Source organism: Gigantopelta aegis, chromosome 6 (assembly GCF_016097555.1).
Source record: "Gigantopelta aegis isolate Gae_Host chromosome 6, Gae_host_genome, whole genome shotgun sequence".
NCBI classification, from domain to species: Eukaryota; Metazoa; Mollusca; class Gastropoda; order Neomphalida; family Peltospiridae; genus Gigantopelta; species Gigantopelta aegis.
The window spans coordinates 28,527,451-28,580,050 of record NC_054704.1 but is presented as its reverse complement, the minus strand read 5'-3'; the positions used below and the strand labels follow the sequence as shown (position 1 = coordinate 28,580,050).

Genomic DNA, 52,600 nt, shown 5'->3' with positions numbered 1-52,600 from the left:
ATAAAACATATGGAACTGATGGGGCATTTGTGATAGTATTTGCACAAATAACCAATGTCACATATATTCACCAATCACAGCCATAGTTACGGTTTACTCCTTAAACATTTGAACATTTCTGCACTTGGAACTCTGACCTGGGAATCACATGACTGGTACATTACAACCTACAAGCAGATAACCTGAACACAAACATCAGTAATGGCACTAATCTTGGCGGTCTGCCGAAGGCATTGTGTGTGTGTGTATATGTGTGTGTGGGGTTTTTTTTTTTTTTGGGGGGGGGGGGGGGGGATTTAGTTCAGTCGGTTGAGTGCTTGCGTCGAAGGATCAAACCACCTCGGAGGATCCATTCAAATGTATTTTTTTTCTAGTTCCAACCAGTGCACGACAACTGGTCAAAGGCCGTGGTATGTCCTTTCCTACCTGTGTGAAATTGCATATAAAATATCCCTTGCTGCATTAAAAAAGAAGTTTCCTCTGATGACTACGTGTCAGAATTACCAATTGTTTGATATTTAATAGTTGATAATTATTAATTAATCGATGTGCTCCAGTGGTGTCGTTAAAAAAACGAACTTTAACTTTTAAGACAGTGTGTTAAATCGGATCCTCACTGATCCGTTAAAACTCGCGCTAAGTAGGAGCCAGTGTCGAGATGCGAACCCAGTACATACAAGCCTTACGTCCATTTGTTTTAAAACCACACACCATCAGGGTTTGGTAGTCTGTACTACGTCTAGGATGGTCCTAGGAAGGGATGCACTTCAAAAATGACACTTATAATATAATAATGTTCATCAGAAACACCTAGATATTACATCCACTAAACTTAAAAGAAATATATTCATTATAGTCACCCTTTAAACACTGGATGTTTTAAGCACTTCGACTTTCAGCACTTATCTCCTGGATCGTCGACTGCTAAGTGTTTTAAATCCAATATATAGATCACATTTAGGTTTCTGAAGAATTTCGTGTTTCTACTACAATCAATTTATAGTGATTGATTAATTGATTAATTAACACTACAAAGTTTTTTTATTTTATCACTGTTTGATGGAGTTTGGCAAATAAAGATTAATTAAAAACCTGTATCTGATATATATCCTGATATTAGAACTACGTTATCACACACACACACACACACACACACACACACACACACACACACACACACAGAGAGAGAGAGAGAGAGAGAGAGAGAGAGAGAGAGAGAGAGAGAGAGAGAGAGCAGTCTACAATCCTAGGACAAATAAGGATAAATAATCTTTACCCGATTGTCTAAAGGTGACTGTATAAGCTATCATGTCATTAGGCAACCAGGTTTGTAAAAAAACTGAAGCAAAGTGGGCTGTGACTTCAGATGATTTCTGATGCCAAGAATTTGTCTTTATTGGCTGAAAGACATCGGTGGTACATCATCTCTCCACAAGCTGTTTGTCCATGTCCCCAAGAAAACAGTAGACCATGATCGGAACCTCCCAGGGTATTATACTGTTCTTAAAGGTCCACAATCATGGCACATTATTAATATACAGTATATCAAACAAATACATCAACATTACAGTATTAAAAATAAAAAACAGAAATACCATCCCAGTTATTAATAAAGTGATTTTTGTAAAACGCTTGGGGAAAACCCCCACTGCTCAGTCGATTTGACCCGCATTAGACCTGTGACGTAGCATCAGGCGTTCTGTTAGTAGGTCAACATGCCGACAGCAGAGAATGATTGTTCGAAAAAGAGCTGATTCATAACAGACGCTAGTTTGGACATTTTTGTCTCAACTTATTTGTACATCTACTCTAATGGTACCTCGATTGATGAGGAAGTGGTATATAAGCACGTTAACCTAGTTACCTACCTACCTACCTGTGAACAGCAGGACACAAGTTCAGTCCCGACTTTTGAAAGTGGGATATTATCAATTGACTGTAATAAAAATGTGTTCAGATCAGAACGCATTTAAAACAACAAGCAGAATAAATAACATTATTTTATTGATTAATATCACATAAAATTGGGATCTGAATTTATTGTCTTAGACAGATCGGTATGATGCAATGCAGGTATGAACACATGCAAATAATTTAAAGGGACATTCCTGAGTTTGCTGCAATGTTTAAGATGATATCGACTAACAGAGACCTTTTAACAATTGTAATTAAATATCAAATATATTTTCCTGCATAAAATATTAGTGGCTGTATATTAAATACATTTTTTCGTACGTACGAAATTATTTGAAGACGAAATCCAGTTTGGGCTTCTTACAAATATTAAGACGACCAGAAACACATTGAATATACAAACACTGATATTCTAAACAAGAAAATATATTTAACATGTAAGTTTAATCGTAGAAATATTTTATTAGTCGGAAACATCTTACAATGCAGCAAAGTCAGGAATGTCCCTTTAAGCTTTCAAAGAGGTGCGATTATTTCATTACACTTTCTGTGGTGTCCTAATTACTGGGAAACTGCCGTCATTTTTAAAAAGTGACCACTGGCAGACAGTAGGTATATTCGCATGCCGGTGTCAAGTTCAAGTTCTTTATTGCGTTAAGTTTTCCAACTTATCAGCATTATAACAATGAAATACAATATTATGTACATGGTGGAGAATGACTTACAGAAATACATACACATATACCGATAAAACAATCCATCTATATCTATATATAAACAATCGGCAATATGGGTTACACAAATATAGATATATTAAGTTGTTTGTAGTAATAGCATATCCCTCATTTTGTTCGCCTGTATTAAGTATTTGCCAAGGTTATTTATCTCCTTATTGTTTGTAGTTGACAATAGCTGTATTAGTTTAAAAGCACTGGGTTCTTGGAGTAGTATTTCTTAATAAATCTATTTCTTAAAGTTTTCGTATCGTGGACACTGAAGAATAAAATGAAACTCATCCTCAATCTCATTAATATTACATAATGTACATACTCTTTGTGTTCTCTCGATATTTTTGTACCTACCAGCTTCAATATTTAGCCTGTGTGCACAAATTCTCATTTTCGTTATTTCTTTTATATTACGTGAATCAATTGGCTTCGTCAGATATATTTGTAATTGATATTCCTTTATTAAGTGTTTATATAGTGATCCTTTTGACGACGCTGTTATTAAACTGTAGGATTTTTGTTTAAATAGATCAAATATTCTTTCTTTAATTATGTAATAAAAACTGATATGGGTATGGGTCGATTTCCACATATAACTTAGCCCAAGCGTATCTAATTCCTGCTTAATATTCGTTAGCCAAATATCTCCATACTCATACATTTCCTCGTACACAGCTTTTAGAATGCAATTACTGGTACTACCAAGGTTTATCCAATATTTAAAAATTCTCAGCTTTCTTATAATAGCTAGTGGAAATCGTCCCAATTCTCTATAAAAGTAATTACAAGTTCTATTATGTACACCCAATGAACGTTTGCAAAATTGTATATGCACTTTCTCAATGTCGTGTGCTGAGTGAAAACCCCAGACTTCCGATCCATAATCAAGAACACTATTTACATAGGTATCAAATACCGCTAACTTCGTTTCAGTGTTAAAATAGTTCTTATTACAAATATTCATGATCCAGTATTGTGCTTTACGTCCTTGTCCTGCCAGTCTTTTCTGTGCCCGATTAAATTTACCATTATAACTTAGTAACAGTCCAAGATAGTTAAATTCGTCTACTACCTCCAACTGGTGACCCTCATGATCCCATTTCTCGTTATCTTTAAGTTTACCCCCATTTCTAAAGACTACTACTTTCGTTTTATTTGTATTAACGGTTAGATCCCATTTTGTGGTGTAATATTCAAGGGTATTTAACATAGACTGTAACCCTTCTGGCGTCTCGGAAAGAAGTACCATGTCATCAGCATACATTAGTAGAAATATGTTTAACATTCGTATTTCAATATATGGACAATTGTCTGATATGAATTGCATTTCACAATCATTTACATACATAGAAAATAATATTGGTGATAACACCTCATCTTGCAATAAGCCGTTTACACACCCGAAATACTCAGAAATTACGTTATTGTATTTCACACAGCATTTAACGTTGTTATATAAAGATCTTGTAACAGCCAACATTTTGCCTATGTAGTTCAAGTTCTTTTATTGCTTTAAGTTGTTCAACTTATCAGCATTATGTAGACAGCATAGGGGATGGTTCGCGCGCCGGTGTAAACAGAGCTAATTACTACATGAAAGGTTCTTTTGTTCTTGAATTTGCATCCAAAGTCCGGAATAGAAGGCATCCGAATTTTTGTTTCCTAATAAATTAACAGTAGCTGAACGGGACTTTAAAACTGTGCCGGTTTACACATAATGTCTGTTTAGATAGATGCCGGTTTCGCCAAAGTGCACACTCTCTGTCTCTCTCTCTCTATATATATATATTGTGTGTGCGTATATACGAACTTTGTGTGTGTGTCTATATATATAGGCGTAGGCAGGATTTTATATTGGAATTGGGGGGGGGGGGGGGGGGGGGGGGGGAGAGAGAACCCACACTATGTATATACATGTGTATATATGATTTTATAAAATTTAATAGTTTAAAAAAAAAAGAAGTTTGATGGGGGTGGAGGTGGGTTCCCGTAGGCCCCCTCCCTACGCCAATGCAGGGACGGCGCATGGCCTAACACTTTTCAAAGAGGCACTTTTGTGGGTTATATTTGTTGTATCTGTGAAAATGTCCTCAACTGAATTTGAAAGAAGAGTCGTACCACTATATTTTACACTGCCGCCACTGATCTGGTACCCTCCCCGCCTCCTCCCCTTTTGAGCTCGAGTTTAGCTCGTGCTCGTCGTGGTTTCTTGTTTGCTGTATCATGCGCAATCGTAGAACATGCGCCGGTGGGGGATACAGGCTTGGAACAGATATGTTTAAAAAAAAAAGAAAAAAAAAAAGGTGTCATATTTATCGACCTTAAATAATTGTAATCCCCGTGGATGAAGTGGTCACTGCAGATCCTATCCCATCGTGATAGTCCTTTCCATTACGCACGGGTTCTGTTTAAGAACCACTTCCATGCAAAGCCTGTGATTGTCGGTTTGTTTAAAGTTTGGAAAAACTGCTGCTTTGATACATCCAAACACTAAACAATGGTTCACCATATTTCACATTTGAAAACTATCTCCAAAAGAATATTCCATTTATACAATTCAATATAATAAAATTTTCGCGTTTTAAAATATACGTGTTCCACCTTCCCAGTAAAATGTCTGAAAGGTTGCGAATCACACTTTCGTGTTATGTCGGTTAGCGCGTCACGAGGTCATGTGACTTGGCTCTTGGAGTCGACAGGCGTTTTGGCAATCGATGGGAAAAACGCGACTTTTTATTGCGAATATATTAAAAACGGTTACATTTTTTAAAATTTATTTTATTGATACTTCATATATGTTGTAAAAGGTATACGTAGATACCAAACAATAGTGAATTACGTTTTTGATAAACATTGACCTTTAACATAAGGCAACTTCACTCCGTGTCGTCCACTAATTAACATGAGGTGCTTACGGTCAGACAGTTGTCCAGTTGTCTTGTTATTGTGTGCTATGCACCAATAATGACTAGACGCTAAATGTGAAAACAAGGAATACGTGGACCACTTCAAGAATGTTGCGTTTCCCACAGATGTTGCTACAGGCCATCAGGTTGATGAGGATAACAGTGTTGATACCTCTCACAGACGATGTTGATGTAGCAATGGATGATAGTGCTGCTGGTCTCTCACTTATTTGTCTTGATACTATAGTTGCTCTAAGTCATTAAATAATTACCACATTGGATGGTGTAGTAATATGTGTTAAGGACAAACAATATCAGACTATGGACTATTTTATTCCAAGGGCTAAGAAGGCATTTTGTACATTTGACGAGTGTATTGTGGTATGGCGTTGTCCGTCCAGAACATGTTTATTATCAATTGAAATAGGATCATCAAACCTTGAATCCATGTACAACTTGGGATGGCGGTGTATCGCATACCATAACTAGGTCATCGAGACCTACTTTTCACGCATTACTGCACATTAAAGGAAATCCTTATCAGGGCCACATTTTCCTTATCAATTGATATAGAATCATCAAATCTTGCATGCAAGTACAACATGGGATGGCGGTGTTGCGTACCATAACCGTGACCTACTTTTGACGGGCGTATCATGCAGCTCACCGGTACTTTCAAAAACATAAGTATCAGAAATCAGCAAATGAGTACTGTGTATACTGTGACACTAAGTAGGTAATAATCCACAAGAACAATATCATGTATTTTAAGGTAGATCTCAACATACATTTTAAAATGTATAGTTGCACCATCTGCAGCACATGGAACATGAAGACACACTATGCAGATAGTTGGTTGTGTGAGCCTCAGGTGTCTGTGTATTTAAGTACGTGTCACAAGCATTGAAAAAGCATTTATATAATGTATCAAAATACTAGTCTATGAATTGAAGGTATAATCGTAGTTATTCTGCAAAATACATGAAATTAACAAATTGAAATTTCCTATATATATTCTTGTTAAAGGAACATTCCTGAGTTTGCTGCAATTTTTAAGATGTTATCGACTAACAGATACTTTTTAACGATTGTAATTACTTATCAAATATATTTTTCTGCGTAAAATATTAGTGGCTGTATATTAAACGTGTTTCTGATCGTTCTAATATTTGTACTAGGTTAAATTTCATTTTATTTCCTGAAAATTATTTTGTCGTACGTACGAAATTATTTGAAGACAAAATCCAGTTTGAGCTTCTTACAAATATAAATACGACCAGAAACACATTGAATATACAGACACTGATATTCTAAACAAGAAAATATATTTAATATGTAAGTTTAATCGTAGAAATAGTTTATTAGTCGGAAACATCTTACAATGCAGCAAACTCAGGAATGTCCCTTTAAGGAACCTCCCAAAAACCAAACCAGGTTGAATATGACCAAGGTATGAATGAAATGCGCAATATTTCTGAATGACGATGGATTTTAATGTTATTCATATTAAAAAAAGACATTATGGGTAAACTATAACCAACGGGTAGGTTTGAATTGAAAAATATGCATTTCGATAAGGGTATTAAAGCTGTAATCTCGAGTGTATTATTTTTTATTATTTAAATTTAAATGGATGGTATAGTGCAAATCAAATTTTCTAACTCCATTCTTCCAGTCTTTGACTGTGTATTTTGCAGTTGTACTATAGCTACTGATGTTACACAGAAACATACTCATGTAGCATCGATGGATTTATTATACGCTTCTCCACAGATAGGACAGCACAAATCACGGCCTTGCATATACCGATGTTGTAGCATTGGCCGAGACGAGAGAAACCAACTGGGACTATTCAACAGAGTGTATCGATTCTATGTTCTCGCGCACATACAGTTAACAATCTGCAACATTTAATAAATAATCCACAATCCGTCCCTGTTTCATTCAAAATAACTTTTCCGGAAATATTTTTAATATTACAAAAAGAACAAAAGGCAACAACAAAAAACAACAACAACAAACACACCTCAACCCCCCCCCCCCCCCAAGAAAAAAAAATCAAAACAAATCCACCAAGTTTAATTACAACATAAAAAATATGCTTCCGAAACTTCATTATTCGAAGACAAAACTCAGCTTCTAACCTGACAACTAGCAACACCACCCATTTTCGTTTAGAATCTTCGTAATGTAGCTTCCATTAATCAGAGTTTTTTTGGTATTTTTTTTTGGGGGGGGGGGGGGGGGGGGGGGGGGGGGTTAAAATAATAATATTTTCGTCCTTATATCCAATTAAGGTTCAAGCACACTGTCCTTGGCACACATCTCAGCTATCTGGGCTGTCTGTCCAGGGCAGTGGGTTAGTTGTTTAATGAGAAAGAAGAGGATGTAGTGGTCTTACACCTAACCACTGAGGGCGAGACGTAGCCCAGTGGTACAGCGTTCGCTCGATGCGCGGTCGGTGTGGGATCGATCCCCGTCGGTAGGCCCTTTGGGCTATTTCTCGTTCCAGCCAGTGCACCACGAGTGGTATATCAAAGGCCGTGGTATGTACTACCCTGCCTGTGGGATGGTGCATATAAAAGATCCCTTACTGCTAATCGGAAAGAGCAGCCCATGAAGTGGCGACAGCGAGTTTCCTCTCTCAATATCGGTGTGGTCCTTAACCATATGTCTGACGCCATATAACCGTAAATAAAATGTGTTGAGTGCGTCATTAAATAAAACAGGTCTTTCTTGTTTTCTTTTCTAACCACTGAGCCCTAAAGAACTCGCTCTGGGTTGGTGCCGGTACCGGGCTGCGAACCCTATACCTACCAGCCTGTAGTCCGATGGCTTAACAACGACGCCACCGAGGCCGGTTCAATTCAATCGAAGAGAAAATAACAAATCATACAATTGATCTACTCAGTGTTAGTTGTTGACATATCTGATGGGACGGTTGACGTCGAGCCTCTGGGCATTATTTGATACAATACGAATTGCGAGCTTTTAGCGTGACAGCGCTTCAATACTGACACCGATATAAACCATTCAATCTGTTATTCGTGGTGTGTACTCGAACGAAGTGGTCGGAACCGTAATACGAGAAAGGTTTTCGGAGATGAATTAAAAGAGTGCGAACTGTTAACTCATTCAGTAAAGAGAATGATTTCAGCCAGGAAAATATCTATTTTATAGTTATTATCGTCTCCAAACTAAAAAACAACTGAACTTTTCAAATGGCGTCAACAAACTTCGGGGTTAAATTTAAGGAATCGAAGTCTGCTTGGGTTGACGACAACGAACGCAAGGAGAAGGATATGGGTTTTTCCGAACTGTGGAAGGATTTTAGCCAAAATACCGGATTTCATGCCTTCAACAAGTTGAATCCAGGACCACATCGTAATTTTAGATTGTAAGTATATATGTCATACCATGAGCTTGTATAAATAGTTATTTTGGGATATTTTAGGAAATGCAATAATAAATGTTTTTGTTTTGTTTTGTTGCCCAAACAGCTGGCTGATCGTTTGAACAACTGGTCCCAAAATGTCAATCTATCAGTTCTTATATATATGGGCTTATGGCCTTGCATTCAATAAAGAATTGAATTGAATGTCATACTAAAGCTGCAGTCTGTGTTCATTTCGTTCAATAATATCCTTTACTAATGCAAACTGAATGTCATTAATTTTAACACCCCCTGCGTGTGCATTAACCTGACCGTGGTGCAGGGGTGAACATTCTTTTATAGAATGGCCAATAAATGCACAAATCCTCGTTTGAGGCACCTTGTTGGCCGTGAGGTGCATCTCGTAATGCTGGATGATGGGATCCTGGTGGTTGAGTTGGGTGCATATCTGCGGGTATGTTTTCTAGCAACACACCACTTTGGCCTGGAGTTCAGCCGGACGGGTGGTCAGGGAGGCCCGACCTGATCAATCGGCTGGTCATGTCAAGCTCAAGAGCAAACAACCTTTGTTTCTTTCATCTAGCCAAGAGCAAACAGTGTTTAATTTACCATGTGTATTTGTTGCTCTTGGGGCGGTGGCTAGGGTCAATTGGGTGATTTATTGTTTTATTATTGCCCGAGTATATCAACCATGTATCCCTGGTATGAGTGCCTGCTGGTTATCCGCAGCATCGTGTCCCCTTGTTGGACTCCGTGGTGGGTGGGGACATGGTTGATGAATTATTGGAACCACACTATGGTTAAACAAAAGTTTCAACCACTTGATGGGACCCTGAAAAGGGTCCACAACGAGGTTTCAGATTCTTCTTCATCTGAAGAAGAATCTATGACTACTAGTTTCACAAAGAAATCAAAGGTGATTTCTTCAGACTCCTGGCCAAGGTTTTTAGTTATCAGTTCGTCTGATGACGAAGCCTTGAAAAGGATTTCACCTTTTGCAATACAGAAAGGGCTCATTGGTTTGGCCGGTGAATCCAAAAGTGTAAAAAAAATGAAAAATGGGTCGTTGTTAGTTGAATGCAACACTGAGAGTCATTCTAAGTGTTTCCTAAAATCAACTAGCTTTTGCAATATCCGAATAACTGTAACACCTCATTCGTCTTTGAACTCGTCAAAGGGAGTGAACCGTTCACGTGATTTGGAGGGAGTAAGCAATGTTGAAATTTGTGAAAATTTGTCATCACAGGATGTTTCAGGAGTCAAGAGGATAAATGTTCGTAGGAATAATGAGTTAATTCCTACGAATACCTTTATCCTAACGTTCAGAAAACCAATCCTTCCAAAATCAGTTAAGGCTGGGTATTTAAATATACCTGTTGAGCCTTACATTCCTAATCCCTTGCGTTGTTTCAAGTGTCAAAAATATGGACATGGTCAAAACTCTTGTCGCAATAAGCTGACTTGTGCTCGCTGTGGTCAGATTGATCATGAGAGCAAGTCATGCAAAAATGACATCAAATGCATCAATTGCAAGGGATCCCATTTCGCATATTCTAGAGAGTGTGCGAGATGGAAACTGGAAAAGAAGGTTCAGCAGGTAAAGGTCGAGAAACACATATCTTTTCCTGATGCAAGGAAACTGGTGGAGAACGCATCACCAGTTGCAGCAGGGCATTCTTATGCTGCTGCTGTTAAGGTGTCCACCAGAAGTGTTTCAGTAAATACTGATATAACATGGACTTATAACGAGAAAAAGTTCAATTTTTTTTCGGATATTGAAAAAGCTGAAAGACAGACAGCAAAAGCAGCTGTACGGCAAAATGAAGCTGTTCAGAAGAAGAAAGAACAAATGACTCAAGTGTCTTTGGATTCCCAGAATCCACCATCTAAGACGAGCACTAGGGTGCCAGGTCCTAGTGTCTCTACAACAAAAAGAGATTCACAATCTAAACAGGGCCCCTTGTGGGGACGGCTCAAGAAGATAGAGCTAAGATCTGTCCCGGTTAGCAATCCTTTTGATCCTTTGGAGATGGATGTGAGTGATGGCATGGATGATTCCTCTCAGGATTATTCACAGCCACGAAAACCACCACGGCCAAAACCAAAGGAAAAGATTAAGATAGATCCCATATTTTCCCCAAATGATGGCAAATAAATTCCTGCAGTGGAACTGCCGTGGGCTTAGGCCCAATTTTGATGAATTAAGTCTTTTAATTCAAAAACATAATCCTATTTCGGTGTGTCTTCAAGAAACTTTCTTGAAGGACACTGATCATATTACCATGAGAGGATTTAGCCTCTATCATAAATTTCAAGAAACTGAAAATAGGGCATCTGGGGGTGTTTCCATTCTTGTTAATGAAAACATTCCTCAGAGTTCAGTAACATTAAATACCAATTTACAAGCTGTGTCAGTCAAAGTCACGGCTCATAAAACTGTTACTCTGTGCTCAGTTTACTTGCCACCTCGTAATCATTTTAATTTTAATCCTAGGGATTTTCAAGATCTTATTGATCAGCTCCCTACTCCCTTTATTATTATGGGAGATTTTAATGGTCACCACACTTTGTGGGGATGCGAGGATATCAATATTAGAGGTAAACAATTGGAAGACTTAATTCTCAAAAACGACTTACTTTTATTTAATGATAAAAGTCGTACATATTTTCATTCTGCAAGTGGATCTTTCACTTCCATAGATTTAACTCTTTGTAGTCCATCACTTTTTGTTGATTTCTCCTGGAAAGTTGGTTCAGACCTTTGTGGTAGTGACCACTTTCCCATTATTTTGGAGAATGATGGACCACCATCACTTGAAAGGGTTCAAAGGTGGAAGTTGGCGAAGGCAAATTGGAGTCAGTTTCAGCATCTGTGCAGCACCCGTCTGCAACAATTTGCCATTACTGATGCTGATGATCCCATGTCTTTGTTCACTTCCATCTTGAAGGACATTGCAGATGAAACTATTCCTAAGACTTCGGCAGTGCCAAAGCGTTTCAATAAACCATGGTTTAATGATACGTGCAAAGATGCATTCAAAGAGCGAAACAGGTTGCTTGAGCGGTTCAAACGTGAACCTACAGCAGACAACCTGGATGCATTTCGTATTGCTAGGGCTAAGGCTCGCAGAGAGATTAGACAGAGTAAGAAAACATCTTGGAGAACGTTTGTCTCCAAGTTGAATTCACAAACATCAGAGAAATCTGTCTGGAATAGGATCCGTAAAATCAAAGGTAAAGAATCCAGTAATACAGTGCATCATTTGTCTGTCCATGACACGGATGTCACGGCTCATCGTGACATTGCCAATGCCTTGGCAGACAACTTTTCTCATAACTCATCTTCTGCTTTCAGTACAGATGCCTTTACATCTGTCCGAACTAAAGCTGAAAAGCAGTCCATTAATTTTTCATCCGAAAATGCTGAAGTGTACAACAGGCATTTCTCTATGGAGGAATTGCAGGATGCTCTTCGTAGAGCCCATGTTACTTCAGTAGGACCGGATGAAATTCATTATCAGTTATTAAAACATTTACCTGAATCATCTTTGATGGTTCTTTTGAATATTTTTAATAACATCTGGATTTCTGGAGATTTTCCTTCTGATTGGAGGAAAGCTATTATTATTCCTATTCCCAAGCCTGGTAAGGATCCAAGCAATCCTACTAGTTATCGCCCTATCGCTTTGACAAGTTGCATTTGTAAAACCATGGAACGCATGATCAATCGTAGACTTGTCTGGTATCTTGAATCTCACAAATTGCTCACTAACGTGCAATGTGGATTCAGATCTAGACGTAGCACGGTTGATCATCTTGTTAGATTTGAAACGTTTTGTAGGGAAGCTTTCATCCATAATCAGCACTTGGTTTCAGTGTTTTTTGATTTGGAGAAAGCTTACGATACCACGTGGAAGTATGGGATTTTAAACGACCTCCATGGCATGGGCCTGAGAGGTCGACTTCCAGTTTTTATTTCACAATTTTTAAAAGATAGATCTTTTAAAGTTCGGGTGGGGTCGACATTGTCCAACATTCACCCACAGGAGATGAGTGTGCCTCCAGGTAGTATCCTGTCTGTAACTTTATTTTCTGTGAAAATTAACAGCATCTCCCAGTGTTTAACACCTGGTGTAGATTGCTCGTTATATGTCGATGATTTTCAGATTTGTTACAGATCGTCCAACATGAGTATCACTGAACGTAAGTTGCAGCTTTGTTTGAATAAACTTCATCAATGGGCAACTGACAATGGCTTTCGATTCTCAAAGGCAAAAACGGTTTGTATGCATATCTGCCAGAAAAGAGGTCTCCACTTAGACCCACAGTTGTTTTTGGACAAAAATCCAATTCCAGTTGTGGAAGAGACTAAATTTCTGGGGGTTATATTTGACAGGAAGCTATCTTTTATGCCCCATCTCAAATATGTTAAAAAGAAGGGCTTGAAAGCTCTCAATATTTTAAAAGTTATTGGTAATACAGAATGGGGAGCAGACCGAAAGGTTATGCTTCGTCTGTATAGATCTCCTGTGAGGTCTAAACTAGATAATGGATGCATTGTGTATGGGTCGGCACGCAAGTCTTATTTGCAGATGCTAGATCCTATACACAATCAAGGACTTAGGCTATGTCTTGGTGCATTTAGAACATCTCCTGTAGAGAGCTTGTATGTTGATGCACACGAACCTTGTTTGGGTGCTAGACGTGCAAAGCTTTCTCTGCAGTATGCTGCCAAGATTAAATCTTTACCAACACATCCAACACATGATGCGGTGTTTGACAACAAATATATGAAGTTGTTTGATGCAAGGCTAAATGCTATTCGTACATTTAGTCTTCGCATTAAGCGTTTTTTGTCGCTTTCAAACATTGATTTAACTGACACTTTGGAAACTCCTTCATATTTTGTTTTTAACCACCCTGGTGTATTACACCACCTAAAATTGTGTTTGATCTGGCGCATCTGAAGAAAGATCGCACAGATGTTGTTATTTATAAACAGTTTTTCATGGAAATTCAAGAAAAGTACCGTGATTACATTCCTGTGTATACAGATGGATCACGGGATGGAAATTCTGTGGCTTGTGCTACAGTTTTTCCATCAGACACAATACTTTCCATGAGACTGCCTAACTCAGCATCGATTTTTAGTGCTGAAGTTTGGGCAGTCATTAAAGCCTTGGAAGAACTAAAGGATTCTAGTGCATCCAAATTTATTATTTTTACAGACTCACTTTCGTGTCTTCAAGCTTTACGAAATATGAAGCTGGACCATCCCTTAAGTGGGATGGTGATACGAAAGTGTGTCTTTTTATCTATTACCAATAAAGACGTTGTATTTTGTTGGGTACCCAGCCATGTTGGCGTCAGGGGTAATGAAAAGGCAGATTCAGCTGCCAAGTCTGCTTTGGATTTGCCTCATGCCGGGGTTGGTGTACCTTATACTGATTTTAAATATTGTATCAACCAATTTATCTTTTCCACTTGGCAACGTGATTGGGACCGTGAGGTTGCGAACAAGCTTCATGCTATCAAGCCAGTCTTGGGATAGTGGCAGTCCTCCTATAGACAGTGCAGGAAGGATGAAATCGTCTTGTGTTGTGCCCGCATCGGTCACACTTACTTGACTCATTCATTTATCTTGAAGAAGGATCCTCCGCCTCAGTGTGAGCATTGTCAGCGTCTTCTGACTGTGCGCCACATTTTGGTGGAGTGTCAGTTTCTGAAAGAAACGCGAAAAGATTTATTTGGACAAAGAAATGTGATGGAATCATTTCGATTCCATCCAGAAATTATTTCACAATTTTTACGTGACACTGAGTTTTATTCTAAATTTTAATTATATCTATCTCTGATATTTGTATTTTTACACAGTCCTTTACACTGTTTTTATTGACCTGTTGAATTTTTATATTGATGTTGATCATCACATTGGGTTGCATTAACCATAGCCGATGTATTTTTCGTGCTGGGGTGTCGTTAAACATTCATTCATTCATTTAATTTTAACATTATTTTTGTGCTTAAACTCAAGGTTCAAACAGGCAGTGTTCAACACACACACACACACACACACACACACACACTATGGGTTGTCTGTCCTGGACGGAGGTGAGGGTTCAGAGTGAAGAAAATTGAAGAATGACACATCATTGGAATAAACTAATTTATTGTCTAGTTTACATAAGATATTGTTTTATGTGTGATTTATGAATTCAGTATTTTTGCTAATCATTGAATTGTCTATTTGGTTTCCTGTTCTTGGTGTTATACCAACATCTTTATATATGTGAGAATCTAAATATACTGTACAATTACAGAAAAGCAAACTAGAAAGAAATGATCATTAACTATATGCATATGTGCTATTTGCGATTCATCCAAGGTACTTAAGTGTTATAACCACAAGGGCCCCTAAATTCTTCTTTTTCATTCAACCGGTTTAATTATTTCGGCGTAAATTCAGGCTTGGCTTGTTACTTTTGTTGATTGTTCGTCGTCCGAGGCATAAGGACTTAATATGCTAGCTTCCAACATTCAAACGAAGTTACCTATATCTAGTATCAGATGGTAAAATGGTTGTGAAAAATGGTCCTACTAAAGTTTACATCGGAATGGTTTAAGACCAAAAGCAGTGAAACATTAACTTAGACGTTGTCTGAGGCATTACATAATATACTTGCTTCCTACATTCAAACGAAGTACCTTATGATCCTGCGCATAATAAACCGTCATGAGTTTATAATAAAGAGAAACATCCTGCGTTTGTAGCCATATTATTAAGCTGTCGGCTAGTCTAAATCTGTAATAAATAAAACTTAACATGTTCTTAGGCTAAATAATCTTGCTTCGAATATAAAGTGCTGTATGATCGTCCAACATGAGTATCACTGAACGTAAGTTGCAGCTTTGTTTGAATAAACTTCATCAATGGGCAACTGACAATGGCTTCGATTCTCAAAGGCAAAAAACGGTTTGTATGCATATCTGCCAGAAAAGAGGTCTCCACTTAGACCCACAGTTGTTTTTGGACAAAAAAATCCAATTCCAGTTGTGGAAGAGACTAAATTTCTGGGGGTTATATTTGACAGGAAGCTATCTTTTATGCCCCATCTCAAATATGTTAAAAAGAAGGGCTGAAAGCTCTCAATATTTAAAAGTTATTGGTAATACAGAATGGGGAGCAGACCGAAAGGTTATGCTTCGTCTGTATAGATCTCCTGTGAGGTCTAAACTAGATAATGGATGCATTGTGTATGGGTCGGCACGCAAGTCTTATTTGCAGATGCTAGATCCTATACACAATCAAGGACTTAGGCTATGTCTTGGTGCATTTAGAACATCTCCTGTAGAGAGCTTGTATGTTGATGCACACGAACCTTGTTTGGGTGCTAGACGTGCAAAGCTTTCTCTGCAGTATGCTGCCAAGATTAAATCTTTACCAACACATCCAACACATGATGCGGTGTTTGACAACAAATATATGAAGTTGTTTGATGCAAGGCTAAATGCTATTCGTACATTTAGTCTTCGCATTAAGCGTTTTTTGTCGCTTTCAAACATTGATTTAACTGACACTTTGGAAACTCCTTCATATTTTGTTTTACCACCCTGGTGTATTACACCACCTAAAATTGTGTTTGATCTGGCGCATCTGAAGAAAGATCGCACAGATGTTGTTATTTATAAACAGTTTTTCATGGAAATTCAAGAAAAGTACCGTGATTACATTCCTGTGTATACAGATGGATCACGGGATGGAAATTCTGTGGCTTGTGCTACAGTTTTTCCATCAGACACAATACTTTCCATGAGACTGCCTAACTCAGCATCGATTTTTAGTGCTGAAGTTTGGGCAGTCATTAAAGCCTTGGAAGAACTAAAGGATTCTAGTGCATCCAAATTTATTATTTTACAGACTCACTTTCGTGTCTTCAAGCTTTACGAAATATGAAGCTGGACCATCCCTTAAGTGGGATGGTGATACGAAAGTGTGTCTTTTTATCTATTACCAATAAAGACGTTGTATTTTGTTGGGTACCCAGCCATGTTGGCGTCAGGGGTAATGAAAAGGCAGATTCAGCTGCCAAGTCTGCTTTGGATTTGCCTCATGCCGGGGTTGGTGTACCTTATACTGATTTTAAATATTGTATCAACCAATTTATCTTTTCCACTTGGCAATGTGATTGGGACCGTGAGGTTGCGAACAAGCTTCATGCTATCAAGCCAGTCTTGGGATAGTGGCAGTCCTCCTATAGACAGTGCAGGAAGGATGAAATCGTCTTGTGTTGTGCCCGCATCGGTCACACTTACTTGACTCATTCATTTATCTTGAAGAAGGATCCTCCGCCTCAGTGTGAGCATTGTCAGCGTCTTCTGACTGTGCGCCACATTTTTGGTGGAGTGTCAGTTTCTGAAAGAAACGCGAAAAGATTTATTTGGACAAAGAAATGTGATGGAATCATTTCGATTCCATCCAGAAATTATTTCACAATTTTTACGTGACACTGAGTTTTATTCTAAATTTTAATTATATCTATCTCTGATATTTGTATTTTTACACAGTCCTTTACACTGTTTTTATTGACCTGTTGAATTTTTATATTGATGTTGATCATCACATTGGGTTGCATTAACCATAGCCGATGTATTTTTCGTGCTGGGGTGTCGTTAAACATTCATTCATTCATTTAATTTTAACATTATTTTTGTGCTTAAACTCAAGGTTCAAACAGGCAGTGTTCAACACACACACACACACACACACACACACTATGGGTTGTCTGTCCTGGACGGAGGTGAGGGTTCAGAGTGAAGAAAATTGAAGAATGACACATCATTGGAATAAACTAATTTATTGTCTAGTTTACATAAGATATTGTTTTATGTGTGATTTATGAATTCAGTATTTTTGCTAATCATTGAATTGTCTATTTGGTTTCCTGTTCTTGGTGTTATACCAACATCTTTATATATGTGAGAATCTAAATATACTGTACAATTACAGAAAAGCAAACTAGAAAGAAATGATCATTAACTATATGCATATGTGCTATTTGCGATTCATCCAAGGTACTTAAGTGTTATAACCACAAGGGCCCCTAATTCTTCTTTTTCATTCACCGGTTTAATTATTTCGGCGTAAATTCAGGCTTGGCTTGTTTACTTTTGTTGATTGTTCGTCGTCCGAGGCATAAGGACTTAATATGCTAGCTTCCAACATTCAAACGAAGTACCTTATCTCGTATCAGATGGTAAAATGGTTGTGAAAAATGGTCTACTAAAGTTTACATCGGAATGGTCTAAGACCAAAAGCAGTGAAACATTAACTTAGACGTTGTCTGAGGCATTACATAATATACTTGCTTCCTACATTCAAACGAAGTACCTTATGACTGCGCATAATAAACCGTCATGAGTTTATAATAAAGAGAACATCCTGAGTTTGTAGCCATATTATTAAGCTGTCGGCTAGTCTAATCTGTTATAAATAAAACTTACATGTTTCTTAGGCTAAATAATCTTGCTTCGAATATAAAGTGCTGTATATGCAATACAATTACATTTCTGACAATTTTCAGGTCGGTAGCAACCGAGAAGCCGGGGGAGGGGGAAGGACTGTAGCCCCACTTTTATAAACCCGGTTTAAAATATGGCTTTTGCTCCTCCCCCACCAACTAGACTGTGTCCCTCCACTACAAATTGTCTCCCCCCCCCTCCCCCTACACACACACACTCCAGATATCGTACTACGGGCCTGATTCTAATGTTTTATAGTACTGTAGCTCACATTTCATATGTATCATTTAATTTTATTCCAAATACAAAATTTTAAATAACTGGGTGAAAAGAAATCCCGACAAGAATCCTGAATGTATTTATCCGTATAATGCTTTATAAATATTTAAATCATGTTAAATACGATAAATATCTGCATACATACACGCACGCACACATTAATATTATTTCAGCCCATATCCGATGGTATCTCGGGCGTTAACAACAAACTATTTTTTATTTCGTGATAAGCAATAATTCACAAATGTCTCCAATAAGTCTTTTTTGGAAGTCGACAGAATTTTCGGGTTTCCGACTGATAGAATAATTAATCATGGAGATATTCACATTCCTATTGTGTGGCCTCCCATTGTCTGTGCTCCCCAACTTTTACACAGGGCTGGGTTTTTTGGCGAGATTTCGCGGTTAGCGTCCACGAGTTGCTCCGCGACGCGCAGTTGAATGTGAAAGAGGTCTGTTGGGGAGGGGGGCCGGGGGCGGGGCACAATCTGTAGTGGAGGGACAGTCTGGTAGTGGAGGGGGGGGGGGGGGGGGAGACAAAAGCCATATTTTAAACCCGGTTTATAAAAGTAGGGCTACAGTGACCCCCCGCCCTCTTCGGTTGCTACTGACCTGAGAATGGCCAGAAATTGTATTGCATTGCATATACACAGATATTTATATTCGGAGCAAGGATATGTTACCTAAGAAACATGTTAATTTTATTTATAAGACATTAGACTAGCCGACAGCTTGATAATATGGCTACAAACTCAGGATGGTCTCTATTATAAAATCATGACACTCCATAATTGACGTATATATTCAGAGTCATCAAACAAAAAAGTGCGTGCGTGCGTGTGTGTAATGGAATACGATAAATCGTTTGTGTGACATACATTAGCCAGCATAATTAAAGGATTTCGAAAACGTACTTGTGTGGCTGTAAAAATATTAAAATGGATGGTCTATTCTGTGTGGTTAAATAATAACAAATATACTCGAGAGCTTTAAAATCTATTGTGAGCTATAGTTGATCTAAGTGTTCCGGTTTCTGAATATCGTGAGAAATGCACTACAAATTAATCATAATTGAAATAATTTATTAAAATGCGTAATGATAATAAAATAGTGTTTATGTGTATTCATCTTTTATCTGTGATCAAGAAATACTCTTCAGTAGTGGACTTTTTATTATGAATTATTGACTTCTTATTTCTTTTTGTCACAGTTCAGTACTTTTCAATTGGTACCATTGTCATTGTCAAACCACTGTATATTCCTTTGGGTTTTGGGTGTGTTTTATTATTTAACATCTGTATTTCATTTTAAAAACGTTCCTTAATTTCCTCATACAAATATTTCTATGTTACTCTAACATACATGTTTTGTCCTACGCAGACTAAATAGATTTCGTGGACAAAAATTAAATCATGAAATGTTACAATTTGTGGACCGTTACAGCTGAGTGAACACAACATATTAAATATCTCTTTTGTTATCCAAGTTCTTGGTTTTTGATAGGCCTGGACTCCAAACAAGAACTACTTATTAACTAACAAATGTACTTATTAACTAACAAATGATAACCAACCTGTCTGGCGATCTCCAGTTAATGTAGTATTCCAGTGCAGCAACATACATAATTGGAAAGAAAGGGAACGAAAAGCTGCTATATTCTTTATACTCCTTTTTAAATACCGTTTGCAATTTCGATTAAAATTTAGTTGTTACTAGTTAGTAGAGAAAGGTCTTTAAAACTCACTTTGGGTGCAGCCGGTGCCATGATGTTTCGCCCATAATTGCAGTACTTCGATTTACAAGTCTAGAGTTGTGATCTCATCTTAATGACAGTCTAGAGTTGCGATGTCATCTACAGGAGTCTAGAGTTGCACTGTCATGTTAACGACAGTCTAGAATTGAGATCTGAACTTAATGGCAGTTTAGAGTTGTAACCCTCATCTTAATGTCATTCTAAAGTTACGATATCATCAAAACGACACTTAAGAATTAAACTTTCAATATGATGGCAGGCTAGACTTGTGATCTCATCTTAATGGCAGTCTAGAATTGTGATCTCAACTTAATTGCAGTCTAGAGTTGCGATCTCAACTTAATGGCAGTGTAGATAGGATTTTTATGGAGCAGGGCACAACTTTATTTGTAGATTTTTATTTTCGTGCGGCATTGATCTAGATTAGGTTCGGGGATGAGCTGTTTCTCGTTCCAGTCAGTGCACCACGACTGATATATCAAAGGCCGTAGTATGTGCTATCCTGTCTGTGTTATGATGCAAATAAAAGATGCTTTGCTACTTGTGACGGAACATGCTCTTATCTTTTCGCCTGTGGCGATGTTAATTGTTTGAGAGGGCTGTGTGTGGCTGGGTTACGTAATACCCCCGCGCGACGGTGGTCGAGCTGTTCCCATTTACACACCCAAACCAGGACATGTAGCCAGTGGTTACGTAATACCTCCGCGAGTTCTGTTTTACGACCTTGTATTCCTAGAGGAATGGCGACAGTAAGTCTGGTCATCTAAGAAAATATTCCGTCTTGGTCGCTGTGGAAATATCCCATGATAGGGGGAGTACCGCGATGTGCCCCCAGGCGATATTCGGCTTTTATAATAAATAGCTAGGATTTTAGATTTATCGGGGAGAATCATTGGAAGGCTCCCAGGGAACGTTAGTCCGACTGGACTTGGTAAATATATATTTCTGCTCTGTTGTATAACCTTGATGTGATTGATGTGACTTTAAATACTTTAATATTGTATTATACCAATATTATTTAGACAGTGTTTCCGGTAATCTGACGAAGTAAATTGTAGGCTTCACTGTTCTAAAAATATAAAGCTTAGCCGGTCATCCTAGAGGAACTAGGTAAACTGTATGTTATTGTCTTTATTGTGATAGGTACCAGTATTAATTCTGTATTACAAGGTTACTGAATGAGTAGTTAAGGGTTAATTAAAAATTAGCCAGTTAGGAATAGAGTTGTAATTCTTTTATTAATTAAGTTCCCCTGGAAGCGTTTCTCAATTATCACACGTGTGCGTGTTGTATCACGGTGAAGTGATTTGAATATTGTGTAAACTAGACACCTAGTGATTAACTAATTAGGTGATTAGTTCTGGGTTGTTATTATATTGTTGTTGTTAATTAACTACTGCGGCAAGTACATTGTCAGCGTAGTATTAATACAGATTCCAAAGTGTATTGTGTTTTTGTTGTGTTTTCTAGTGAACTAAACGTGCTATAATAATACATATTTATATAAGATCTATCTCTGATCATACCTAGAGCCGAGCCACTCGGGTATTGGACTGCCCGGTACAGAGAGATCTAATAGATATACAGTTAGAAGAGATATTTGGATAATCGTGTTTTATTCAGTTACGGGTATTATAGGATCCCCGTGACACTACTAATGGAAACATGTAACGGATTTCCTCTCTAAAAGTACCAAATGTTTGACATCCAATAACCGAATAATAAATGTATGTGCTCTAGTGGTGTCGGTAAACAGATAAACCTCATTCTCGCCATGACTCTTAATTCGGTATTAGGTGAATTTCAAGCTGTAATTTGATCTTAGCACCAGTTTTAATCTGTGATTATTTTGAATGAATGAATGAATGAATGTTTAACGACACCCCAGCACGAAAAATACATCGGCTATTGGGTGTCAAACTATGGTAAATTGAAAACTAAGTGATTATTTTGAAGTTACATACTTATATTATACTCTTACGCCACACCATACTAAATATTACTCATATTATTTTGCAGTGTCTGGTGGACATTTGTTGTAATGGGCATGGCGGCCTACCTAATGTATAATGTTGTCGCCGAACTAAAGAACTACTACAGCTATCCAAAGATGACGGGATTCAGCATTGAAATAAAAGATGAGATGGAATTCCCTGCTGTCACCATATGTAACCAGTGTCCACTCAACGCTACTGCGCTGGGAATGGACCCGGTTATGACTAACTTCTTTCTATCCAAAACCCAATTGAAATACTTTTCTACGCCAATCGACTGGAACAACACGACGAAGTATGGCGACTTCTACACCACTGAACATTCTGTCGATTGGTGGAGAGAAAAGTCTGGTAAATTTGATCAGCTGGCCAGGATGTGTACGTTCCATGGCAAAAGTATGCCCTGCTCGGAGATATTTAAACCTGTGTTCACCGAGATGGGGCTGTGTTACACGTTCAATGGCAATGCCAACAACAAACGGAACGTGTCTCTGTCAGGAGCCGACAATAACTTGGTAGTCATACTTGCTGTTGAACAAGACCAATATGTGTATAACGAACAGATGTCTGCTGGGTACAAGGTAATGATTTCAACAACAGTGGTGGTGATGATGACGAGGATCATTATCAAACATCATCATCATGAGCATCATCATTATCAATAATATCAACATCATTAAGATCCCCACCATCATCATCATTGTGTAAGCAATTCCTAAACTCATCTAAACGTAAATAAAATATCACCAAATTAAGAATAATCATCAGCAAAATGTCTTTGTTTGACTGATCGGTAGCGCAACATGAATACATTTGATTCTAAATTGAATTCTTTGTCAGAAACAATAACAGAATGACACAGTATTATCAATGACGTCAGTCAGAATGTATTTTATATTTGATCAAAAACACAAGTAATTATAATGTATGGGTAGTGTGTAATATCACCAGTTGCGCTCAGGAAAGAGTGAATTCATCCGATTCGAACAAATAAGCATTATAAAGGCAATAAACTATATTTTTGTTTGGACGGAATTAGCGGTCTGGCGACGGATTATTTCAACCCCTGCCTCCATACACAAAAGTAAGCTTTGTACACAGACTATATTCCTTTTTCTTAAGATTCTGCTGCATGACCCAGAAGATCACCCAGACTCGGTAACAACTGGAATCCTGGCTGCTCCTGGATTTTCTACATACGTGTCTATGACGAAAACATCGGTAAGATATGTATGCTCGGCACCAAAGATTTCTAAGACGTTGAATTAAAAAACCCAACACACCTTAATGATAAGTAACATGAAGTGTTCGCCAGAATAAAACTATAATGTCTATAATGTCACTTCAGAATACTTTGGGATGCCTCTAGAACATGTCTAGCCCTCATCTGAGCACTTTGATTTCATTTTCTAGTCTCCTACAACCAATTAACAGTACTGTTGTTAAAGGGACATACCCTAGTTTTTAAACACTAAGACATTTGTTTTTACTATTGGAGCCGTTTTTTGATAACTGAAATCATACTTTACTTAGATTTAATTTTTTAGATTATCCATTTCCGTACATTCGAAGTGTTTTTGGTCATTCTGTTGTTTAATATCACAAAATGCATTTCTCATATTTTAAAAACGAACGCGCGTCTCAGAAGTAACAGTTATGGAGTCCAGTTTTAGTCTATTTTTAGAGGGTATTTCACTATTTCAAAGTCAGAGACTCGTGTTTCAGTCAATTGAAACTTTATCCAAATGTGCTAAAGGTCTGTAGATTAACTAAACTTAGTGTGCATTTTCATGGGCTGAAACTAGGGTCTGTCCCTTTAATACCATATCCATATACAATAAGTCTTTATATTGCTATTCAGCTAGTTCTTCTGCGTTCAAGCTATAGTTGATATTATGAGTCCGGTTGTGGTGATAAAAAACGCTGTCGCTGTCAAGCCTTCTTTGGAACCCCAAAGCTTGACAGTCAGGATGTGCTCTGGGGACTGTGGTCCCGTTTGACATAGACATTCATCAGTGTCTGCCAGTTTCAGTCGGTACATATGGGGCAGCTAGTTCAATATAGATACGGATTTTTTAAAAGATGGCCGCTAATTATAATGTATTTTTCCTACACATTCAGTTGTGTATATTGGTAACAACTGTCACATTTTTATATGGTTTTATTTATATTTATGCAATATGTAAACTTAATATGATTTTATGATTGGTTTTCAAAATATCATCTTATCCCTTGAATCGCTCAAACGTTTGCGTGTATAATCGTGATGCAAATGCGGTAAAGTTACATCTTAAAAGATGTTTACATATAAAATTTAATAAAACAGCTCAATTATTTTCCAACATTCACATAGATTTTAGTTAAGTACTTGTTTGAGCATTGACTTAACGAACACAATTTAATATTGTATGGTACATTATTGTCTGAATATTTGAAATTGCCCGAATACTACATTAAAATGGTTATATGTTGTTCTCTCTCTCTCTCTTTCTGTCAAATAATAAAAATCCATGTTTTTTATGGTTACTTAATTTTAGTTCAAGTTATTGCCGTCCCCATTCAAGGCGTTTGGTGGATCCGAGTGCATTGACACGACGTCGGCATCTTTCAAGAACACGCTGAAGTACCACAAACACTACACCTACGAACACTGCCTCCTAGAGTGCGCTGCTGATTTCCTCTTTGAGCAATGCGGCTGTGTCATGCCCAATGACCCACGTACGAAACTTGTTTAATGTCTGGTTTTATTTTTAAAAAATTCAAAATGTTAAAACAAAACCTCACCAGAATGTTAATAACGCCAGACAGTGCTGTTATACCCTACCCACCCCTTGCAAATGACCACTCAGTACTTTCACTAATTAAAACACTTTACTTGTTTCACTCTCCCTCCACCAAATTCCATGTATACAAAATTATGTTTTGCCACGAGTTATCGGTCCGAATATTCGATCGGTAATTTTATATTCGAATAGTATTTTCAGGTATTCGAATATCGGTTTGTTTTAGGCGGTATGCAGAAAATGACTAAATAAGACTGAAACTGCGGTTTCTTTGAATTCTAAGATCGATCCTGCATGCTGCTTGCCACGTGCACTCAGTCGGAAACATAAAGCATGTCTAGGGGCGGGACGTAGCCCAGTGGTAAAGCGCTCGCTTGATGCGCGGTCGGTCTGGGATCGATCCCCGTCGGTGGGCCCACTGGGCTATTTTTCGTTCCAGCCAGTGCACCACGACTGGTATATTAAAGACCGTGGTATGTACTACCCTGTTGTGGGATGGTGCATATAAAAAAAAAACCTTGCTGCTAATCAAAAAGAGTAGCCCATGAAGTGGCGACAGCGGGTTTCCTCTCTCTCTATATGTGTGGTCCTTAACCATATGTCTGACGCCATGTAACCGTAAATAAAATGTGTTAAGTGCGTCGTTAAATAATACATTTCTTTCTTTATAAAGCATGTCTCGAGTATTACTGGTAGCGGAAATATCACGGGAATGGGATCCATCTATACTCCATCTATATGTCGATTTCAAATCTTATAAACAAGAATTAAAGCGACTGTCCTGAGTTTGCTGTATTGTAAGATGATTTCGACTAATAAAATTTAGTAACTAGTATTAAATATATTTTCTTGTTTAGAATATCAGTCTCTGTATATTCAATGTGTTTCTGATCGTCCTAATATTTGTAAGTAGCTCAAACTGGATTTGGACTCCCAATAATTTCGAACGTACGAAAACATATATTAGGAAATAAAAGAAGTTTGACCTAGTGCAAATAGTTTTTAAAATTAAGTTTTCCTTCAAATGACAGTCTTTGAAAATCATAGAAAAAAGGTAGTGTTAAGAAATGTGCCGTGTTTATGAGTCGCTCAAGTTCAATCTTGCTTTGTTTTGCTGGTTTAACTTTATTTTTATTAACATTTCTGTGAATGTAACATACATTTGTTACTTTCCCCGTGCAAGTCAACGACGTCAGAAATCTTCAAATGTACGTATTGCTGCGCACAAACGAATGAATGTTTGTTTAACGACACCTCAGCACAAAAATACATATCGGCTGCTGGGCGTCACAAATGGTAAATATATGGAAATATTATTTATATACATTCATGTAAAAACCACAGTGTAAGGAGCTGTGGGGGAAAAGTATAATATAATACATAAAATCAAGGTAAGTATATTTTAAAACTTTGTATAGAAGTCAAAGTGTTTTAAAAACCCTACAATTAATTCTGGATGTAATTTAAACGATTCCAAAACATTTCTGTTGCCAAATATATCATTTCTCGTCGGCTTGAGATGATCACATTCCACCAAAATGTGGTGCACAGTGTACACTGACAGTGTTCACACTGAGGAGGAGGGTGCTTCTTTAAAATAAATGAATGCGTCAGATATGTATGGCCGATGCGGGAACGGCAGATGCGGGAACGGCACAAGACTATTTCATCATCGCCTGTAGGATGACTGCTACTCTCCCAGGACTGCCTTGACAGAATGAAGCTTGTTCGCAACCGCACCGTCCCAATCGTCTTGCCAAGTCGAAAAGATATATTGGTTAATATTGGTTAATTGGGGACACCAACATGGACACGGGGCAAGTTCAAAGCAGACTTGGCAGCAAAATCTGCCTTTTCGTTACCCTTAATGCCAACATGGCTGGGTACCCAACAAAATATAACATTTTTATTGGCAATTGATAAAAAAAAAAAAACACTTTCGTATCACCATCCCAACTAACGGGTGCTCCAATTTCATGTACTTTAGAGCTTGGAGACACGAAAGTGAGTCTGTAAAAATAATATATTTGGATGCACATGAATCCTTAATCTGATCCAGGGCTTGAATGATTGCCCAGGTTTCAGCAGTAAAGATTGATGCTGAATCGGGCAATCTCATGGAAATTATTGCGTCTGATGGAAAAAAACTAGCACAAGCCACAGAATTCCCATCCCGTAAGTAGGAATGTAATCACAGTTCTTTATAAATAACTGTATCTGTGCGATCTTTTTTAGATGCACAAGATCTAATACAATTTTTTCCTGGTTTGATACACCAAGGTGGCAAAATAAAATATGAAGGCGTTTCCAAAATGTCTGTTAAATCAATGTTGGAAACTGCTTAATGCGAAGACCAAATGTTCGAATAGCATTCGGTTTCGCATCAAATAACTTCATATATTTGTTATGAAACACCGCATTGTGTGCAGGATGTTTTGGCATTGAAAAAAATCTTTGTAGGATACTGCAGAGAAAGCTTTGCACGTCTAGCACCCAAACTAGGTTCGTGTGCATCGACGTACAAGCTCTCCACAGGAGATGGTTTGAAAACACCAAGACAAAGCCTAAGTCCCTGGTTGTGTATAGGATCTAGCATTTGCAAGTACGACTTACGACGTGCTGACCCATACACAATGCACCCATAATCAAGTTTAGACCGAACTAAAGATCTGTAAAGTCGGAGCATAACCTTTCGATCTGCTCCCCATTCAGTTTTGCCAATAACTTTTAAGATATTGAGGGCTTTTATGCCCTTCTTTTTCACATACTGTAAATGAGGAACAAAAGATAGCCTCCTGTCAAATATAACTCCCAGAAATTTGGTCTCCTCCACAACTGGAACTGGAGTTTTGTCCAGAAACAGCTGAGGTTCGAAATGGTGACCTCTTTTCTGGCAGATATGCATACAGACGGTTTTTGACTTTGAGAATCGAAATCCATTGTCAGCTGCGCATTGTTGAAGTTTATTCAAACAAAGCTGCAACTGACGTTCAATGATACTCATACTGGACGACCTGTAGCTAATCTGAAAATCGTCGACATATAACGACACAACCACCGAAAGAGGTCAACTGACGATGTGTGCTTGTGTGTGTGTGTGTGTGTGTGTGTGTGTGTAATGTGTTCATGAACCATGCAACAATTATTTTTCAATAAACAAAATACACATTAAACATAGACTAGTTCCATTAATTTTCCCTCGCAGATGAACCTTTTTTTCCCCCACAGTTTTTTTAATATTTCTGGGTAATAGATAAATCAGCTCATATCTGTCATTTACAGCGCTTGGACCAATCTGCTCCTTGAAGGATCAGTCTGAATGTTACATACCTTGGCTTAGTAAGTATATATACTAGTTTATTACCCATATAGTTAAACATTTATTGGTGCAAATCAAAGTGATATGTGCCACTTGGCTAAAGCTCGTGACAAATGAAAATTATTTCACTCGGGACATAAACATGATACGAACCGGAAGCTCATTTAATATCCTATAATTATTACTCATTGTCACGGGGATCCTATAATACCCGTAACTGAATGAAACACGATTATCCAAATATCTCTCCTAACTGTATATCTATTAGATCTCTCTGTATCGGGCAGTTATACCCGAGTGGCTCGGCTCTAGGTATATCAGAGATACGATCTTATATAAAGTATATGTAAAATAGCACGTTTAGTTCACTAAAAAACACAACAATACACAATACACTTTGGAATCTGTATTAACCTTAAGCTGACAAATATAATTGCCGCAGTTAATTAAAAACAACAAATAATAACAACCCAGAACTGATCACTTAATTAGTTAATATCTAGGTGTCTAGTTTACACAATATTGTAATCACTTCACCGTGACACAACACCCACACGTGTGATAATTGAGAAACGCTTCCAGGGGAACTTAATTAATAAAGGAATTACAACTCTATTCCTAACTGGTTAATTTTTAATTAACCCTTAACTACTCATTCAGTAACCTTGTAATACAGAATTAATACTGGTACCTATCACAATAAAGACAATAACATACAGTTTACCTAGGTCCTCTAGGATGACTGGCTAAGCTTTAATAATTTTAGAACAGTGAGCCTACAATTTACTTCGTCAGTTTACCGGAACACTGTCTAAATAATATTGGTATAATATTGGTATAATACAGTATTAAAATATTTAAAGTCACATCAATCACATCAAGGTTATACAACAGAGCAGAAATAATATTTACCAAGTTCAAACGGACTAACGTTCCCTGGTAGCCTTCCAATATGTTTCTCCCCGATATCTCTAAATCCTATCTATTTATTACATATCCGAATATCGCCTGGGGGCAGGCACATCGCGGTACTGAATCTTATCATGTGAATTTCCACCACTCCCAAAGTCGATATATTTTCTTAGATGACCAGACATACAGTCGCCAGTTCGCCAGAAATCCCCCGGTCATAAACCGTTCTACCGGAGTTATTACGTAATTATTGGTCACATGGCCTCCGCATCTGGTCTGGGTGTGTATTGTGAACAGCTCGACCACCGTCGCGCGGAGGTATTACGTAACAAGCCCACCTGGTCTTAAGTGCATATTGGGACTGCACACGGCCCTCTAAAACAATTAATATCGCCACAGGCGAAAAGAATTTAAGAGCATGTTCCGTCACACTCATATGGATAAAAATATTTTGGTACATATCAAAGTGATACGTCTCACTAGAACGCCAAGTCGGACGTAACACGACGTCCTTGATTGGCATAGTACAACCTTACAGGAAACGTCAACTAAACGAGATGAGTGATATAAATTAAGATCGATTATGGCTAATAAATGGAATATTAAACTCGTTACTATTTCCTATCATGTTTATGTCCTCGTGAAATAATTGTCAGAGGTGAAAAAAGTATTTCACTCTGTACAAAACGGAAGCTGGTTTAATATCCAACAAATACAGACAGTTTCAATTTGGGAGTTATATTATCAGTGAATAATGTATGGAAATCATACTGTTTTTTTTATCATCTCTGAAGCTTTTAATAGGGATGGTTACCCTGGCACCGGTTATCATTTATGAATACAGCTACGAAGCTAGGGTGAGTAAGCGTCCCTGAATATCGAAGTGTCTCCACAAACTGGGTGAATGCAATGAATTTGTTTGGGTTTTTCAGTGGTGTAATTAAAGGTAATATTTAGGTCTGCTTGATGTTTCTGGGAAAGATTACAATTACCATGTAATATTATGTAATGTTACGCATGTTGATATACTTTTCAATACAGTAGGTAACCGTTATTAAAGTTGCACTCTCCCTTGATAAATCTTGAATTCACCCCTAATATAACATACTTATATTTATATGATTTATTTTGTACAGCGAGATCCATAAGTTCAATAAGGCACACTTGTAGTCCCCGATGTACAAAGTTATTTATCATCGACAAAACAGTGGATGTTTTTGTTGTTGCAGCTGTTGATATTTGGTTTGTTGCTGTTGTTTTGGATAGTGATTGTTTTCTATCTCCTCCCCAGACAGGTATATCAAAGGCCGTGGTATATACTATTTTGTTTGAGGGATGGTGCATATAAAAAATGTCTTGCTACTAATGGCATTTTTTTTTAGCGGGTTTCCTCTCTAAGACTAGATATCACAATACCAAATGCTTGATATCTAATATTCCTTGATAATAATTCAGTGTGCTCTAGTCGTGACGTTAAACAAACGAACTTTAACGCTTTCTCCTCCCGCACTCTGTCATCTTCATAAATCAAGGCTAATATTCGTTCCTCGTATTCAGCCTTGATACATGTAGTCAAGATTACTGATATCCACTACTAGCGCCCTCTATTGGAAGAAAATGTGTAACACCGATTATGTCCCTTACACGATGACATCGCTGACCAATCACAGCATCGGTAACATGTGACAATCTTGAAAGCAATATAAAAAATTAACCGCCGGACGCTGACGCTGCCATCTTTGTTTACAATAACAAGGGAATCTATAAGGAGCGTTGCGATTCGTTGCAATCAGATCTCATCGCATCCAATGAAATTTAAGTATTTTGTGGCACGATTTCTTGACGACATGTATCAAGGCTGAATACGAGGAATGAATATTAGCCTTGATTTATGAAGATGGCACTCTGTCTGTCTCTCTCCGCCCCCCCCCCCCCCCCTCCCCCCTCTCTCTCTTATAGCGTAACCATTCTGAGATCTAAACATCTCGTTGACATATGACGCCAAACCTTTTAAACATATCTTTTTGCAGGCTTTACTCGAACAAATGCGACTGCCCAAGCCACCTGCCGGTGTAATAAGGTTTGCAGTTACTCCAAATACAGCGTCCAAGTGTCCACGGCAGGTTTCCCATCTCTTCTGTGGAATCGGCTACTTGTCTCCGAAAAAATGGTGCCAAATGGAGAATACGCAAAGTAAGATCACCGAAAATTATGACATGAGTATAACTGATATACGAAATGTATTATATGTTTTCTGTGAATTATTATATATAGTACTCGAAAGAAAAGTGACGGCCTCAGAAAGATAGAAGATAGATTAGCAGTGGAATTATATAGAAAAAATGTATGTAGAAACACACACGCACACAGAGATGTTTTATTTGTTTAATGATAACAATTGAATACATTGAATAATTAAGCATCGACTATTGCATGACACGTTTGGTGATTTTAAAGGCGCGTGTGCAGGGGTTTGGGGTGGAGGTCGTGAGTTCGGCACACGCGCCTGTTTTAACATTGGAGTGGGGGTGGAGGCAAGATATCCGGTCCCACCATCGAGATGGCAGCACATTTTGAAATCAGATGAATAGCTTATCCACACAAATTAACATGTCGTGGAACCTTTTTCTTTCTTCAGTAAATACTTTTATTGTTCCACAACACTTTAGAATGTCAGGGTTGTAGCCCCGATATCACGACTTATCCAATTACAAACCATAATAATATATATTTATCACTCGTCATTGACCTTCATGGTTTTCTCAGTAAGGTGAACGTTTTTGTTAAACGACACCACTAGAGCATATTGATTGTCTATTGGATGGCAAACATTTAATAATTTTGACACATTATAGTCATAGGGAGGAAACCTACATTTTTATACCCACACCTATGATGGATCGTATTATGGTATGGCGTTGTCCGTGCGTCCATCCGTCTGTTAACCTTTTCTTGTCCGGACCATATCTTGCATACAGGACCATCAAACCTCACATGTAGGAACAACTTGGGATGCCGGTGTATCACGTACTAGTTCACTGTGACCTACCTTTCACGGTCTATGGCACATAACAGTAAATCCTGACGGGTGTATCATGTACCTCATCGGTATTCTTGTTTTGTTTTATTTTATTAGCAGCAAGGTATTTTTATATGCACCATCCCACAGACAGCATAGTGCAGATAATGCTACAGATACATGAACTATTTTTCTTATTCTTATACAGAAATAATGCATTGGAATTGCGGATTTTCTACGATCAGATGATGATTGAAACGGTGGAACAGGTTCCTGTATACAAAACAGCTACAATAGTTGGTAAGTGTCAGTTTTCCTTTTAAAGTATAAGGATAAATATTTAGCCATTTTAATAGCAAATATTCTAGGAGTCCTTTAATGTATTATCTGTTAAACGCTTCTGTTGTACGTCATAAACAAGATGCCTATAACATAACTTTATTTGTTACCGTCTTATACCACTATGTTGCATGTAGTTATAACTATGTGTGTGGCTGTTTGTCTATAATGCAATAATTGTTTTGTTTCAGCAAACCTCGGCGGTCAGATGGGCATTTGTCTTGGAGCCAGCATCTTGACCTTAACAGAGCTGGGCGAATTTTTCCTGTTTTTATTTTTGTACATATTCCACTGTTTCAAACCAATGAACGATGTGAAAAAGATCTCCAATCAATAAACCAATGGTGGTTCCAGCGTAAAATTGAGCAGAGGTCACAACGAGGCTGTCAAGCTAGCGATGGAGAAATGGGTGGTGGTGTCATGGGCGTACGGGGTCCTATTTTTGTAAGGGGGGGGGGGGGGGGGGGGAGAGGCCGATTTTTGCCCGAATTAAACAAAAGTGCCCGAAACATTTATTCATATTATTATTGCTGTCATACAGCTATATAGAGTTAGAAACGAATCGCCACGCATTTTCACATGGATTACAATCAATATTGTAGAATGATAAGAATACATAGTGAAAAGTGTTCAGGCCAGCTCATTTTACTCGACTTTCTCTATTGTTTTTGCCCGAATTTGAGAATTTTCTCCAGGACTGGTGGTAGCGGTGGTGGGGTGGTAATTTAGCAATGTTTTAAATAGTGTCATAGATGGCACGGACGAATGCAATATTTGCAAGGTAGTGGGTACAACGCTTAAAAGGGCATCTGCAGTATTCAAAAGTAAACTACCATGTATTATTGGCATAGTAATCATGCAAAGAACTATTAAGCTGAACATTGCAAACATGGTCCCCGCTAAAACCCAACAAATGCATTATTTTCATCTGTAAACATTGAATTTTTCGGGACACTTCCAATTTAGAGGGGGGGGGGAGGGGGGGGCACTCTAACACCCTCCTCTTGGATCCACGCTTGCAGTCCTTCTACTTAAATTGATAGAATCAAATTGAAATGAACTGAATTGAATTAACAGAACAGAACAGAACTTTATTTACTCTCATGGCTCCCATTCGGTGGCATCAGAGGAACATAAATAATAATAAACATACAAATTGTCAAGATGATTTCAGAAACATATATACCACGATACAAACAGATGAGCAGCTAAATATTAAAAACAGTTAAAATTACACGTAAGTCAAGAAGCACAAAATTGTTTGTTAATAATTGATATAAGAACACTAATACGTTTTGAGCTGAAGAGTTGCTGGAATTTGTATATACTTGGTCTATTTACATAGTATTTTAATCTTTCTTGTCTAAATGCTTTGCATATAAATAGATAATGAAATTCATCTCCAACAATATTGCTATTACAAAGCGTAGTTTCTATTTATCCACCTCCCCTTTTCAACTGGTAAAAAGTGATTTGAAATTCTAAATCGCGATCCAGAATGTTAAAATATGATTCTAGTTCCAATTTTTCTTTAAATATTATATAAGTAGTTCCTTTGCTGGTCGTAAAGATGCCATTTCTCCATGTTTGTAGATACTGATCAGACAGTCTTCTCTTCACAATCCTTTTTAACCACTCCACTGATTTAAATGACTGCTGGTCCCAAACGTTATTCAATCCAAGCTGGTAAAATAGATCTCTGATGTTAATTATCCATTTATAATGCGTACCGAATTGAATAAAATCGTAATACATTATTTGGTAAGCCGTTACAGATGGTTTTAGGCTTTTAGCCGTTAACAGTCGTGACCAAAAGCAAATTATTCTTAGATTTATTTTCAGAGATAGAGGGTGTTCTTCCATATTCACCATGTCACATATATATTGGAGTACTTTTCCTGACAGGCGCTAAATATTGTAAGAATTGAATATGAATCTTTTCTATAATATTTATATTTTCAACTAGAAAGAAAGAAAGAAAGAAGTGTTTTATTTAACGACGCACTCAACACATTTTATTTACGGTTATATGGCGTCAGACATATGGTTCAGGACCACACAGGTTTTGAGAGGAAACCCGCTGTCGCCACTACATGGGCTACTCTTCCAATAGGCAGCAAGGGATCTTTTATTTGCGCTTCCCACAGGCAGGATAGCACAAACCATGGCCTTTGTTGAACCAGTTATGGATCACTGGTCGGTGCAAGTGGTTTACACCTACCCATTGAGCCTTGCGGAGCACTCACTCAGGGTTTGGAGTCGGTATCTGGATTAAAAATCCCATGCCTCGACTGGGATCCGAACCCAGTACCTACCAGCCTGTAGACCGATGGCCTGCCACGACGCCACCGAGGCCGGTTATTTTCAACTATTGCATCAAACAGCTGAAGTCTATATTCTATCGACAAAGAAAGTTCATTTGACTTTTTTAAAATGTAAAACATGGCTTTTTTTTGCCTGTTGTGTTCAATGTTTCTTGCGAACATATCTTGTATTCTCTATTAATATTTATTGCCGGGGAGGGGGAGGGGCCATCGCTCGCCAATCAACCCTCTTTTCCCCACCCAATACCTGCACACCCAACTTCCTACTTCATCGATCAAGAAGCAATTAAATAAACAATATTTGCAGGGAATATTGGAATAGAACAGCACAGTAGTTAGATGTCAACATTAGGTAGTATTAGATCCATGCACAGATATTTTATATTAAAGGGACATTCCTGAGTTTGCTGCATTGTAAAATAAATTTTCTTGTTTAGAATATCAGTATCTGTATATTCAATGTGTTTCTGGTCGTCTTAATATTTGTAAGAAGCCCAAACTGGATTTTGTCTTCAAATAATTTTAAATAAAATTAAATTTAACCTAGTACAAATATCAGAACGATCAGAAACACGTTTAATATACAGCCACTAATATTTTATGCAGAAAAATATATTTGATATGTAATTACAATCGTTAAAAAGTCTCTGTTAGTTAATATAATCTTTAAAATTGCAGCAAACTCAGGAATGTCCCTTTAATACATATAAAATAAATATGATTATAAATGTCAAACAGCGATCTTTTCGCACATTTCTAAGTTAAACTATATTCAGATGAATGTGCGTAGTATCGCTTTTACATCAATAAGCATATTACAACGTAAAAGCATTGTTGACGTCACGCCAAAGAAATATTGGCAGGGAATAGAAGTAGCCCAGAACTATGTACAGTAATAATCCATTGTCCGTCACCGGTAGGATTAATGATGCCAAAAAAAAAAAAAAAAAAAAAAAAAAAAAAAAAGAAAAGAAAAGAAAAAAAAGAAGAAAAAAAGTATATATATATATATATTCGTGCACTGAAATACAAGCCAGTTCTTTGTCAAATTCAAAATGTCGGTCATCATTATTGGATGTTTTAATAAAACAAAAACATTTAGTAGTAAATAAAATTATTGGGATTTATATTTATTTTTGTTTGGGACTAGGGTTTTTTAAGTCAAGGTAAAATCGTTTCATTTCACAACAAAAATTAATATTTTGTTCATTATACATCTCTGTGTGAATGTATTTTAAAGCTCCAACATCGGGGTTTATATATCAGGAACGTAGCTAGCGCGGGGGTGGTGGCGGTGTCAAGGGGGCAGTTGCCCCCCCCCCCCGAAAAAAATCCGGAAAGCATTATAGAAACTTAAAGAAAATTCTCTTCTTAACTGTTTTAGACTATTAACTACTCAGTTCACACACCCCCCCCCAACAAAAAATCCTAGCTACGACCCTGTATATATGCTAGTTAACCATTTTATTTAGAAGAGACTAATCTTTTCGTCTACAGCGGCGAGTTATGGAATATACAACAATTTATTATTATTTAGTTTTTTAATAAAATAGAAGAAGTAGATCGTGCACAATTTTAAGAGGATTCCTAATTTTAATAACGTACAGCATTTGTTTTAATACAATATAATATTATGTAGCTGTTGCATGGGCGTCATTTGCAAGGAAAAAGTGGGGGGGGGGACAATTGGGTTCTAACAATATTTCGTGCGACTAATCGCGAGTGCCCTAGGCGTGAAGCGACTCTAGGGGGGTCTGGGGGCATGCCCCCCCCCCATAAAATTTTGAAAAATGAAGGTCATTGTGGCTGTCTGAGAACATTATTTAGAGTAAAGTGGGGGGGGGACATCAGATATTGCCCCCCCCCACTGCTAAAAGTGGGGGGGAACATGTCCCCCCTGTCCCCCACCAAATGACGCCCATGAGCTGTTGTGCAATATGAATTAAAAATATTTAGGCGTCATTGTAGGCAGTAAAAATAATCGGATCACAGATGGTCTCTACGAGTACTCGGGCACGGGCAGAGTCCAGCAAGAATCGAGTGCGTTCACAGGACTCTTAATACTCGTTTAAGCAACAGCACTCTTTTATATATATATATATATATATATATATATATATATATATATATATATATATATATATATTCTCTCATCATCATCTCATGTAAATGTCGGGTACTCGGGTTCGGGTCGAGTCTAACCCTTGGGTACCAGAGTCCAATATTTTGGATTCGTGAAGGCCCTAGATCACAGCATTAAGATCTTCTCCATCTATATAAAAATGACACTTCTAAACTAAAAGGAAAGCGGGTCGTAGTCCAATATCCTTGTGCGCAATAGATCTAGGATCTATACCAGTTAGTGGACCCATTGAGCTGGTCCTAGACAGTGCTCCACAATCCTGCCTGTGTGATTGTGCATATATAAAAAAACAAATCCCTTGCTGCTAATCAAAAGGAATAGCTCATGTAGTAACGAACGCGAGTTTTTTTCTCATATGTCATTTAACCGTAAATGAAAAGTGTCGAGTGCGTCGTTGAATAAAGCATTTCTTCCTTTTGAAATAAAAAGGGCATTTTTCTGGGAACAACCTTTGCCTGTTACCCCCACCTACGTTAAAAACAACTATGATCCGTCTTATTTTCTTACACAATTACAGCGAATCAATTCAAAATCGATGTCAGTTAAAAGGTTTCTGCACAAACTCGAAAACACCCTTTTCAGATAATGTACAGCAATTATACTATGAACATACCAGCATTACATTTGTATTAACGATATCCGGCCATTAATGTCGGTTTTATTCTCGCAACTATCCACTGTAAATAATACCCGTAGCGTTTTGAACTTTGAACATTTTGTTTTCTAAGTCCCAGTGGACTACTTCATTAACAATGATGTTACAGGGTTATACAATGTCGTTATCAATACAGAATTTTATTGTCAAGTTCATGTTGTGGTGAAAATATGTTCTGAACCAATTGGTTTTATTGATTTTCAGTACAGAATGATCGAGTACAATCATATACCATATAATATATGAAAATGCGGAATATTATAATATTCTTCTGTTACCTGGGCCCCGTTCCACGAAGCGATCTTAGCCCTAAGATCAACTTAAGTGCATAGGGTAGCTATGCGCTTAACGGGGCATTCCTGAGTTTGCTGCATTGTAAGATGTTTCCGACTAATAAAATATTTCTACGATTAAACTTACATATTAAATATATTTTCTTGTTTAGAATATCAGTGTCTGTATATTCAATGTTTTTCTGATCGTCTTAATATTTGTGAGAAGCCCAAACTGGATTTTCTCTTCAAATAATTTTGTACGTACAAAAAAAACTATTTTAGGAAATAAATTGAAATTTAACCTAGTACAAATATTAGAACGACCAGAAGCATGTTTAATATACAGCCACTAATATTGTATGCAGAAAAATATATTTGATATGTAATTACAATCGCTAAATAGTATCTTGTTAGTCGATAACATCTTAAAAATTGCTGCAAACTCAGGAATGTCCCTTTAAGGTAATCTTAGGGCTAAGTTCGCTTCGTGGAACAAGGCCCTGGACTTTTGTTAATTAAATTTAATACTCGACAAAACAGAATATTTATTTTTGACAGTTAGTAGTAATTACTTGCTTATTTGCTGCTATTGTGTAATGTCGGAGCTCTGTCATTCATTATACTAATTGTTTAAAGGGATATTCCCGAGTTTGCTGCATTGCAAGATGTTTCCGACTAATAAAATATTTCTACGATTAAACTTACATATTAAATATATTTTCTTGTTTAGAATATCAGTGTCTGTATATTCAATGTTTTTCTGATCGTCTTAATATTTGTGAGAAGCCCAAACTGGATTTTCTCTTCAAATAATTTTGTACGTACAAAAAAAACTATTTTAGGAAATAAATTGAAATTTAACCTAGTACAAATATTAGAACGACCAGAAGCATGTTTAATATACAGCCACTAATATTGTATGCAGAAAAATATATTTGATATGTAATTACAATCGCTAAATAGTATCTTGTTAGTCGATAACATCTTAAAAATTGCTGCAAACTCAGGAATGTCCCTTTAAGGTAATCTTAGGGCTAAGTTCGCTTCGTGGAACAAGGCCCTGGACTTTTGTTAATTAAATTTAATACTCGACAAAACAGAATATTTATTTTTGACAGTTAGTAGTAATTACTTGCTTATTTGCTGCTATTGTGTAATGTCGGAGCTCTGTCATTCATTATACTAATTGTTTAAAGGGATATTCCCGAGTTTGCTGCATTGCAAGATGTTTCCGACTAATAAAATATTTCTACGATTAAACTTACATATTAAATATATTTTCTTGTTTAGAATATCAGTGTCTGTATAATTCAATGTGTTTCTGTATTTGTAAGAAGCCCAAACTGGATTTTGTCTTCAAATAATTTCGTACGTACGAAAAAATCTTTTTGGAAATAAAATAAAATTTAAGCTAGTATAAATATTAGAACGATCAGAAACACGTTTAATATACAGCCACTAATATTTAATGCAGAAAAATATATTTGGTATGTAATTACAGTCGTTAAAAAGTCTCTCTTAGTCGACATCTTAAAAAATTGCAGCAAACTCAGGAATGTCCCTTTAAAATAAATGAATGCGTGAAATACGTATAGCCAATACGGGCACAGCACAAGACTTCTTCATCCTTCCTGCGGTTTGATACACAAGGTGAAAAAACCCCGTCTGATAAATCAATGTTGGAAACTGCTTAATGCGAAGACCAAATGGCATTCGGCTTCGCATCAAATAACTTGATATATTTGTTATCAAACAACGTATTATTATGTGCAGGATGTTTTGGCGTTGATTTAATCTTAGTGGCATACTGCAGATGAAGATTCGCACGTCTAGCACTCAGACTAGATTCGTGTGCATCAACGTACGAGCTCTGGATAGGAGATGTTCTGAAAGCACCAAGACAAAGCCTACGTCCCTAGTTGTGTATAGGATCTAGCATCTGCAAGTATGACTTGCGTGCTGATCTGTATACAATGGATCCATTGTCAAGTTTTTATCTCACTAGAGATCTCTATAGCCGGAACATAACCTTTGTATCTGCTCGCCATCCAGTCTTGTCAATGATTTAAAATATCGAGGGCCTTTAAGCCCTGTTTTAACATACTGTAAATGACGAACAAAAGATAGCCTCCTGTCAAAAATTACCCCGAGACATTTGGTCTCCTTCACAACTGGAATTGGATATTTGTCTAGAAACAGCTGAGCATCTAAATAGTGAACTCTTTTCTGTGCATACAGTCTTCGATTATGAGATTTGAAATCCATTGTTGAAGTTTATTCAAACAAAACTGCAACTGAGGTTCAATGATCTATCATACTAGAAGACCTGAAGGAAATCTGAAAAAAAATCGACATATAACGAACTAACAACACTGGGTGGTGCTATAATTTTGCACACAAAATAAAGTTACTGACAGTATGCTACTTGGAGACACACCCATCTTTTGGGAGTCAGAATCAGATAACGTAGATTCCACTCGTACCTTGAAAGACCTATTTTAAAAAAAACGAAATTAGAGATAAAGTCAGGCATACGACCTCTTAGGCCCATGCCATGGAGGTCTTTCAAAATTCCACACGTCCACGTGGTATCATGAGCTTTCTCCAGGTCAAAAAAGACCGATATCGAATGCTGGTTATGGATGAAAACATCCGTAACAAAACGTTTCATAATCGACCGTGCTACATCTATATCTGAACCCCAATTTGTGGGTCTCCAGGTACCAGACAAGTCTACGGTTGATAATTCTTTCCAGTGTTTTACAAATGCAACTTGTCAAAGCGATAACTGGTTGGATCCTGGACAATACAGTGTCATCCGTTCTGCACCCTCAAAGAAGGACTGCCACTCATTACGTAAATCTGATACTAGCATAGAACAAAGTTCATTGGAATAAATACAGCTGTGATGACATGTACTCATGAATCACTGTCAAAATAGTGAAGTTACCAGGTGTTCGGGAAATATGAGCATATCCATTATCCTGTCCCACTGGTGGAACCCAAAATGAGTACTGCCACCACAGATGTCAAGTCCATCACTTTCATCTAAAACGATAAAAAGATAAATATGCAAGGGTTTCACCAAAGTGATATAAAAGTATGCACAAGTTCAATATATGGAATATCATCAGCCATCATTTTCGTCAGTGATGCATCGTATTTAGTTGATATAGTCTCCAAATGTGTTGTATGTTACGAGTATGACGACACAAATGTTTTAAACGTTGACACATATTTATAAAATAACAACAACAAAGAGATACTTAACGATCCAACTTTATTATCAATCCACAGAAGTGCCAGGTAGGTTTTAGAAAACATGGGTATAAATAACCCTGACATGGGGTCACATTTATAGGGCTGAGTGAGAATTGTCAATTGGTTAACACCAATTCTCCATTAACGAAACTAGTTAACTGGACCATATAATCGATCGTACTTTGGAGAACAATAACTAAAGAGCAAGCTCAATAATGACAGCCATGTTAATACGGTCGATCAAAGGGAAATTTATTCCAGTTTTATAAGTCCATAGGAAATAAAATTAAAATTAACCTAGTACAAATATTAGAATAATCAGAATAACGTTTAATATACAGCCTCTAATATTTTATGCAGAAAAAATATACTTGATATGTAATTACAATCGTTAAAAAATCTCTTTTAGTGAATGACATCTTAAAAATTGCAGCAAACTCGGGAATGTCCCTGTAAAGGACCATCCTCCTCGGTGTGAACATTGTCAGTGTTCACTGACAGTGCGCCACATTTTGGTGGATTGTGATCATCTGAAGCCGACCAGAAATGATATATTTGGCAACAGAAATATTTTGGAATCTTTTAAATTCAATTTTAAAATTTTTAAAACACTGATTTCATTTTAAAATGTACTTTACCTTGATTTATGTATTGTAGTATACTTTCCCCTACAGCTCCTTACACTGTGGTTCTAATTATTACAAATAATAGTTTCAAATACTTACCATTTGTGACACCCAATAGCCGATGTATTTTTCGTACTGGGGTGTCGTTAAACATTCATTTATTGAGGGTAATCTGGCGCACAGTCGGTGTACACTGACAATGTCCACACTTATGAGGAGGGTCCTTCTTTATAACATATGCATGCGTCAAATATCTCAGAATAATGCGTGAATTCTCTGTAATTTAAATATGACGAAATATAAACATTTCAAGCTACATACCTGTCTTAGTCCAGTATGCTTATGCCGTTTAATGGAAGAGATATGGCCATTGTGACAACCAACCCGTGTGACAACCAACCCCGGTCTCCCCTACAATACATGCCACTCTGTGCCTGAAATACTATTGATCTAACACATATTGTATGCCAAATGTCATTGGGGTAACGTGTCCCTACATCACTTCTTACTATAAGATCATTAGGCAGCATTATCAATTCTGGTTTGATATGGACAAAACCAATGCAGATGCCGAGTGTATGAGCCCAGATATAGTGTAGCATGCGCAAAACTCGATCACGAAAATACTTTTTAAATTAAGAAGTACTTGAGTACTTGTCCCACGGTTTACTTGTCATTGGTGTAACAACTGAAAAATACAACCAACTTCTCCCTGGAAGTTCAGACAGTTTCCTACAGGTGGCAGCAGAGAAGCAAGACCTCAAGTGTTAAGCTGAAGGACATTAGTTTGTTGATTTGTTTGCCTGTCCTGGGAGTGGCAGTCATCCTACAGGCGGTGCAAGAAGGATGGAGTAGTCTTATGCCGTGCCCGCATCGGCCATACATATTTGACGCATTCATTTATTTTCCTCATCCTCAGTGTGAACATTGTCAGTGTACACTGACTGTGCGCCACATTTTGGTGGAGTGTGATTATCTCAAGCCGACGAGAAATGATATATTTGGCAAAAGAAATGTTTTGGAATCTTTTAAATTCCATCCAGAATTAATTGTAACGTTTTTAAAACACTTTGACTTCTATACAAAGTTTTAAAATACACTTAACTTGATTTTATATATTGTATTATCCCACACACACATCTCCTTACACTGTGGTTTTACATAAATATATATAAATAATATTTTCATTTATTACCCATATGGGCTCAAATATATGGGGTAATATTTTTTCGATCTCTGCAGTGTGCAGATTGCTTATACAGCCACTGATTGGCTGGCTTAAAAGGCTCGGGTTTACAACATTCATTCACTCGGGATAGATAATTCATAATTTATCGTAGCTCGTTAGTTATTCTCTAAATACTTACCATTTGTGACACCCAATAGCCGATGTGTATTTTTGGTGCTGCCGCCGCTGAAACCTCCAAAAGTTGCTTCTCCCTACAAAATACTATATCCAAATAATTCCATGTACTACCATTTTATAAATGTCTTTATTGCAAAAACTAATAAGGGTGGCCCATGGGTTAGCACCATTTTTGATTTCAGTAATGTGTGTTGTAATAAATATACGGACGTCCAAAAGAAACTATACAAGACTTGGGAGACTACTGAAGAAAATTAAAATATGTTGCATGTTCCAAAGCTATATACTAGTATATATGTGTGGTGTTTTGGCATGATGTGAATAAAATGTCATTTCCACTATCCAAATTATAAAGAGTAAAATACATGTTAACATATAACGCCCTATTTATACCATGCACATATTAGACGTAGTAAAATATTAGGCTATGTTCACGGAGTACAGTGTTTCGGATCAGTGAACCTCCAGACCATTGAACCTTCGGACTATAGAGCGGTCCCCTTTAGGAATGAATGGATGTTTAACGACACCCCCAGCACAAAAATTGGCTATTGGGTGTCACAAATGGTAAGTATATGGAACCTGGGCAGTAATTAAAGCCCAGGGCCCCGTTCCACGAAGCGATCTTAGCACTACTATCGTCGTAAGTACCTACTATCGCGACCGTAACTTTTTCCTACGATGACCAACACGTTCCACGAAGCGGCGTAGCTTACTATCGTCGTAAGTTACGGTGAAAATTAACAATAGGTCAGGAGCAACCTTAGTTACTACTATCGCGACCGTAAACTGAACGCTGCAAAACTAAAATCGCTACGTTTTTTCTATTGACGGAAGAAACGGAAAAAGTTTATAAAAAGGAACGTGTTTTTAGGGATAGGACAAGGCTACTGGACACTCTTTCCGACAATGAACTGATTGCTAGATACAGATTGCCCCGTATTGCTATTTTGTCGCTGACTGACATGGTGAGGGAAAGCTTGCAGTCGGCGACTCGGCGTTCACAGCCCGTATCACCGGAGATTCATGTATTTAATAACATTGCGTTATTTGAGTAAGGGTGAGGTTTTTTTTGGAAATTGCGGATCTGCAGTGGTGCAGTGGTGCATTGCTGTAAGAGTGGATCGGATTCTCCAAGCAATTTTAGCGTTGCAAGAAAATTACCTGGGTTTATGGCCTCATCCAATACATTCTCGACTTTACCTCACAGTCCAATACACTGTCTACCACAATGAAGAATGGACTTGGCAATCATTTTTACGATGTGTCTGTTTTCTGTTATTCTGCTTTGCCTTGATCGATCCAATACGCAGTGAATCCCTTTGTTTGGTGTTTCAATGGAACTTTTGAAGTGGGTGGCATCACTTAAAGCAGAACAATGATAGACGGTTTTTGCGTGTTCGCTTAGTACCTCATGCAGCTTTGTCCACTTCGTAAACGGTTTGTTCACCATAGCACCTTTACTTCCCCTATCCTTGACTAACGGAGCACAGCACACGCAAAACACGCCATCGAGTTTTGGACTGTACAGAAGCCATAGATACCGTTGAAGCCAGTGATATTCGAATGAACGATTACATCTATTCATGTAGCAAGTGGGGAAAATATATTAAAAGGATGGACGGTAATTATTCACCAGCAGGTGGAACTTTTGACCTGGACTAAGATCATCAATGGCAGTCTGGATCTCTTTATTGTTCATGGTATCGCAAATAATCTTGCCGATGTCATCAATTACATGTAGAGGCGTGGTGTCCACTGGTGGAACAGATGTCGCAGTATGCATGCAATAACTTGGCAAATTAGGGGCTGCTGGCGGCTCGTCTGAGGTTGACCGACTAGGGGCTGCTGGCGGCTCGTCTGAGGTTGACCGACTAGGGACTGCTGGCGGCTCGTCTGAGACTGACCGACTAGAGATCGGAGATGAAGAACTGGAGTGGGAATTTGGTCCAGAAGGAGAAGACGGCACATGATCTTTGTCATCAAATTGAAGTTCTGTAGAATATGGGACGATTAGTGAATGCAGGGTAACTGCTCTTTGTACTGGACTGGCTCCCATTGCGACCGCCATCACTGATTGCATGACACTTTTGGGATGTGATGATTTTACAACAGTTTTGTTATTGAATGGCACAATCAGGTTGTAGTGACCTGCAGCAACAGCTGTATCCATCTTGTATTGGATACGCACTGGGGTTCGCCCACTATAGTGATCGGTTGGTATTACTGCTATAACATTAAAATCATTGCCCCTGTCCTCATAAATACGGATAGGGAGTTTCAGGATGTATGCTGCTCCCATAATCTCTAAATTCCCCGCATACTCAAAGACATGAGCCATTTTAGTGAGCCGTGTTTTCATTGAAGAATACTTAACTCCAACTCCTTTGTCTAACAGAAATGGGTACTTTTTGGCATTTAGCTCCAGGTATGAACATTCGCTGTTCAAGGTAGAGACCACTTCTTGGCGGAGAATATCTGCCCACAGCTTTTCTTGTTTGTCGATTTGAATATCAGACGGTACCCCTGTGTTTTTTCGCGGAGTGACTTGCAGATTGGGGAACATGTGAATTGAAAGACAGCGAAAGAAACACCTTCCATCGCCCACCACCTGCACAACTCTGTAGTCACGCTTAGAGAGACCTTGTTGGCTGTCTGATGTTGATGAGTGACTCAGAGGCTCAACTCGTGATCTGTGTGGGAATAAAAGAAGACACAATCTGTCAAAGTTCTGTCAATAACATTGTTAAACTAGCCTATATAGAGATAGTTTTCAGAAAAAAACATTGTCTCCCCCGCCAATAATTGATCGCGGTTTGTACCAAAAAATGTAAGGGCCAGAAAAGGTAATTCTTAATTAAAAAACATTCTGATTTACTAATAATATTTTATTCATATTTTGAATAGAGTAGCGTTGTCATAATAGGAAAACATAGATGAAAAAAAATAGGGGGTCACGGACTAAATTACTAAGTGCTGCCCAAATAAACGACTGCCCTATTGTCCATCTGCAGCCAAGCACAATAAAATTGATAAATTGGGAAAATGACGTTAGATCACGTAATATTTGTTAGTTCATGTAATTTTCGCCAGGGAACTCCCTCGACTCCCTTTAAATCACCGACATACACCCACACACCCAATAGTAATATTGTTTCTGTGTACACTGGAGGGCGGCCCGGCCGGCCACCCCACCCTGGGTCATGCTGTATGTACAACTAATGAACTTGTTCAACGTTCTTGAAATTGTACATGCTTGAGCTTGGCCCCCCCCCCCCCCCCCCCCCCCTCAAAAAAAAAAACTAGAGGTCGTCCAGAGGATGATACTTTGCGAAAACTGTTGCTGATTGGTAGAAACAGTTGATAGATAGTTGGACAGGTTGAAAGTTTACAGGTTGGCAGGTGGACTCAGCTGAGATATAAAATGTAAAACTTTCAAAAACTGGCCTCTACTTCATAATGGGAATATTCGTTGCCATGGAAACCTATTTTACTTTGTTATCATATCTTAAATTCTGCACACAGATTGCCACATCGAGTAGAGATATACTGTAATTGTTTTATAATTTTAGAAATCGCTTCCAATATTTGTTAGAGATCAAAATTTAGGTATAGAACTTTTACATGTTAAATTTAAAATATTGACGTATTTTTTATGACGTCAATTATAGGTTCGCTCGAGTTTTTATTGTTTTATCAGATAGGGTATCCAAAGACGTGAAAAAAAAAAAAAAAAAAAATTTTCTCATGTACGGTTTTTGAGTTATAACGCTACATTGTAAAACCAATGCACATTCGCAGTGACCTTGACCTTTGATCTTTGAAGGTCCCGATTTTTTTCATGCAGTCGCAATAGCTCCATAATTGTCTTTTCCAAATTTGAGCGGAATATCTTTATTATTAGTCAAGATATAAAATGTTAAACTTTTATAAATCACCTATCTCTTTATCATTGCACGAACAGTTTCCATGGCGATAAAAAAACCCACTTCTTGTCCGATTTTGATGAAATTAGCCGAGTCGAACCCCCCCCCCCCCCCCCCCCCATGTACGCCCATGAATATATGCATTACAGAATAGAGATTTTGAATCTTGGGCGAGACAGTTCAGATGAGACTTGTGAACAAATGTGATCAACTTGTGCGTTCGTTACCTACTAATGGAAAAATGTAGCGGGTTTCCTCTCTAAAATGTTTGACATCCAGTAGCCGATGATTAATAAATCAATGTGTTAAACAAAACAAAATTCTAGTTTTATCTTTCATTTAATTGCATTTATCACCGTTTCATTTCTTCTTTTTTCTCTTATTATTTTTTTTCATTACATATTTGTCCTTGAACAACAGATATCCTTGCAAACCCTGGCTGATGACTCCATTACCAGAAACATAATCAAGAGCTGAGGAAAAGTACAACAGCTCACACTGCAGGACACGGAATACTGTGGAAAGAGCATTTGGTTTACTGAAGTCGAGATTTAGGTAACAATTTGTCAAATTTTATATTCCATAAAGTGTTCTTGCTGGGTGAAAATTAAATGAGGGCGGCTGCACGATCCCCCTCCTCCCTGCCCTTTCAAAAAAACAAAACAAAAAAAAACTTTGAAAGAATTGCTGAATAAACAAAACACAGTAAGCAAAAATCATCAGTTATGACTGATTAAATCTGCAATTGCGAACAAAATATCAGACGAATCATGATAGTGTTATATTTTAATTCCACATTGCTCTAAAATGCCTCTTAGAAGTCATAATTTTTCTAATAGTATCACAAAGCCTTCCCATACCCCATGTCGCTGTATTTCCAGCAGACCACATTTTTTGTTTGCATGACATTTCTTTAGACCTGTTTGAAAGAAATAACAGCGTACCATATTTTACTTTATATATCGAGCCCTGCAAAATATTCCAAGGCTTATACATTATTAATTTTGTTCAGATAACTGCTTTCAATTCATACTGTAGTGCTAAACATGGTAAATAAACATACATACAATTTACATGTTTATACTATGACCCATGAAAACAACACGTGTGGTTCTTCATATCATTTAGACATTTTTGCACACGCGCGCACGCATACACACACATTCAGTAATAGATAATAATGATAATGGTAATAATCATGATAATGTCCAACAAAAATATTGCTTGCTTCCTATTAAATTGAAATTCTAAACTCCGATCCCACAATAACCGTATTTGTATGTAAACATTTGTTAGATGTCTGCACAAAAGTACGGGATGCCTCCCTTTTAGCCCTACAAGATGTTCCCATGTGATCATGGAAGCTTTTAAGCTCCACAACTTCTGTTTGGATTTCAAGCTGCCTAACCCTCCTGAAGTAGATGCAGACGCATTTCAAGTTGACCAGGATGCTTGTCAAGACCAGCAGGAGGGCCGGCCGATAAGACGGCAACTGATAGAGCAATATTTCTCTACTTGAGGTTTCTTTTCATTATTGGTTATTCTGAACACACTGCAGTTTGTTCTGCGATGTGACATTTGATTAAAGACTTAAGGCATAACAGAACAAACTGTTTGGTTTTTGCTACTGACCCAAAAACAAATGACCATAACAAAATACTTTCCAAATTATAATGACAATTTATTTACATAAATATCCTGAAACTGGAAATTTTAATATTTGTTCAGTTTATTTGTTATCTTTTAAAATAAATGTGTTTTTTTGTTGGGGGGAAGGGGTTCTCTTCTTTTTCTTAACAGTTATAATACTTTTAACTTTTTGGGGGAGTATGTTGACTACATTATGATAAATTATGGCATGGCATTGAAAAACACCCCCACTGTTGGACTGAAAATGTAAATACCAGATAGTTATAATTTATGTACTTGTACATGCTAAGCAAGTAATCGTGATCATATATTGAACATAAAACAATTAATGTTAACCGAGTCATAATTATTTCTTGTTGCATCTGGTTTTAGAAATCAGTATTTTGTTTCTTTAATTTATAATGTATTAGTCTTACAGCCTTTGGAGAGAGAAAAAATAGTATAATGTCTAAAGCAGTTTTCAATTGCTGTTAATTTCATTATCAGTGGAAATAATGGAAAGTCATGCATTTTCTTGGTAAATAAGTGTATGAACCATGATACAGATAATTTACAGTGGACTTTTCTTAATATAAGTACTGAAAAGTAGAATATTTAGATACTAGTATGTCAAATACCTTTATGTCAAAACAAGCTCAGTGAAATCAGATTTCCTATCAGATTATGTAATTTTGTACACACAAATTGAATTATTTACATTAACAAATTATAAATATTGCAAAACAATACCACTATCATTTCTAATTTCAAGAAAATGTGCATGAAAAAGCATTGTTATATTTCTACTTACATGTAAAAAAAAAAGAAAAAAAAAAGTATATTTAATATTTATTTCTGTAATTACATGTATACATATATATTTTTTAATTTTTTATTTTACATTGAATATATTACGTAGATTTTTATTATTTACTTTAATTTTTAGCCTTTGTACGCTTCAGTCACATACATGCCAACAGTTAGTTACTGTTCGGGAATAATAGAGTGCAGCCTTATTTGTAATGTTATTTGAAACAACATATAATCAACAGTTAACTTACACGGTGTCTTCTGTTGGTCCTGACTGTCATCATTTGACAATGGTTCTAAAAGTAAAAATAATACTTATATCATGAAAAGAAACATTTGCGTTAATAATTTGTAAATAGCATTTCCTTATATCAATTTCGAGAAATTATTAAATTGTAAAAACTTGTGGTAAATTAATTTATTTACAATTGAATGATTTACAAACTATAGTATTACAGGTAAGCAATGTCTTAATTATTAAAAAAAATATTCATTTCGTAATGTTTTTTGTTTTTTCTTATCATTACCAGGTGAAGATTCATCGACAGGTGCAAGCGAAGACGTATTGCTGGATGCGATGACATCATCTGCTGATACTAATATGCTCAAGTTGTCTAAGAATTGAATGAAATGTATTAAAATGCATGTTGATTTCAAATAACATCGGTCTAACTTGAACATCAGTTTTCTACAAGAAATGTTTAGAAAATTGTTCCCACTATTGTATCTAAAGGAAACTGAAAGTGTTTGAAAAATTAACGTAACATATACATTCACCACTCTAAAGAGAAATACATTTAAATTGTCGGTCAAGATAATGCATGTTGTCTTTTGTATTACAGTTACAGAAATGTTTAGAAAATTGTTCCCACTATTGTATCTAAAGACTGAAAGTGTTTGAAAATATACGTAACATATACATTCACCACTCTAAAGAGAAATTTAAATTGTCGGTCAGAAATGCTTAATTATTGTTACAGAGAGATATGGATACATAGAGACAGGCATTTTACCAGAAACTTAATTTTGAGAGAGATATGGATACATATATTGATATGATATGAGAGAGAGAGAGAGAGAGAGAGAGAGAGAGAGAGAGAGAGAGAGAGAGAGAGAGAGAGAGAGAGAGAGAGAGAGAGAGAGAGAGGGTTGGGGTGGAAGCCAGTACCCTAAATTCATGACCTAACTAGTGTTTCAAAAAAGACATTAATTTCTTTCATGTGCTTCTGCATATTTACATTATTATGCAAACTTTCTGCCATAAAATAATTGGAGGTACATAAGTGGCTCATGGGTTTGAAATGTTTTGAATTGGACACTGCTTTGATTAATTTTAAACAGCAGTTCTCTTACTATCGTCTACATCTGAAATGTATGAAATATATCCATTAATTTAAAGATTTTAGGGTACATAATTTTATCCTCTGTACTCTTGCAGAAACCCTGATATGTCCACAATTTTGTTCTTTAATTAATATATTATAACTGTTTTCTTTCTTTTTCAATTAACATTACCATCAACTAGTGCTGTTTCTGCACCACCTTCTATTCCCTCTATCTGAACAATTGGAATCAATGACAAGACCTATAAAAATATTGTATGTGCTTGTATAATTAATGTATGAAATGAATAAATGATGGATCGTACGTGGGTGGGTGTATATGTTTGTTATTGTGTATTGAAATGTTCAGTGTTATTGTATCACTGTGTAGCTGAAAGTTACCGATGTATTTGTTTAAAAGCTAATTATAGTTTACCTTGTCTTCAATGGCATTGAGATTAGGTGGTGCCGACCCTCCCCGTCATTGTTGACTCTCTTCTCCAAGTGGTGGCTTTCTTCCCTATCTGACATCTGCAATGTTCATACATTAATTACAATTTCTCTGTTTCAATAACTGCGCTTTAATTTGTTCTGTTGAGTGGGGTTTTTTAAAATAAATATTATGTGCCAATAAATATTGAAACGAAATTGAATTGCATGCATTTTTGTTCATTTGTCATTACAATGCAATAACAAAATTGAAAATATTAAATAAAATTCGACATTTAAAATTAATTAGTATTTGTCGTCAAATTATATTTGTGTATATTATAGAAATGTGAACAAAATGTTATCTGTAAGACAATTTGTAATAAATTCAGGCATTGAATTCGAAATAGGTTTATGTTAGGAATTCTTCACAACTGGAAAAAAAGAAGTAATATTTAGGCATTCCATCTCTTCTATTGACTCAAATCTGCTGAATTCAAAGCATAAAAGGAATCCGGAAAAACATTTAGGCCTACAATTTTTTTTTCTTACAGAATGATTAGACGGACTATATAGCCTCACCCAACTATTATTTAGTTATTTTTAATGTGCCCTAAATTACGTAATTCTATACAAAAAAGCTATATTATTTTTAAATTAAAACCACCAACTTTTCTGCTATTCCATCCCAAATGTCTATCTTTCTTTTGTTGGTTACGGTTGACAAAAACGAAGAAAATAATACAGAATGATTACTCATAACTTCGTCCGTTAATATTTCTAATTCGGAATGACTAAAGTTTGATTTTCTCACTCGTTTAGCTCCTGATATGTTGCCCCACTCTTGACGTTGACAGACGATAATAATATTACTGTCGTCTGTCAAACAAGTGCGAAAAGAGACATAACTCTAGCTGAGTACAATCGACTTTTTTGTTATTTAATAACAACAGATTTTAATTGTAAATTACATCA

The 52,600-nt window shown here is 37.1% G+C and overlaps 1 protein-coding gene and 1 long non-coding RNA gene across 2 annotated transcripts; one reads left to right on the top strand and one right to left on the bottom strand.

Annotated features, from left to right (window-relative positions):
- The first annotated feature begins 22,537 nt into the window (after positions 1-22,537).
- On the top strand, positions 22,538-34,420 carry LOC121373914 (acid-sensing ion channel 1A-like). Its single transcript, XM_041500733.1, has 7 exons — positions 22,538-23,068; positions 23,610-23,708; positions 25,025-25,205; positions 28,553-28,609; positions 31,532-31,694; positions 32,729-32,820; positions 33,051-34,420. Exons 1-7 carry the CDS (start codon positions 22,541-22,543, stop codon positions 33,194-33,196), a joined length of 1,266 nt encoding a protein of 421 aa, XP_041356667.1. The 5' UTR covers positions 22,538-22,540; the 3' UTR covers positions 33,197-34,420.
- A 15,700-nt stretch (positions 34,421-50,120) lies between these two features.
- Positions 50,121-51,794, bottom strand: LOC121373915. The gene is made up of 5 exons (XR_005958152.1): positions 51,633-51,794; positions 51,390-51,459; positions 51,127-51,129; positions 50,402-50,488; positions 50,121-50,170 (listed from the first exon to the last, which is right to left on the bottom strand). It is a non-coding gene; the product is annotated as an uncharacterized LOC121373915 (long non-coding RNA).
- Positions 51,795-52,600: the final 806 nt, after the last annotated feature.

Coding starts and splice junctions, on each gene's coding strand:
- LOC121373914 (XM_041500733.1), top strand. CDS start 22,541: ATGGCGGCCTACCTAATGTATAATGTTGTCGCCGAACTAAAGAACTAC. Junction 23,709..25,024: donor TGTCTATGACGAAAACATCG/GTAAGATATGTA, acceptor ACTTAATTTTAG/TTCAAGTTATTGCCGTCCCC. Junction 25,206..28,552: donor TGTCATGCCCAATGACCCAC/GTACGAAACTTG, acceptor TGTCATTTACAG/CGCTTGGACCAATCTGCTCC.